Genomic DNA, 72,089 nt, shown 5'->3' on the forward strand with positions numbered 1-72,089 from the left:
GTTTTCTTCTTAATTCTTCCAATAACCAGAGAATATAGGCCACTTCTAGTCACACTCTACTCATCAGAGAGAACAATTGTCCGTGGAATTAATCTAGTAAACCTTCACCTCTGAAGACGATTTTTCATTTTCTTCAGTAAGCAGACTAAAACAGTACACAGTACACGTTCCCCATCATTTACTCGGCACCGATGCCATGGGTCGTAAAGGGGGAGATGGGCCCGAAGACGCATTGAGCCAGTGTGACCCCCAGCTGCAGGCGAATATAAATACAGTTTAATCTCCAGCAGCGGGTCCAGGATCAGGGAGATATTTTCAGATCCTGTTGCTGAAACTAACTTATAGCAAACATACCTTGGACTGTACCGAAAGATTCAGAGCTGGGGACCACCTGTGAAATCTGGCAAAAATTGGAAAGCTCAAACCGACCAATGGAGGCTTGAACCATTGACGCTGAAATGAAGAGATTCAAGCTCTATCCATTGAGCGAGCCAGACGTAAACAACATCGGAAAGTTAACAAGTCAGCAGCAAATCACCCTACATAAGTAAACAGACCCATCACCTGGAAAATGACCAATTGAGCATCATCTAAACCAACATATGTATGATTACTCATTACACATAAACTGAGCGAGTGACCATCATCGAACCCGGCACAAATAAACTGACCCAACACACAAACATTGAAAAATGATTACCTGCACAAACACATGCAAACTTACCCAACACCCAGAAACTGCTCCTGTATCAATGAACTGAGGCAGAAACATTAAATAACCCATTGCCCGAAAATAATGGCAGACCTTGACCTGAGTCAGAAACCGTTAAAAGTTGAACTAAAACATTAAATTCCGATGTTGTAGATTCGAAAGTTATTCCATCCAGAACAACGCGATCACATGGAATAAGTCATAAAAGGTAAATCACTATATTCTCGGCACTGGCCTCACTAACCATATCGGAACGAAGGGGCTGACACCTCAGATCGCCCGGATAGAAACAGATAGATATTTACACAGTACAAACTGTGCAGGAAAACTTACTCACCTCAATGGTTGAAGCAGAAACGCACACTTTAGCACAAAAACCACCGAATCGTCTCGCATTTGCTGTGAGAATTGGTGATTTCTGTGCTTCTTGGAGAGGCTGCTGAACGCTTGACAGGATGTCTGATTTACACACAAAGGAAACCTGCACTGAGACTCTCAGGTTACATTCCCCTATTAGTCACAGTCGGTTACGCACAGCAGCGTTATTGCCACTCATGTTTACAACAGAACAATATATTTAAACGGAAATATTGAGGATGGACACTCAGAGCAATTGAACAGCACAGTCCATGTCACTTCAATCTTCAAAGTCCCGAGTGGAAACCCTAAAACATGTGGATCACACAGAGACAGGAAAACCCAGCTGTTTAACTGCGGGAACAGACACAGCAATGGATCTTAGATTCTCCGCAGTGGAGGACAAATTTCACTTTCAAAAACAATTACTTTTAAAAGTTATGTCTCAAGAAATGGAAAGTTCTCCCGACATCAGTCTCCATGGAGATGAAGGATGGGGATTGATTTATCAATAGGATTAAGTGAGCTGGTGGGAAAGTCCTCTCTGGTAGAACAGCGCCACTTTGTGTCACGTACACAGACAATAGGAACAGAGATTCTCCTCTGTGTATCTGTGGCTGACAGAGGGAACAACAATCGCAGTAATGGAAATCATATTGTACCAAATATGAATACAATGTAATGTGTGTTTGTAACTGTTCTCAACATGCGACATTACTATTGCACTTCAGAGAGGAGAGATTTTGATGGTTGCTGCCAATCTTTTCGATATCACGAAACTGCAGCAAATTGAACATCAGGAGCGCAGCACAATAAACATTGCACCGATTTAACAGACAGAGCAGGTCAGCGATTGGAGAATGTAAACTGTTGGGCGCTGCCTTTGTTTCCACCCAGAGGTTCACACCTTGCTCGAAGCGGATCTGCCCAGTGTTTGCCTCTATTCCTGTAATAGAAACATAGAAAATAGGTGCAGGAGCAGGCCATTCAGCCCTTCTAGCCTGCACCGCCATTCAATGAGTTCATGGCTGAACATGAAACTTCAGTACCCCTTCTTGCTTTCTCGCCATACCCCTTGATCCTCCGAGTAGTAAGGACTTCATCTAACTCCCTTTTGAATATATTTAGTGAATTGGCCTCAACTACTTTCTGTGGTAGAGAATTCCACAGGTTCACCACTCTCTGGGTGAAGACGTTTCTCCTCATCTCGGTCCTAAATGGCTTACCCCTTATCCTCAGACTGTGACCCCTGGTTCTGGACTTCCCCAACATTGGGAACATTCATCCTGCATCTAACCTGTCTAAACCCGTCAGAATTTTAAACGTTTCTCTGAGGTCCCCTCTCATTCTTCTGAACTCCAATGAATACAAGCCCAGTTGATCCAGTATTTCTTGATAGGTCAGTCCCGCCATCCCGGGAATCAGTCTGGTGAATCTTCGCTGCACTCCCTCAATAGCAAGAATGTCCTTCCTCAAGTTAGGAGACCCAAACTGTACACAATACTCCAGGTGTAGCCTCACCAATGCCCTGTACAACTGTAGCAGCACCTCCCTGCCCGTGTACTCAAATCCCCTCGCTATGAAGGCCAACATGCCATTTGCTTTCTTAACTGCCTGCTGTACCTGCATGCTAACCTTCAATGACTGATGTACCATGACACCCAGGTCTCGTTGCACCTTCCCTGTTCCTAATCTGGCACCATTCAGATAATAGTCTGTCTCTCTGTTTTTACCACCAAAGTGTATAACCTCACATTTATCCACATTATAATTCATCTGCCATGCATTTGCCCACTCACCTAACCTATCCAAGTCACTCTGCAGCCTCATAGCATCCACCTCGCAGCTTACACTGCCACCGCAAATTTGGAGATACTGTATTTAATCCCCTGGTCTAAATCATTAATGTACAATGTAAACAGCTGGGGCTACAGCACAGAACCTTGCGGCACCCCACTAGTCACTGGCTGCCATTCTGAAAAGTACCCGTTTACTCCTTCTCTTTCCTTCCTGTCTGACAACCAGTTCTTAATCTACGTCAGCACACTACCCCCAATCCCATGTGCTTTAACTTTGCACATTAATCTCTTGTGTGGGACCTTGTCGAAAGCCTTCCGAAAGTCCAAATATACCACATCAACTGGTTCTCCCTTGTCCACTTTACTGGAAACATCCTCAAAAAATTCCAGAAGTTTTGTCAAGCATGATTTCCCTTTCACAAATCCATGCTGACTTGGACCTATCATGTCACCAATTTCCAGATGCATGCTATGACATGTTAATAATTGATTCCATCATTTTACCCACTACTGAGGTTAGGCTGACCGGTGGTTTATATTCTTTAAGCACTTTCTCTAGAAAGGTGTTGGACATTCCAATAACGCTGTTAAGGATAATTTAGGATTGTTGTATTACTGACGTTCTAAAGGAGCTGAGATTAGTTAATTGTAATAACACAAAAAAGGAACGAATAAACTGACCATACACCAAGACATTCTGGGAAGCCTGCCCAAAGTCCAAAAGTGTCATTCAATCTGTCTGGAAAGCGAGAGATCAGGAGGATAAATGACATTGTGGGAAACTGTTTTTAACACCAAGTGCGGGCAGGTAGCCTCAGTCTGTGTAAACATGGCGACAAATAAAAAGACACTGGAATGCTTGTTTTTGTGAGTAGGAATGGTATCAAAGCGGAAAATCTGAAGGGACAAAGACAACACATTCCATGGGACAGTCCAGGTGATAGACAATCAGGGAGAAAAATTGGAAGACAGATAATAACACCACCAAGGAGGACATCAACAAGTAACGAACTTCTCGGGCTCCCAAATCAGAAGAATTGGCCGTTTTGAGTTCCGATTTACACCACTGAGATAAAAGTTGCCTGAACCACCATCACTCTGCCGTGGTTCAGCTGGGAGCGCACTCCGCTGAGTTAGAATGTTCATTCCAGCGATAATTTTTACACGTTTCAATGAGATTGCCTCTCATTAAGCAAAACACATAATGTGGCACTCTGCCCCGAGTTGGCCGTGGTGCGGATGAGACAGTAATCCATCTATTTTGGGATTGCCCCTTTGCAAGGCAGGTTTGGATGGAGATGCAGTGGTTGGTGTCGTGGTTCATCCCAAGCAGCTCCATAACACAGGACTCTGTGCTCTACGGGCAGTTCCCAGGGACACACACCGAGACAGACATCATCTGCTGCTGGAGGTCCATCAACTCAGTGAAAGACGCACTTTGGACTTGCTGAAACTTGCTGGTCTTCCAGAGCAAGGAGATGTCCACGTCTGCGTGTTGCAGACTGGCACAATCCAAGGTCCAGGAGTACGTGCTGAGGGAAGTTCTAAAAATTAGTGCAGTCGCCGCAAAGGCACGGTGGGAAAGAGCCACAGTTTAAAGCCCTTCCGTCATGATAAACCCAGGGGCTGGAATCAGTATAAAACTCCCCTCGGGATGTACTTGTAAACTTTTTGTATACATAGAGCACCAGGATCTGAAAAAACCTATGCAGTGCCATGTATAATGCAAGTTCTGTTTAGTAATGTATGTTGCAAAGAGATGTAACTGTACCCTCACCCGTTCTGTGTACCGTGTAGTGCCAGTAGAAAAGCAATATGATGACTGTATTACAATGTATCCTGGATTATACTGAAATGTACCTCGAAATGTAAAGCAAGCAAATCTATTGAACGGAACTGCCGTTAGCATCGAAATGTATTGTAAGGAATTGCTGACTGCATCCAAATGTACTGAAATGTCTACCAATGTATTGTGCAAATTTTTATATGAATAAATATATGTTTAAATTTTTTAAATTAAGCAAAACACCAGATAATGTCGGCCCATTCTACTCAATCTCTCCTCGTAAGACAAACCTTTTGGCCCAGAAATAGATCTAGGAATATTTTGTTGCATCCCCACTAAAACAGCGTTTTCGTTCCTCAGGTAAGGAGATCAAAAACGTGCACAGCACAACTTCCCTGCTGATTTCCCGGCAGCGAAGGGTCATGAATGTGGGTTGGTCCACTGACCCCAAGTTCTCCGTGATATTAAATAAACCTCAACCTTGGGCAGCGAGATGCTGGAGAGTGTCACTAATCCGATATATATTTCCTGATACTGTTCTCATTTATATCAAACACTCCTTGATATCTTTGCCCTGGAATTCTTAGGGAACCCCTGTGAAATCAACCTAAAACCACAGAGCTCCAACCATCCAATGAGGTGCTTAAACGCTACGAGACTGTAAATAAGAGTTCGCTGCTCTACTGACTGAGGCACCCCGGCCTTATACAATGGTGGATATAGACCAAGTGACCATCAATAAACCAACGCATGTAAAATGAGCCAGGGAACAGAAACTGAACAAGTAACCATTACTGAACCCATCGCACTGTATACCTACCCAGCACCCAGAAACAGTTCCAGACCCAATTAACTGAATCGGAAACTTAAAGTTACCGACCATCCATACATGTTCCCAGAGTTCAGCCTGATTCAGAGTTTGTTGAAAGTTTGGATGTAAACCTTAACCTCGTTACCTTACTGATGTCGGAGATTCCAAGAGTATTCTAATCATAATAATCGGCCACAGGAATAATTAATGAAATATAAAAGCACGACACTCTCGGCACTGACATCACTAAACAGCACACCCAACCCACCCAGCCTGTGTAAGAAACAACTCTGAACAAAGGGGCTGAATAGTCAAAAGGGCAGTAAAGAAGCGATCACACCGTGGCATACATATTTGTAGAATTAGGAACTGCCAAGAAACACTCACTAACCATGCCGCATGTTGGCGTAAGGTAGAAAGATTCTTCGGGCCTATTTATGATTGAATCTTTGCGCATTTTCTCTGAGAAGCGTTGATTTCATTCGTTTTTGCAGAGCCTGCTGATCAATTGACTGGACACCTGATTCACACATAAAGGAAACCTGCGTTGGACTATCAGGTATTGTCATCTTATTAGTGACAGTCAGGTGGGCCCAGCAGCGTGAGATTATATTCCCACCGATGGTTACAACATAGCATAATATATTAAACCAGAGATATTGGGCACGGACATTCAGAGGCATTCAACAGTACAGTCCATGTCACTTCAATCATCAAACTCCCTGAGTGGACATCCTTAAGACATGTAGATCACACGGAGACAGGTAAACTCACCTGTTTAACCGCAGCAGTCAGGCTCAGTAATGCAGATTAAATTCCAAGCAATGGGGTGAGAGTTTCTGCTTCTCAAACAACTCCTTTTTACCAATAATGTTTCAGGGTAATATAAATGAATGCAACCTCAGTTGGGCTGAAAAATTTAAAAACATTTAATCCACGACTCAGTGTACTGCAGGGAGTGCCCGAGCTGCTGGAACAGTGCCAGCTCAGTGTCAGTTAATGCAGATCAGGGAATTAGATACTCATTTTTGTACCTGTGGCTTAAAGAGGTGCCACAAATCGCAGTCCTGGAAATCACATCGCAATAAACATGAATAAAATGAAACGTGGGTTTCAGCTGTTTTCACACATTGTATAGCTGTTATATATGTGAGGGGTTCAGATTATGTTAACTGTCAGTGCAATTCTTTCGCTTTTTATTATTATGCAGAAAAGCAGTATAATAGTTATTTCTTAGAAACATCGATACATATATTTTACAGCACGGAAGGAGGCCATTTCGGTCCATCGTCTCCCTGCCGGCCGACCAAGAGCTATCCAGCCTAATCCCACTTTCTAGCTCTTTCTCCGTAGCACTGTAGGTTACGGCACTTTACATAGAAATAAAAATAATATGTTTACGTGTTTATCCAAGTAGTTCCTGAATGTGGTGAGGGGACATGCCTCTACGCACCTTTCAGGCAGTGGGTTCCAGACCTCCGGATCCATCTGGATGAAGACATTTCCCCTCATATCTCCTCTAATCCTCCCCCCAATTAATGTACATCTCTGTCCCCTGGTTACTGACTCCTCTGCCAAGGGAAAGATTTCATTCCCACCCACTATCCAGCCTGCTCATGATTTTATACACCTCGATAATGTCTCCCGCCTGTCTCCTCTGTTCCAATGAAACAGACCCAGCATCTCCAATATTTCCTCAAAGATAAAAGTCTCCATCCAGAAAACATCTTGTAAATGTCCTCATCACCCTTTCCAGTGCAATCACAGCTTTTCTGTAATGTGGTGACCAGAACTGCATGCAGTACTCCAGCTACCGCCTAAACATTTATTTATACGGTTGATGCATAACGTCCTTATTCTTTTAATCCATCCCTCGACTATTAAAGGCAAGTTTTCAATTTGCATTCTTAACAACATTTTCTCCCTGGCCTGCTTCATTCAGGCATCAGTTGAGCCGCTCTCCAAGGTCCCACTGTTCCTCTGCACTTTTCATTGTCTTAATATTTCAGAGAATTAGCACACAGTGCAGGCTCGATGATTTGAGATTGTAAAGTACTGGGTGCTGCCTTGCTTTCTCGCCTGGGTTCAAACCTTGCTCGCAGCGGATCTGCTCACTTTTGGACTCAACGCTTGTGATAGTTGATATTATATAATCCCCTTCCTCGTTTACATTTAAAATACTAAATGATTGTATGTCAACCTGCATTACTGCCCTGCTAATGCAGCTGAGTTTGGTTAAAGATATTCATTCAAAAAATGATGTATAAATCAACTGTTCAGGATTGCATTCTGGGAAGCTTGGCCAAAGCCCAATGTATGATTCAGACCATGTGGAAAGCTACAGAGAGGGAGGAATAAAAAACTGTGGGGAATTGATTTAAGCACCAGGTGCTGTCTGCTAACGTCAGTCTGTTAACCCATCGGGGGAGCGAATTGAAAGTTACAGGACAGCTTGTTTATTTCACCAGTAATGGTATCAAAGTAGCTGTTCAAATGTGACCAGGGGAACACTGCCCATGAGACATTATAGTTTACAGAGAAGCAGGGTGCAGTACTCGGAAAGAGGCAAGAAAAAGACCAAGGAGAAAAGCAACAAGCAATGAACCTCTCCATCTCCCGAAGCAGATGAATTGGCCATTCTGAGGTTCGTGTTGCATCACTGACTTAATATTGTCTGAACCGCCATCTGTCTGCCATGGCTCCACTGGGAGTGCAACCGCCTCTGAGATAGAAGGTTCACGCTTTATATATATTTTTTATACGTTTTAATTAGATCACCTCACATTCATCTCATTTCCTGAGACTATAGGTCTATTATACTTAATCTCTATGCAAATATTTCCTTTCGTAGGTAATAACACCAAAGCTGTTCCCTAAATGTGACCTTTGTCTTCTCGGCACTGGTTTGTTGTCAATGGAGACGTGTCTGAAACAACAGTGAGCCGTACTTACCCCGAGCATGGAGGTGAGATTCTATAATGTTCAATCTTTAACAGCGAGATGCTGGAGAGAGTCCCGAAGCATGGCACCAATTCCTGAAACTGACGTTGAATCTCATTGATATCAAACACTCCTTGAGCTCTATGCTGTGAAATTCAGAGCTGGGAATCTGAGCACAATTCCTTCTGACACATAGCGGGAGAAAACCCTGCAACCCGCCATTATAAACACCCACCACGAAACAACCAGACTGACAAGCCTCTCACTCACTTCTCTCCACATTGGCTGCTCCTAACTTGCTCCTTGTTTCCAGCCTGTTCTACTCCTCTGTACTTCACTAGTTCGGTTCCAGAGACCGCGGCCGACTCTCTCACACCCACAGCCCCTCTGCCCTTTTGCCCCTTCAACCCCTACAAACCTCTTCATTGAACAGCAACTCGCAACTCCTCCTCCGCTCCATTAATATAAACGAAATGATTGCCAACCAGACATTTCCAGTTGGTGAGGTTTGCATGAAGACAAGTTCCAGAGAAGATTCATTGACTGTAAACACGTGGTTAGGGTCAGATGTGGTTTTTCTCCCATCATTCAGAGAGAAGCGGGGTTAGGAGCAGAAAATACCCGTTTTGCTTCTCCCCTTTTAGAAGGAGGCACAAAACGAAACCTCTCCGTCGAGGGATAGAAGCAGAGACCTTTACATCCAACGCTCTCCCAATGAACTCTTTCTGCCTCAGAGAACTCGAATTATGTTACATGCTCTTGGAGGACAATGTTACCCAGGGTAGAATTGTCCCTCCCGCTGCTTCCTCACGGAAGGAGAATTGGCCCCGACCAGATCTCGGAGCTGAGGTTATGCTAGTCTACTGGTGATATCGTTCTATTGCTTCGTGTTTGGGCCACTTTTAATCAGGTCCATGCACACATTCTTCGATCAACCCATCTCTCACTGTGCTTCACTCTCTCATTAATTATTTTTCCTTTTAATCTGGAAAGAGGCAGGGATCAGAACACAATCCCATATCCTCTGCACACACTCACCCGTCTGTTCCCTGTTCTAGCCACGAGATCATTCAATAAATGGTCTTTAGCATGTGACCTGCCTCACAGTGTTCGGCACTGAGCGAAATACAGATTTCATCTCACGAGGTCTGCTTCTGGTCCCAACAGAGCATTAAGAACCAAGTTTCTATCCTTGGCAGGCAGCGACAGAAAGATTAGTGGCTGCAGTGCATCAGCAAATAAGTTAAAATAGGAAATAATAGTAAACCACGTTTTTAACAAAATCGTCGAATCCGTTCCACGGATAGAGATACATATCTTTGATTTAATAGCCATTACATAGAAATGTTTGCAAGATGAACATGTTTGGGAACCAATTAATCGAGGGTTCTTGATATTTCCAAAAGACAGGCAGAATATAAAAGGACTGTGGTTGCCCTGTTAATTACGGATGACATATGCTCATTCGTGATAAATTATCATGGCTCAGAAGACCAGGAGGTAGAATCAGTAAGGACAAAGATAATACATTAAAAGGGGCAGAAAACACTAATGGGATGTGTGTCGGAAGTAAACCATTGGACAGACTATTAATCTACATAAAATTGGAGCTTGTAACAAAGGTAATACATTAATCTTGGGGAACATGAATCTACAGATAGACTAGGCAAATAAAATTGGCAAGGGTAGTCTGGGGATTGGGTTCATGGAATGCGTTCGAGGCAGTTTCCTGGAATAATACTTCATGGAACCAGCCAGCGAGCAGGCTGTTTTACAGGGTGTTTTGTTAGAAAAGACGGGGTTAATTATTCATCTCATAGTAAAGGATCCGCTGTGGAGGAATAATCACAGTATGATAGAATTTCACGCTGATTTTGAGAGTGAATTATTAGTTCTGAAACGAGATTCTTAAAAATAAAGAAAGCCAATGATATAGTTTGTTTTTATTTCAGATTCAGGTACCCGCGATATTTTGTTTTTATATAGTTTGAGGGGTGAGCTGCTATTGTAGGTTGACAAACGTGATTACAATTTAAGACTGCAGATAAATAGTTGTATTCTTTTAAAGAAATGTTTGAAAATTCACAAGGAACATAGATCCCATTGATAAATAAAATCTCAATGGAATATGTGATCTATCCGTAGATAAGTGAAGACGTTAAAGAGAGTATTAGATTAAAAGGGGAGGCTTACAATGTTGTGAAGAATAGCAAGAATAGCAGAAAGCCTGAGGATTCGGAGAGTTTCAGAAAACAAGAAATGATGACAAATAATTGAAAAAATGTGACAACATCGAATATGAGAGTAAACTAGCAAGACGTTTCCAAACAGTTTGCAAGAGCATTTGAACGTATGTGAAAAGGAAGAGAGGAGCAGAAGGAGGAATTGGTCACTCAGCAGCTAGGCCAGGAAATATTGTAATGGGGAATGAGGAAATGAAGTGAAATCTGTTGCATCTGCTTCGCAGTCGGAGATACATTAACATACAAACAAGAGTGGGGACAAGGGGTTAATTTAATGAGGAACATAACATAATTAAGAAGAGTAGAAAAAGTACTTGAGCAACTAAAGAGACTAAAAAGTGACAAATCCCATGGACCTGATGGTCTACATCCGAGGGTTCTAAAAAGAAGTGGCTGCAGATATAGTGGATGCATTGGTAGTGATTTTCCAAATGTACCTAGATTCCAAAATGATCCCAGCGGAGTGGAAGGTAGCAATTGTAAAATTCAAGAAAGGAGTGGAAGAGAAAACAGGGAACTATAGGCCAGTTAGTCTGATATCAGTCGTCGGGAAAATGCTGGAGTCCATTATTAATGAGCGGGTAACTGTGCACTTACAAATTACATTTTGATTCGGCTTCCACAAGGAACATTTTTAGGCGATTTCTTTCAGTTGAGGTGTGAACTAAAAGCAAGAAAAATCCCATTTTGACCACTTGGCTGTGTTCATAAAATGTTGGAAATTTGCCTGGACCATGAGAACGAAGATGTTGTATTTTTGTTGATTTTTTGGATTTCTGCCGATCTCAGCACTCTTTTTGCAACTCAGTTGTTTTGCCAACTAAAATTGTTTTGTGAACCAAAAGCCTGTTGTAAGCTGCTCGAAGTTTCTGCACATTTTTGCCTGTCAGTTTATCTTTAAATTTCCAAATATAATGTCCAAGGGAGAAAAGTTAATCCTTTCATTCATTCGTCACTTATTAGTCAATTTCTGGGTATTCAGTGAGCTTGTGATGAATTGCTCAGTTTCTCAATGTTTGGTCAGGATACGGACAATTGCTCAATTTGTGAGTGTTCAGTGTATTTGTGGACAGAGGGTCAGTATCTGTTTGCTCCAGCCGACAGTGATCACATGCAGGGTGTATAGTATGGGTGTGGTGAATAGGCCAATTGCTGCTGCTCAGTTCCGCTCTGTACAAGTGTTGAGTTTCTGTATACAGCTCCCGGTATTGGGCAGTAGTTGTGTTTCTGGGTGCAGGCCCCAGACCGGAGGAGGAAGCAGACCTGGGCGAGACCAGAGCGGGAGCAGAGCGAGAATGGGAGCAACTCAACAGAGGCAGAATAGAAACATGGAAACATAGAAAATCGGAAAAAATAGGTGCAGGAGTAGGCCATTCGGCCCTTCGAGCCTGCACCGCCATTCAATAAGATCATGGCTGATCATTCACCTCAGTACCCTTTCCTGCTATAGAGGGAATGGGACAGAGTGATGTCAGAGTTGGAAAACTGACGTCGACACAAGTGAAGGAACTGATTGGTGAGTAGCTGGTGAGTGTTTCTTTATTCAGGTTTAAGTTTATATCTGCTGGGTTAGATCCTAGTCTATTAAATATATGCATGGCAGCGCAGCTCAGTCCCGTGGAGTTCACATCCTGTGCAACATGGGAAGTCCTGGATGCTCCACATAGCTTGGCCGACCACTTGTGCAGAAAGTGTTACCAGCTCCAGCAACTCGAGCTCCGCGTTTCGTAGATTGAGTGGCGGCTGGAGTCACTGCGGTGCATCCGCCAGTTTGAGAATATCGGGGACAGCACAATTCTAGAGGTGGTCACCCCGCAGCTTAACCATTTGCAGGTAGAGAGGCAGTGGGTGAGGACCAGACAGCAGAGCAGATCCAGGCAGGTAGTGACGGAGTCCCCTGAGTCCATCTCACTCACTAACATACAAACATAGGACATAAAAACATAGAAATTTAAAGCGGAGAAAGATGCCACTTCAGCCCATTGTGTCCCCACCAGCTGACAAAGACACACGACCCTCGGGCAGCAGCCCTGAAGGTGACATATAAATCTTTGAACAATGAACAACGCTGGACAGCTAAAGAGCACCATGCTCAAACAGTCATGCGATAACACATGAATTGCAACAATTTACACTCCACCCCACCTGGAAACATGTGATCTCATGGGAGGGCCAAAAAAACAGGTCAAAATCCTGGCGAATTGGGGAAAAAAATATGGGAAAATTCCTTTCCGACCCATCTAGGCGATCGAAACGAGGCAAGGAGATAACTCTGGCCTTAATCGTTAACATGATGTACTTACCATCGTGTCTGCACCAGCCAACAAGAGGTTATCCAGTTTAGTCCCACTTACCGGCTCTAGTTCCGTCATCCTGCAGGTTAAGTAACTTCAAGTGCCCATGCAAGCACATTTTAAATGTGGTGAGTGTTTCTGCATTCAGCAACCTTCTCGGCAGCGAGTTACAAACCCCACACAATCCGCTGCGTGAAGAATTTTCCCTCAAATCGCCTCTAATTCTTCAACTAACGACCTTAAACCTATGCTCCCTCGTAAATGATCTGTCCGGAAAGGGAAAGAGGCTCTTGCTATCCACTACATCCAGGCCATTCAAAATGTTATATGCCTCAATGAGATCTCCCCTCAGCGTCCTATGTTCCAAGAAGAACAAACCCAGCGAATCCACTCTGCCCTCAAAGTTAAAATTCTCCATTCCAGGCAGCATCCTCGTAAATCTCGTCTGCACCCTTTCCAGTGAAATCACGTACTTCCTACTGTCACACGAACAGAATTGCACGCACTATTCCAGCTGTGGCCTAACCAGAGTATTTTATAAATTAAGCATAACCTCCCTGCTCTTGTATTCTATTCCTCGACAAATACAGACAAACAAACCGTATGTCTTCTGAACCATCTTATCCACATCGTATGCGACTTTCAAGGACTTGTGGAGAAGCACTCCAAGTTCCCTTTGTTCATCTACACTTCTATGTGGCCTACCTTTTAATGTGTATACCCTTTCTAATGGCATTACGTCACACTTTTCGGAATTAAATTTAATTTGATACTGTTCTGCCCACCTGACCAGTGGATTGCAATCCTCCTGCTGCTGTCCATGACTTGCCTCTTCATTTTTAACCAAACAGCCAATTTTACTTTCATTTGCAAACTATTTAATCACACCCATCAGATTCAAATCTAGATCATTGATGTGTACCACAAAAAGCAAGGGACGCAGAACTGAGCCCCGCGGAAACGCACTGGAATCATGCTTCCAATCACAAAAACATCCAATAAACATTGCCCTCTGCTTCCTAACTCTAAGCCACTTTTGGCTCCAACTTGCCACTTTGCCATGGATCCCATGGGCTTTTATCATCTGGACCAATCTACCACGTGGGACCTTATCAAAAGCTTGGCTAAAGTCTATATACACTAAGTCATATGCACTGCCCTGATCGATACGCCTGGTTGCCTCCTTGAAAATTGCAATCAGGTGAGTCACACAGGAGCTTCCCTTTACAAATCCGTGCTGACTGTCCCTGAATAATCCTTGCCTTTCTAAATCTGTATCTATCTTGTCCTTCAAGATTTTTTCCAAAAATGTTCCCACCACTGTGGATAGGCTGACAGGCCTGTAATTATTCGGGCTATCTCTTTCTCCCTTCTCAAACAAGGGTAGCACATCAACAATCGTCCAGTGCATTGTCACTTAGCCCGAATCCAAAGAGGATTAGAAAATTAAGGTCAACCCCTCTGCTATTTCCTCTCTTGATTCGCTCAACAGCCTTGGATGCATTTCATCTGGTCCTGGGCTCTATTCCACTTTCAAAGCAGCAAAAACCCAAATCCCCTCTCTCACTACGTCTATTTCACTCAGAATTTCACCCGTATTATTTTCTGAGTACTGGTGAGGGCGATGGTGACTCTGGGACCAAAAAGCGAGACAAGTCCACGCCACCATGGATGGCACAACTTTTCAGGTGGAGGAAGGAGAATGGAGGAGCATTAGTGGTCGGGGATTCGATAATCAGGCGAGCAGACAGCACTTTCTGCGGCCGTAGAGGTCACTCCAGGTTGGGAAGTTGCCTACCTGGTGCCAGGATTAAGGATGTCACTGAGATGCTGCAAACCATTCTGGGGGATAGTGTAAACAGTCAGATCTCCTGGTACGTATCAGTGCAATGACACTGGTAGAAAGAGGGAGGAAGTCCTGCAGGCAGAATTTAGCAGCTCGGACAGAGATTAAACTCAACATCGAGGAGTATTCAACATTTAGGAATGATAGACAGGAAGGAACAGGAGGCGGGGTAGCATTGCTAGTTAAAGAGGAAATTAACGCAATGGTAAGAATGGACATTAGCGTGGATGATGAGAATCGGTATGGGTGGAGCTGCGGAATACCAAGGGTCAGAAAACGCCAGTGGGAATTGTGTACAGACCACCAAACAGCAGTAGTAAGTTTGGCGACAGAATCAAACAAGGAATAATGGATGCACGCAATAAAGGTACAGCAGTTATCATGGGTGACTTTGATCTACATATTGATTGGGCTAACCAAACTGGTAGTAATGCGGTGGATGAAGATTTCCTGGAGTGTATTAGGGAAGGTTTTCTAGACCAATGTGACGAGGAATCAACCAGGGAGCTGGCCATAGTGGACTGGGTGATGTGTAATGAGAAGAGGACTAATTCGCAATCTTGTTGTGCGAGGCCCCTTGGGGAACAGAGACTATAACATGTTATAGTTCTTTATTGGGATGGAGAGTGACACAGTTAATTCAGAAACCAGGGTCCTGTACTTAAGGAAAGGTAACTTCGATGGTTTGAGGCGTGAATTGGCTAGAATAGACGGGCAAATGATATTTAAAGGGTTGACGGTGGATAAGCAATGGCAAACATTTAAAGATCACATGGATGAACTTCAGCAATTGTACATCCCTGTCTGGAGTAAAAATAAAACACGGAAGGTGGCTCAACCGTGGCTAAAAAGGAAAATTAAAGATCGTGTTAAATTTAAGGAAGAGGCATATAAATTGACGGGAAAAAGCAGCAAACCTGACGACTGGGAAAAATTTAGAATTCAGCAGAGGAGGACAAAGGGTTTAATTAAGAAGGGTGAAGCAGAGTGCGAGAAGAAGCTTGCTGGGAATATAAAAACTGACTGCAAATGATTCTATAGATATGTGTGAAGACAAAAAGATTAGGGAAGACAAACGTGGGTCCCTTGCAGTCGGATTCAGGTGAATTAATAATGGGGAAAAAAGATATGGCAGACCAATTGAATAAATATTTTTGTTCTGTCTTCACGAAGGAAGGCACTAATAACCTTCATATTAGGGGACCGAGGGACTAGTAAGAAGAAGGAACTGAAGGATATCCTTATTAGGCAGGAAATTGTGTTAGGGAAATTGATGTGATTGAAGGCCGATAAATCCCCGGGGCCTGGTAGACTGCATCTCAGAGTACTTAAGGAAGTGGCCCTAGAAATAGTGGATGCATTGAGGATAATTATCAAACAGTCTATCGACTCGGGTTCAGTTCCTAAGAACTGGAGGGTAGCTAATGTAAAACCACTTTTTAAAAAGCGAGGGCGAGAGAAAGCGAGTAATTTTCGACCGGTTAGCCTGACATCAGTGTGGGGAAAATGTTGGAATCAATTATTAAGGATTACGTAGTAGCGCATTTGAAAAGCAGTGACAGGATCGGTCCAAGTCAGCATGAATTTATGAAGGGGAAATCAAGCTTGACAAATCTGGAATTCTTTGAGGATGTAACTAGTATAGTGGACAAGGGAGAACCAGTGGATGTGGTGTATTTGGACTTTCAAAAGGCTTTTGACATGGTCCCATACAAGAATTTGGTGTGCAAAGTCAAAGCACATGGTATTGGGGGTAATATACTGACGTGGATACACAACTGGTTGGCAGAGAGAAAGCAGAGAGTCGGTTAATGGGTCCTTTTCAGAATGGCAGGCAGTGATTGGTGGAGTGCCGCAGGGCTCATTGCTGGGTGCACAGCTCTTTACAATATATATCAATGATTTGGCTGAAGGAATTGAGTGTAATATCTCCAAGTTTGCAGATGACACAAAACTGACTGGCGGTGTGAGTTGTGAGGAGGACGCTAAGAGGCTGCAGGGTGATCCGACAAGTTAGGTGAATGGGCAAAAGCATGGCAAATGCAGTAAAATGTGGATAAATGTGTAGTTATCCATTTTGGGGGGAAGATCGTGAAGTCAAAATATTATCTGAATGGTGGCAGATTGGGAAAAGGGGTGGTGCAAAGCGACCTGGGTGTCATGGTTCATCAGTCATTGAAAGTTGGCCAACATGTGCAGCAGGCGGTAAAGAAGGCAAGTGTTATGTTGGCCTTCATAGCTAGGGGATTTGAGTATAGGAGCAGGGAGGTCTTACTGCAGTTGCTCAGGGCCTTGGTGAGACCTCACCTGGAATATTGTGTTCAATTTTTCTCTCCTAATCTGAGGAAGGACATTCTTGCTATTGAGGGAGTGAAGCGAGGGTTCACCAGACTGATTCCCTGGATGGCCGGACTGACATATGAGGAGAGATTGGATCAACTGGGCCTTTATACATTGCAGTTCAGAAGGATGAGTGGGATCTCGTAGAAACATACAAGATTCTGACGGGACGGGACAGGTTAAATGCGGGTAGATTGTTCACGATGTTGGAGAAGTTCAGAACCAGGGGACACAGTCTTAGGATAAGGGGTAGCCCATTTAGGGCTGAGATGTGGAGAAACTTCTTCACTCAGAGAGTTGTTAACCTGTGGAATTGCCTGCAGCAGAGAGTTGTTGATGCCAGTTCATTGGATATATTCAAGAGGGAGTTAGATATGGTCTTTACGGCAAAAGGGATCAAGGGGAATGGAGAGAAAGCAGGAAAGGGGTACTGAGGAATCTTCAGTTATGATCTAATCGAATGGTGGGGCAGGCTCGAAGGGCACTTATTTTACATGTTTCTATGTTTCTATCTCCAAGGTTGTAATCTCGCGGTTGCTACCGGTACCATGTGATGGTGGGTGCAGAAATAGCAGGATAGAGAAATGTATGCTTAGTGTAGGGAAAGGTTTTTGGTCAGATTTCTCTGACTCCTTGGCGTTTTCGAGGTGCCCCACACCCTGGATTCTAGACTGTGGACTGATTTGGAGCCTCTGAAAAACTGAGACAGAGTCAGTTGGGAATGCAAAACTGGTTTTATTGTGTTCAGACAGAGTAAAAAGACAAGTTTGTAATAATCACAGTAATCAGGTACAAATAGGGAGAAATTGCAACTCAAATGATCTATATTTGGGTCGAACACATAACACATATAACAGATTAAAAGAACACAGTCCTCCCACCTCCCAAAATACTTATGCACTAAACCTGGAAGGGGAAAACACACCAGAACATCAACGGGTAGGGACAGTAAGAAAAATCCCAACCTCCCAAACCCACCATCGAGCTACGTTAGAACTCTGGGGTTTCAGGGACCATGCTCACCAATTCCCGATTGACAGTTCCAACTCCGGGGTTCGCCTTTGTTGTCCTGGTCCTGTTCTAAACTCTGGGGTTCGCCTTAGTTGTCAGCGTTCTGTAGTCTGTACCTCGGACCTCGTTGGGGAACTCAACCTGCATTGCTTCTTCAATTGGGCTGAGTCCGCTAGTGCGGTAAGGTGCGTATTGGACTTGCTGGGTGAGTATTCACTTTTCCTTGGTCAGGGTAGTCTTAAAAGGCCCATTAGGTAATGCTTTATTCCTTGATAGCTTAGGAACTGCTTGTAGATTGCAAAAACCTTCGTATTTTCTTCCGTTTTGTCGGGTTGGTTCCGGTTGACTGTTTCATTGGTTGCGATGATCCGACACATTCCGGTAGTCATAATGAAAGCCTGTTTTCGGTCGTGGTGCTGTAATTATGTGTTTTAGAGATTCCTTTCATGGATGTTTTCAAGGCTGGTGTTAACCTTATGCAATGAGAATGCTGCCTTTATAGTGTCTCTGGAAGCACCCTTAACTGCCAGAACACGCCTTCAATTATTCTTAAACAGGCTTCCTTATCTTCGCGCCAAATCAATTCTTGGGATCTGTTTAAACTGTTCTATCCATTGATTTTCAAATGTCACCTTTGTCAGTGTTTTTGGTGGACTAGTCAGCAGAAACTCGATTAGGGTGTGATACTGTGCTCTCACTGGTATTGCATTGTTTTAGGATTGTCCAGTTTCCTGGCCACATAGTTGGGCCAATGATTTACATAGTGGTTGACTGGGTAATTGGCTTCTTGCATATTTTGGATGAGTTCTATAGTTTAGATAATGGCTGGTAATTTGATTATCTCTTAGGGGGTGAATTGGTGCTGCATAGTTCCCCAGGCATTCTGTGATCCTTAATACACGAAGTTGCTTCGCAGAGGTTAGCCCCACCTCCTGTATTCGGTAAATCTGTTTCGCAGGAGAAAAAATGTTCTGGAATCTTAAAATCTATATGTTCCTTCCCATAGATGTTTAGGAGATCTCAGGCTTCTGTAATTTAGGTCCATTTTGTATTTTCTTTTCAAAAAGGCCAAACACTGGGGGGGTTTCCATGAGCTTTGCCTTTTTTTGCCTTTTTCCTTTTAAAACTTAGATCTCCACTTGAAAAATCCAAAGCTCATATTTAACATTCCAAGAGGAGCTTTTCTTTAATTTTCAGGGAGAGGGATTCATGGGAATTTTTGGGCCCCGTTCAGTCCCCGCTATGACACTATGCAACCATAGTGTCACTTTACACGTGAGCAAAGATTCCTGCCTCTCAAGAGCTAACCTTCCCGCAGCCATAGCTCACATTCCGCTTTACACGATACAGCATTAAGTTTCATTCCCTTCCCTTTACAGTCATATAGGCAAGTTACGCTGCACTTCACAAACATAATACACATTTCAAATAAATCACACAACATTATAAATTTAAGTTGCTAATCGGGTTCCTAAGGTTTGTCCACCATCCTGTAATATTGGGATTGGTGCCTTCGGTTCTCCCCTTTGCACTTGTTCCACCACAGATACAGAACTATCCCGAGCTGACATACTATAAAAAGTGGGGAGGCTATCCTGATCCAAGAAGGGTCTTCTATATTTCCGAAAATGTCCCACCAGGGTGGAACTATGATAGCCAAGATCTCACTCCCTATCTTAAATGTCTTTTGTTCCAGAGTGTAGAAATGTTTCTGCGATATTTCCACATATTGCAGCAAGGAGGTAAGATGTTCGGGTAGAGGAGGAATTGCAGAACCAAAATGTGTTCCATAGTCTTGTAGATTTGTGAAATTGTCGGTGACTGTGAGGTGAACAGTGTAGGGCTCAGGAATGGGTACAATCCATTCTTGGGCCACTTTAACTGGTGCATCGCATTTAATGCACAAACTGCTCACTCACTGGACAGCCGTAAATGAGGGATCCTTCCACGTCACCTCAGTCGCTGCTGCTCATCCTTATCAGGGGTAGCAGGAACAGGATCCTTCTCATGCTGTCATCTTTCCTGTCGGGGCACATAAAACAGATTGTCTTGCCCTGAGAAAGCTCTCTGGCTTGACAAAGGTGACTGAGTTCCAAGTTGAGCTCATAGTCTTTAATTGACTGGCTGTCTTATTCAGTTCCAGGTGCACTGATTGCTTTTAACTTTGTCTCACAATGTTCTGCTTGTTATCTTACCGGTGCTTCCTTAATAGCCACACCAGTAGATTCCTCTTACTCCCGGGTATTACCCGTCCTGTGCTTCTTTTACCAGCTGCGCAGGTAGATTATTTTCCTTACCCCAGTTAACTAATACATATATACTTATCATTACACAGATAAATCTTACACTATTCTAAATTATTCACTAAACATACATAAATTCATATTTTAAACATCCTTAAATTCACATCGCTATAGATGTACATCTGCCACCCGTCTCCGGGTGGCGAGGCTAATTCCTGTTTACCTCCACTTGGGACAGCTCCTGGGCATCTTGTAAGGCTGCAAGTAAGGCGGCATGAGCCACAACATTCAGAGGGCTCTCACTAATGTTACTGGGGTTTGCCCTGTGTCCCAGGTGATCGGGGAACTGTTCCCTTCGATGATGCAGCACACTGCCCCTTTTGATGTGGCCGCAGTGTCCTGCTCTGTAGGTTTTGCGCAGCCTGAAGCTGCAGGCTGGGGGCCCTTATCTTTACAACGCTTCCTGACCTTGGGTGTCCCCTTTCTGGTGGCGGCCTTAACTGGACCGAGACACTGGAACTGGGGCGCTGGTGACCACGGGGCTTTTGGCTGTGTTGTGTGGTTAGTCCTTATTGGGGCTACTGTTCCTGTGGGTGCATCCAAGTTCCAAGCAATTGGTGGGATCGTCCCTCCAGTAACGCAGTTCCCCGCTCCCACCTGCCCTGTTTGTCTGGCTGCCCCGCCCCCTTTGCGACTACTGACTGCTTCTTACGTTTTTCCGGCTCCCCTGGTTTAAACAGCTTACACTGGTTGATATGGAACTACTTCGTGCAGCGGGGTATCTTTATGGCATAGACCATGGATCTTGCCTTGTCCACAATGTGGTATGGTACATATATAGGGCTTCAAATGTTCCAACCCGGGCAAAATTCCTAAGCATCACCTGATCCCCTAACTCCCATTCATGGTGCTAGCGGGGTTCGAGCAGCAATCGCTTGCTCCGATGCTGCTTCCCCATGTTATCAGCAGCTTGCCAGTGAGTCTGCTTGAGGTGTTCAAACAGATTCTTGACAAAATGGTCTCGGTTCACCTCTCTGAGCTGACATTCCGTGAGCACCGGGGGTAGGACATGGGTGGGGGTTCGCATGGCCCTCCCAGTCATGAGTTCGTGTGGGGAATACCACGAGCTCTGTGACTGGCTCCCCCGGATCCCCATTAGGACCAGCGGTAAGACCTCTGCCCATTTCTGGGGTGAGTCTCTCGTCTCCTTCCGCAGCCTTCCTTTAATGGTGCGGTTTAACGCTCCACAATACCTGATGACTGTGGGTTGTGGGCAACATGCCATTTCCCTTGAATGCCGAGCGTATTAAAGATTGCCTGCATTAGCTGACCTGTGAAGTGGCTCCCCTGGTCAGTCTCCACATACTGTGGTAGTCCCCACCGGGGAATACCTGTTTCACAAGGATCCTAGCTGTTCCTAAAGCTATGGCTGTTCGCATGGAAAGGCTTCAACCCATTTGGAAAACTAATCCACAGGACTAGGCAGTATTTATCACCTCCCTGTGCGGTGGGTAGGAACCCGATGTAGTTGATCTGAATCGACTGCCATGGTCCCTCTACCCTCCTGATGTGTCCCATAGAAACTTTCCTTTTCTGGGGGAAAGAGTTGTTTGCAGCACACACTAGGCAGTCGGCGCAGAACTCGCGGACATCCTCCCTGAGTCTCGGACACCAACCTGCCTATTCCACCCGTTGCCAGGTGGTCTCAGGTGCGGGTGCCCCACTCCTGGATCCTCATGGGCCAGTTGGAGGAATTCCCTCCTGTGTTGCTGTGGCACTACACATTGCTCTCCCCTGAACAGCATGCCTTCTTTAATAGAAATATACAAACATAGAAAGTAGGTGCAGGAGCAGGCCATTCAGCCCTCTAGCCTGCACCGCCATTCAATGAGTTCATGGCTGGACATGAAACTTCAGTACCCCCTTCCTGCTTTCACGCCATACTCCTTGATCCGCCGAGTAGTAAGGACTTCATCTAACTCCCTTTTGAATATATTTAGTGAATTGGCCTCAACTACTTTCTGTGGTAGAGAATTCCACAAGTTCACCACTCTCTGGGTGAAGAAGTTTCTCCTCATCTCGGTCCTAAGTGGCTTACCCCTTATCCTTAGACTGTGACCCCTGGTTCTGGACGTCCCCAACATTGGTAACATTCTTCCTGCATCCAACCTGTCCAAACCCGTCAGAATTTTAAACGTTTCTATGAGGTCCCCTCTCACTCTTCTGAACTCTAGTGAATACAAACCCAGTTCATCCAGTCTTTCCTGATAGGTCAGTCCCACCATCCCGGGAATCAGTCTGGTGAATCGTCGCTGCACTCCCTCAATAGCAAGAATGTTCCTCAAGTTAGGAGACCAAAACTGTACACAATATTCCAGGTGTGGCCTCACAAAGGCCCTGTACAACTGTAGCAACACCTCCCTGCCCATGCACTCAAATTCCCTCGCTTTGAAGGCAAACATGCCATTTGCTTTCTTAACCGCCTGCTGTACCTGCATGCCAACCTTCAATGACTGATGTACCATAACACCCAGGTCTCCTTGCACCTTCCCTTTTCCTAATCTGTCACCATTCAGATAATAGTTTGTCTCTCTGTTTTTACCACCAAAGTGGATAACCTCACATTTATCCACATTATACTTCATCTGCCATGCATTTGGCCAATCACCTAACCTACCCAATCATTCTGCAGCCTCATAGCATCCTCCTCGCAGCTCACATTGCCACCCAAATTAGTGTCATCCGCAAATTTGGAGAGACTATATTTAATCCCCTCGTCTAAATCATTAAAGTACAATGTAAACAGCTGGGGCCCCAGGACAGAACTTTGCGGTACCCCACTAGTCACTGCCTGCCATTCTGAAAAGTACCCATTTACTCCTACTCTTTGCTTCCTGTCTGACAACCAGTTCTCAATCCATGTCAGCACACTACCCCGAATCCCATGTGCTTTAACTTTGCACATTAATCTCTTGTGTGGGACCTTGTCGAAAGCCTTCTGAAAGTCCAAATATACCACATCAACTGGTTCTCCTTTGTCCACTTTACTGGAAACATCCTCAAAAAATTCCAGAAGATTTGTCAAGAATGATCTCCCTTTCACAAATCCATGCTGACGTGGACCTATCATGTCACCATTTTCCAAATGCGGTGCTATGACATCCTTAATAATTGATTCCATCATTTTACCCACTACTAAGGTGAGGCTGACCGGTCTATAATTCCCTGCTTTCTCTCTCCCTCCTTTTTTTAAAAAGTGGGGTTACATTGGCTACCCTCCACTCCATAGGAACTGATCCAGAGTCAATGCAATGTTGGAAAATGACTGTCAATGCATCCGCTATTTCCAAGGCCACCTCCTTAGTTACTCTGGGATGCAGTCCAGCAGGCCCTGGGGATTTATCTGCCTTCAATCCCATCAATTTCCCCAACACAATTTCCCGACTAATAAAGATTTCCCTCAGTTCCTCCTCCTTACTAGACCGTCTGACCCCTTTTATATCCGGAAGGTTGTTTGTGTTCTCCTGAGTGAATACTGAACCAAAGTACTTGTTCAATTGCTCTGCCATTTCTTTGTTCCCAGTTATGACTTCCCCTGATTCTGACTGCAGGGGACCTACGTTTGTCTTTACTAACCTTTTTCTCTTTACATACCTATAGAAACTTTTGCAATCCGCCTTAATGTTCCCTGCAAGCTTATTCTCATACTCCATTTTCCCTGCCCTAATCAAACCCTTTGTGCTCCTCTGCTGAGTTCTAAATTTCTCCCAGTCCCCGGGTTCGCTGCTATTTCTGGCCAATTTGTATGCCACTTCCTTGGCTTTAATACTATCCCTGATTTCCCTTGATAGCCACGGTTGAGCCACCTTCCCTTTTTTATTTTTACGCCAGACAGGAATGTACAATTGTTGTAATTCATCCATGCGGTCTCTAAATGTCTGCCATTGCCCATCCACAGTCACTTTCCACAGCGCGCGCCGTCAGTCCCAGGAACTTTACTTCCTTTTGGCCGATCTGCGCCTTCTTGGGGTTAACTTGAAAACCTTCCTCCCTAAATAGCTCCAGCAGCCCGGCCAGCAGTGGGCCATGCTGCTCACCCTCATCGGTGAATAGGAGCAGATAGTTCACACACTGGACCAGCTGCCGGTTTCTGCTAAAACCCTTCAAGCAGTTAGCCATGCATTGATAACAAATGTTGGAGCACTCCATGCCACTTGCGCTGGACTGAGCACGGTTTAAAGTTTTAATTTGCTGCTGGTAGGGGCTGTGATCTCCCGACTCAAACCCCTTAGTGATGATTACTCTGTAGGCTGCCAGGATGTCTTTGACTCTCTCCTCCTGCTCTTTAATTGTCTATTAAGGCGAGCATTCTCTTCTTGCAGTACCCATTGATTTTTCTTAGCCACTGTGACCTGACACTGGATATAATCCAACCCATTCCTGAACGTCTTCCCTGTGTAAATCCTTTCCTCGTTGTGCTCATGTAACTCTCTCATTAACCTTTCCCCTATGATTGTTTGTGCACTAGACTGTTCCTCTGCCGCTCTCAGTTCAGCCCCTTGGTTCTCGACTGTTGAATTTAAGAGTTGGATCTGTTTATGCAGACATACTCACCAAATTGCCTTTTCCACTGCCTTTTTGTTAGTTTTTCCCTCTGTCCACTGGGCTGCAGCGTCCCCTGGACGCTCAGCACGCAACAGATCACGTCACCACTTCTTTGCTACATTCACTCTTCTGACCACATAGGAAGCAATCCTCGCTTCCATTTTACTTCTTTTCTCACAACTGAAGTCTGTCTCCTCACATCCCTTTTGCCACAGTTCCTTTGTGGTTGCTCTTATGTAGGGGGTGATTTTTGGTCAGGTTTCGCTGACTTCTTGCAGATTGCGCGGCGCCCCACACGCTGAATCCTCGACTGTGGACTGATTTGGGGGTTGTGAGTCAGTTGGGTAGGATGCAAACTGGTTTTATTGCGCTCAAATAGAGTAAAAAGGTATATTTTTAATAATCATAGTAATCAGATACAAATAGGAAGAAATGGCAACACAAATGCTGTATAATTGGGAAGAACACGTAACACATATAACAGATTAAAAGAACACAGTCCTCCCACCTACCAAAATACGTATGCACTAAACATGGAAGGGGAAAACACACCAGAACATCAACAGGTAGGAACAGTTAGAAAAACCCCAACCTTCCAGACCCACGATCGAGCTAGGTTAGAATTCTGGGGTTTCAGGGACCATGCTCAACAATTTCCATTTGACAGATCTAACTCTGGGTTTCGCCTTAGTTGCACTGGTCGTATTGGACTTGTGAAATGAGTATTCACTTTTCCTTGGTCAGGACAGTCTGAAAAGTTAAGATAGGTAATGATTTACCACTTGGTAGCGTTGGACCAGCTTTTAGAGTGGAAAAAATGTTCGGTTTTTCTTCGGTTTAGTCGGGTTGATACCCATTGACTATTTGATTTGTCGCGATGGTCCGAAACTTTCTGATAGTCATTGTGAAAGCATGTGAGATCAGACAGTGTGTATCCCGGTGGCCCAATGAGATCAGACAGTGTGTAATTCGGGGGCCCAGTGAGATCAGACAGTGTGTAAACCGGGGGCCCAGTGAGATATGATAGTGTGTACCCGGGGGCACAGTGAGCTCAGACAGTGTGTAACCGGGGTGCACAGTGAGATCAGAGAGTGTATAACCCAGGGGCCCATTGAGATCAGACAGTGTGCAACCATGAGGCCCAGTGAGATCAGAGAGTGTGTATCTTTGGGACCCAGTGAGATCAGACAGTGTGTAACCAGGGGGTGGGCACAGTGAGTTGAGACAGTGTGCAACCCGTGTCCCAGTTAGATTAGACAATGTGTAACCCGGGGGCCCAGTGAGATCAGACAGTGTGCAACACGGTGGCACAGTGAGATCAGACAGTGTGTAAATCGGGGGTCCAGTGAGATCAGACAGTGTGTAACCCAGGGGCCCAGTGAGATCTGACAATGTGTAACCCGGGGGCCCAATGAGATCAGACAATATGAAAACGTGGCCCAGTGAGATCAGACTGTGCATAACCCGGGGGCTCAGTGAGATCAGACAGTGTATAACCCGGGGCCCAGTGATATCAGACGGTGTGCAACCAGGGGGCGCAGTGAGATCAGACCATGTGTTACCCCGTTGCCCAGTGAGGTCAGACAGTGTGTAACCCGGGGATGGGCCCAGTGAGATCGGACTGTGTGTAACCCAGGGCCCCATTGAGATCAGACAGTGTGTAATTGGGGGCCCAGTGAGATCAGACAGTGTGTAACCCGGGGGACCAGTGAGATCAGACAGTGTGTAACCCGGGGGCCCAGTGAGATCAGACAGTGTGTAACCCGGGGGTGGGTCCAGTGAGATCAGACTGTGTGTAACCCGGGGGCCCCATTGAGATCAGACAGTGTGTACCCGGGGGCCCAGTGAGATCAGACAGAGTGTAACCCGGTGGCCCAGTGAGATCAGACAGTGTGTAACCCGGGCGCCAGTGAATCAGGCAGTGTGTAACCCGGGGGCCCAGTGAGATCAGACAGTGCGTAACCCGGGGGTGGGCTCAGTGAGATCAGACAGTGTGTACCCGGGGGTTCAGTGAGATCAGACAGTGTGTAACATGTGGGCCCAGTGTGATCAGACAGTGTGTAACCGGGGGGCCGAGTGAGATCAGACAGTGTGTAACCCGGGGGCCCTGTGAGATCAAAGAGTGTGCAACCCGGGGGTGGACCCAGTGAGATCAGACAGTCTGTAACCCGGGGGTGGGCCCAGTGAGATCAGACAGTGTGTAACCCGGGGGCCCAGCGCGATCAGACAGTGTGTACCCGGGGACCCAGTGAGAACAGACAGCGTGTAACCGGAGGGCACAGTGAGATCAGACAGTGTGTAATCCAGGGGGCCCAGTGAGATCTGACAGTGTGTATACTTGGGGCCCTGTGAGATCAAACAGTGTGTAACCCTGGGGTGGGCCCTGTGAGATCAGACAGTGTGTAATCCGGGGGTGGGCCCAGTGAAATCAGTCAGTGTGTAACTCGGGGGCACAGTCAGATCAGACAGTGTGAAACCCTGGGGCCCAGTGAGGTCAGACAGTGTGTTAACCGGGGGTGGGCCCAGTTAGATTAGATAATGTGTAACCCGGGGGCCCAGTGAGATCAGACAGTGTGTAACCAGGGGACCCAGTGAGAACAGGCAGTGCGTAACCCGGGGGCCCAATGAGATAAGACAGTGTGTAACCCGGGGGCCCAGTGAGATCAGACAGTATGTAACTTAGGGGCCCAGTGAGATCAGAGAGTGCGTAAACCGAGGGCCCAGTGAGATCAGACAGTGTGAAACCTGGGGGCCCAGTGAGATCAGAGAGTGTGTAACCCGGGGGCCCAGTGAGATAAGACAATGTGCAGACGTGGCCCAGTGAGACCAGAGAGTTTGTAACCCGGGGGCTCAGTGAGATCAGTCAGTGTTTAACCCGGGGACCAGTGATATCAGACGCTGTGCAACCAGGGGGCCAAGTGAGATCAGAAGTGTGTAACCCGGGGGCCTAGCGAGATCAGACACTGTGTAACCCGGGGGTGGGCCCAGTGAGATCAGACAGTGTGTAACCCAAGGGCCCAGTCAGATCAGACTGTGTGTAATTGGGGGCCCAGTGAGATCAGAGAGTGTGTAACCCGGGGGCCCAGTGAGATAAGACAGTGTGTAAACCGGGGGCCCAGTGAGATCAGAAACTGTGTAACCCGGGGGTGGGTCCAGTGAGATCAGGCAGTGTGTAGCCAGGGGTGGGCTCAGTGACATCAGACAGTGTGCACCCGGGGGCTCAGTGAGATCAGACAGTGTGTAACCCGGGGGCCCAGTGTGATCAGACAGTGTTTAACCCGGGGGTCCAGTGAGATCAGACAGTTTGAATCCTTGGGGCCCTGTGAGATCAAACAGTGTGTAACCCGGGTTTGGGCCCAGTGAGTTCAGACAGTGTGTAACCCGGGGTTGGGCCCAGTGAGATCAGACAGTGTGTAACCCGGGGGCCCAGCGAGATGAGACAGTGTGTAATCCAGGGGGCCCAGTGAGATCAGACAGTGTGTAACCCGGGTGTGGGCCCAGTGAAATCAGACAGTGTGTAACCCGGGGGTGGGCCCAGTGAGATCAGACAGTGTGTAACCCGGGTGCCCAGTGAGATCAGACAGTGTGTAACCCGGGGGCCCAGTGAGATCAGACAGTGTGTAACCCGAGAGCCCAGTGAGATCAGACAGTGTGTAACCCGGGGGTGGGCCCACTTAGATTAGACAATGTGTAACCCGGGGGCCTAGCGAGATCAGACAGTGTGTAACCCGGGGGTGGGCCCAGTGAGATCAGACAGTGTGTATCCAGGGGCCCAGTCAGATCAGACAGTGTGTAATTGGGGCCCAGTGAGATCAGACAGTGTGTAACACGGGTGCCCAGTGAGATCGGACAGTGTGTAACCCGGGGGCCCAGTGAGATCAGAAAGTGTGTAACCCCGGGGTGGGTCCAGTGAGATCAGGCAGTGTGTACCCGGGGGTGGGCTCAGTGAGATCAGACAGTGTGTACCCGGGGGCTCAGTGAGATCAGACCGTGTGTAACGTGGGGGCCCAGTGAGCTCAGACAGTGTGTAACCCGGGGACCCATTGAGATCAGACAGTGTGTAACCGGGGGGCGAGTGAGATCAGACAGTGTGTAACCCGGGGGCCCAGTGAGATCAGACAGTGTTTAACCAGAGGGTACAGTGAGATAAGACAGTGTGTAACCTGGGGACCCAGTGAGATCAGAGAGTGTGTAAACCGGGAGCCCTGTGAGATCAGACAATGTGTAACACGAGGGCCCAGTGAGACAAGACAGTGTGTAACCCGGGGGTGGGCCCAGTGAGATTAGACAGTGTGTAACCCGGGGGCCCAGTGAGATCAGACAGTGTGTAACCCGGGGGTGGGCCCAGTTAGATTAGACAATGTGTAACCCGGGGGCCCAGTGAGATCAGACAGTGTGTAACCCGGGGGCCCAGTGAGATCAGACAGTGTGTCACCCGGGGGACCAGTGAGATAAGACAGTTTGTAACGCGGGGGCCCAGTGATATCAGACAGTGTGTAACCCAGAGGACCAATGAGATCAGAGAGTGAGTAAACTGGGGGCCCAATGAGATCAGACAGTGTGTAACCTGGGGACCCAGTGAGATCAGAGAGTGTGTAAACCGGGGGCCAGAAAGATCAGAGAGTGTGTAACACAGGAGCCCTGTGAGATCAGACAGTGTGTAACACGAGGGCCCAGTGAGACAAGACAGTGTGTAACCCGGGGGTGGGCCTAGTGATAACAGTTAGCGTGTAAACCGAGAGTGGGCCCAGTGAGATCAGACAGTGTGTAACCCAGGGGCCCAGTGAGCTCAGAAAGAGTGCAACCCGGGGCCCAGTGAGCTCAGACAGTGTGTTACCCTAGGTCCCAGTGAGATCAGACAGTGTGTAACCCTGGGTCCCAGTGAGATCAGACAGTGTGTAACCCTGGTTTCCAGTGTGATCAGACAGTGTGTAACCCGGTGCGAAGTGCTATCAGACGGTGTGCAACTAGGGGGCCCAGTGAGATCAGACAGAGTGTAACCTGAGGGCCCAATGAGATCAGACAGTGTGTAACCCGGGGGTGGGCCCAGTGAGATCAGACAGTGTGTAACCCAGCGGCCCAGTGAGATCAGACAGTGTGTAATTGGGGGCCCAGTGAGATTAGACAGTGTGTAACCCGGAAGCCCAGTTAGATCAGACAGTGTGTAACCCGGGGGCCCAGTGACATCAGAAATTGTGTAACCCTGGGGTGGGTCCAGTGAGATCAGGCAGTGTGTACCCGGGGGTGGGCTCAGTGAGATCAGACAGTGTGTACCCGGGGGCTCAGTGAGATCAGACAGTGTTTAACCAGGGGGTACAGTGAGATCAGACAGTGTGCTACCGGGGGGCCAAGTGAGATCAGACAGTGTTTAACCAGGGGGTACAGTGAGATCAAACAGTGTGTATCCTTGGGGCCCTGTGAGATCAAACAGTGTGTAACCCGGGTTTGGGCCCAGTGAGATCAGACAGTGTGTAACCCGGGGTTGGGCCCAATGAGATCAGACAGTGTGTAACCCGGGGGCCCTTTGAGATCAGACAGTGTGTAACCGGGGGGCCAAGTGAGATCAGACAGTTTGTAACCCGGGGATCCAGTGAGATCAGACAGCGTGTAACCGGTGGGCACAGTGAAATCAGACAGTGTGTAATCCAGGGGGCCCAGTGAGATCAGACAGTGTGTATCCTTGGGGCCCAGTGAGATCAGACAGTGTGTAACCCGGGGATGGGCCCAGTGAGATCAGACAGTGTGTAACCCGGGGGCCCAGTGTGATCAGACAGTGTGTAAACCGGGGGCCCAGTGAGATCATAAACTGTGTAACCCGGGGGTGGGTCCAGTGAGATCAGGCAGTGTGTAGCCAGGGGTGGGCTCAGTGACATCGGACCGTGTGTACCCGGGCGCTCAGTGTGATCAGACAGTGTGTAACCCGGGGTCCCAGTGACATCAGAAATTGTGTAACCCTGGGGTGGGTCCAGTGAGATCAGGCAGTGTGTACCCGGGGGTGGGCTCAGTGAGATCAGACAGTGTGTACCCGGGGGCTCAGTGAGATCAGACAGTGTTTAACCAGGGGGTACAGTGAGATCAGACAGTGTGCTACCGGGGGGCCAAGTGAGATCAGACAGTGTTTAACCAGGGGGTACAGTGAGATCAAACAGTGTGTATCCTTGGGGCCCTGTGAGATCAAACAGTGTGTAACCCGGGTTTGGGCCCAGTGAGATCAGACAGTGTGTAACCCGGGGTTGGGCCCAATGAGATCAGACAGTGTGTAACCCGGGGGCCCTTTGAGATCAGACAGTGTGTAACCGGGGGGCCAAGTGAGATCAGACAGTTTGTAACCCGGGGATCCAGTGAGATCAGACAGCGTGTAACCGGTGGGCACAGTGAAATCAGACAGTGTGTAATCCAGGGGGCCCAGTGAGATCAGACAGTGTGTATCCTTGGGGCCCAGTGAGATCAGACAGTGTGTAACCCGGGGATGGGCCCAGTGAGATCAGACAGTGTGTAACCCGGGGGCCCAGTGTGATCAGACAGTGTGTAAACCGGGGGCCCAGTGAGATCATAAACTGTGTAACCCGGGGGTGGGTCCAGTGAGATCAGGCAGTGTGTAGCCAGGGGTGGGCTCAGTGACATCGGACCGTGTGTACCCGGGCGCTCAGTGTGATCAGACAGTGTGTAACCCGGGGGCCCAGTGAGATCAGACAGTGTTTAACCCGGGGGTCCAGTGAGATCAGACAGTTTGTATCCTTGGGGCCCTGTGAGATCAAACAGTGTGTAACCCGGGCTTGGGCCCAGTGAGATCAGACAGTGTGTAACCCGGGGTTGGGCCCAGTGAGATCAGACAGTGTGTAACCCGGGGGCCCAGCGAGATGAGACAGTGTGTAATCCAGGCGGCCCAGTGAGATCAGACAGTGTGTATCCTTGGGGCCCAGTGAGATCAGACAGTGTGTAACCCGGGGGTGGGCCCAGTGAAATCAGACAGTGTGTAACCCGGGGTTGGGCCCAGTGAGATCAGACAGTGTGTAACCCGGGGGCCCAGTGAGACCAGACAGTGTGTAACCCGGGTTTGGGCCCAGTGAGATCAGACAGTGTGTAACCCGGGGTTGGGCCCAATGAGATCAGACAGTGTGTAACCCGGGGGCCCATTGAGATCAGACAGTGTGTAACCGGGGGGCCAAGTGAGATCAGACAGTTTGTAACCCGGGGATCCAGTGAGATCAGACAGCGTGTAACCGGTGGGCACAGTGAAATCAGACAGTGTGTAATCCAGGGGGCCCAGTGAGATCAGACAGTGTGTATCCTTGGGGCCCAGTGAGATCAGACAGTGTGTAACCCGGGGATGGGCCCAGTGAGATCAGACAGTGTGTAACCCGGGGGCCCAGTGTGATCAGACAGTGTGTAAACCGGGGGCCCAGTGAGATCATAAACTGTGTAACCCGGGGGTGGGTCCAGTGAGATCAGGCAGTGTGTAGCCAGGGGTGGGCTCAGTGACATCAGACAGTGTGTACCCGGGCGCTCAGTGTGATCAGACAGTGTGTAACCCGGGGGCCCAGTGAGATCAGACAGTGTTTAACCCGGGGGTCCAGTGAGATCAGACAATTTTTATCCTTGGGGCCCTGTGAGATCAAACAGTGTGTAACCCGGGCTTGGGCCCAGTGAGTTCAGACAGTGTGTAACCCGGGGTTGGGCCCAGTGAGATCAGACAGAGTGTAACCCGGGGGCCCAGCGAGATGAGACAGTGTGTAATCCACGGGGCCAAGTGAGATCAGACAGTGTGTATCGTTGGGGCCCAGTGAGATCAGACAGTGTGTAACCCGGGGGTGGGCCCAGTGAAATCAGACAGTGTGTAACCCGGGGGTGGGCCCAGTGAGATCAGACAGTGTGTAACCCGGTTGCCCAGTGAGATCAGACAGTGTGTAACCCGGGGGCCCAGTGAGATCAGACAGTGTGTAACCCGAGAGCCCAGTGAGAGAGACAGTGTGTAACCCGGGGTTGGGCACACTTAGATTAGACAATGTGTAACCCGGGGGCCTAGCGAGATCAGACAGTGTCTAACCCGGGGGTGAGCCCAGTGAGATCAGACAGTGTGTATCCAGGGGCCCAGTCAGATCAGACAGTGTGTAATTGGGGGCCCAGTGAGATTAGACAGTGTGTAACACGGGTGCCCAGTGAGATCGGACAGTGTGTAACCCGCGGGCCCAGTGAGATCAGAAAGTATGTAACCCGGCGGTGGGTCCAGTGAGATCAGACAGTGTGTACCCGGGGGTGGGCTCAGTGAGATCAGACAGTGTGTACCCTGGGGCTCAGTGAGAGCAGACCGTATGTAACGTGGGGGCCCTGTGAGCTCAGACAGTGTGTAACCCGGGGACCCATTGAGATCAGACAGTGTGTAACCGGGGGGCGAGTGAGATCAGACAGTGTGTAACCCGGGGGCCCAGTGAGATCAGACAGTGTTTAACCAGAGGGTACAGTGAGATAAGACAGTGTGTATCCTTGGGGCCCTCTGAGATCAAACAGTGTGTAACCCGGGGTTGGGCCCAGTGAGATTAGACAGTGTGTAACCCGGGGGCCCAGTGAGATCAGACAGTGTGTAACCCGGGGGTGGGCCCAGTTAGATTAGACAATGTGTAACCCGGGGGCCCAGTGAGATCAGACAGTGTGTAACCCGGGGGCCCAGTGAGATCAGACAGTGTGTCACCCGGGGGACCAGTGAGATAAGACAGTTTGTAACGCGGGGGCCCAGTGATATCAGACAGTGTGTAACCCAGAGGACCAATGAGATCAGAGAGTGAGTAAACTGGGGGCCCAATGAGATCAGACAGTGTGTAACCTGGGGACCCAGTGAGATCAGAGAGTGTGTAAACCGGGGGCCAGAAAGATCAGAGAGTGTGTAACACAGGAGCCCTGTGAGATCAGACAGTGTGTAACACGAGGGCCCAGTGAGACAAGACAGTGTGTAACCCGGGGGTGGGCCTAGTGATAACAGTTAGCGTGTAAACCGAGAGTGGGCCCAGTGAGATCAGACAGTGTGTAACCCAGGGGCCCAGTGAGCTCAGAAAGAGTGCAACCCGGGGCCCAGTGAGCTCAGACAGTGTGTTACCCTAGGTCCCAGTGAGATCAGACAGTGTGTAACCCTGGGTCCCAGTGAGATCAGACAGTGTGTAACCCTGGTTTCTAGTGTGATCAGACAGTGTGTAACCCGGTGCGAAGTGCTATCAGACGGTGTGCAACTAGGGGGCCCAGTGAGATCAGACAGAGTGTAACCTGAGGGCCCAATGAGATCAGACAGTGTGTAACCCGGGGGTGGGCCCAGTGAGATCAGACAGTGTGTAACCCAGCGGCCCAGTGAGATCAGACAGTGTGTAATTGGGGGCCCAGTGAGATTAGACAGTGTGTAACCCGGAAGCCCAGTTAGATCAGACAGTGTGTAACCCGGGGGCCCAGTGACATCAGAAATTGTGTAACCCTGGGGTGGGTCCAGTGAGATCAGGCAGTGTGTACCCGGGGGTGGGCTCAGTGAGATCAGACAGTGTGTACCCGGGGGCTCAGTGAGATCAGACAGTGTTTAACCAGGGGGTACAGTGAGATCAGACAGTGTGCTACCGGGGGGCCAAGTGAGATCAGACAGTGTTTAACCAGGGGGTACAGTGAGATCAAACAGTGTGTATCCTTGGGGCCCTGTGAGATCAAACAGTGTGTAACCCGGGTTTGGGCCCAGTGAGATCAGACAGTGTGTAACCCGGGGTTGGGCCCAATGAGATCAGACAGTGTGTAACCCGGGGGCCCTTTGAGATCAGACAGTGTGTAACCGGGGGGCCAAGTGAGATCAGACAGTTTGTAACCCGGGGATCCAGTGAGATCAGACAGCGTGTAACCGGTGGGCACAGTGAAATCAGACAGTGTGTAATCCAGGGGGCCCAGTGAGATCAGACAGTGTGTAACCCGGGGATGGGCCCAGTGAGATCAGACAGTGTGTAACCCGGGGGCCCAGTGTGATCAGACAGTGTGTAAACCGGGGGCCCAGTGAGATCATAAACTGTGTAACCCGGGGGTGGGTCCAGTGAGATCAGGCAGTGTGTAGCCAAGGGTGGGCTCAGTGACATCGGACCGTGTGTACCCGGGCGCTCAGTGTGATCAGACAGTGTGTAACCCGGGGGCCCAGTGAGATCAGACAGTGTTTAACCCGGGGGTCCAGTGAGATCAGACAGTTTGTATCCTTGGGGCCCTGTGAGATCAAACAGTGTGTAACCCGGGCTTGGGCCCAGTGAGATCAGACAGTGTGTAACCCGGGGTTGGGCCCAGTGAGATCAGACAGTGTGTAACCCGGGGGCCCAGCGAGATGAGACAGTGTGTAATCCAGGCGGCCCAGTGAGATCAGACAGTGTGTATCCTTGGGGCCCAGTGAGATCAGACAGTGTGTAACCCGGGGGTGGGCCCAGTGAAATCAGACAGTGTGTAACCCGGGGTTGGGCCCAGTGAGATCAGACAGTGTGTAACCCGGGGGCCCAGTGAGACCAGACAGTGTGTAACCCGAGAGCCCAGTGAGATCAGACAGTGTGTAACCCGGGGGTGGGCCCACTTAGATTAGACAATGTGTAACCCGGGGGCCTAGCGAGATCAGACAGTGTGTAACCCGGGGGTGGGCCCAGTGAGATCAGACAGTGTGCATCCAGGGGCCCAGTCAGATCAGACAGTGTGTAATTGGGACCCAGTGAGATCAGACAGTGTGTAACACGGGTGCCCAGTGAGATCGGACAGTGTGTAACCCGGGGGCCCAGTGAGATCAGAAAGTGTGTAACCCGGCGGTGGGTCCAGTGAGATCAGGCAGTGTGTACCCGGGGGTGGGCTCAGTGAGATCAGACAGTGTGTACCCGGGGGCTCAGTGAGATCAGACCGTGTGTAACGTGGGGGCCCAGTGAGCTCAGACAGTGTGTAACCCGGGGACCCATTGAGATCAGACAGTGTGTAACCGGGGGGCGAGTGAGATCAGACAGTGTGTAACCCGGGGGCCCAGTGAGATCAGACAGTGTTTAACCAGAGGGTACAGTGAGATAAGATAGTGTGTATCCTTGGGGCCCTCTGAGATCAAACAGTGTGTAACCCGGGGTTGGGCCCAGTGAGATCAGACAGTGTGTAACCCGGGGGCCCAGTGAGATCAGACAGTGTGTAACACGAGGGTGGGCCCAGTTAGATTAGACAATGTGTAACCCGGGGGCCCAGTGAGATCAGACAGTGTGTAACCCGAGAGCCCAGTGAGATCAGACAGTGTGTAACCCGGGGGTGGGCCCACTTAGATTAGACAATGTGTAACCCGGGGGCCTAGCGAGATCAGACAGTGTGTAACCCGGGGGTGGGCCCAGTGAGATCAGACAGTGTGTATCCAGGGGCCCAGTCAGATCAGACAGTTTGTAATTGGGACCCAGTGAGATCAGACAGTGTGTAACACGGGTGCCCAGTGAGATCGGACAGTGTGTAACCCGGGGGCCCAGTGAGATCAGAAAGTGTGTAACCCGGGGGTGGGTCCAGTGAGATCAGGCAGTGTGTACCCGTAGTGGGCTCAGTGAGATCAGACAGTGTGTACCCGGGGGCTCAGTGAGATCAGACCGTGTGTAACGTGGGGGCCCAGTGAGCTCAGACAGTGTGTAACCCGGGGACCCATTGAGATCAGACAGTGTGTAACCGGGGGGCGAGTGAGATCAGACAGTGTGTAACCCGGGGGCCCAGTGAGATCAGACAGTGTTTAACCAGAGGGTACAGTGAGATAAGACAGTGTGTATCCTTGTGGCCCTCTGAGATCAAACAGTGTGTAACCCGGGGTTGGGCCCAGTGAGATCAGACAGTGTGTAACCCGGGGGCCCAGTGAGATCAGACAGTGTGTAACCCGAGGGTGGGCCCAGTTAGATTAGACAATGTGTAACCCGGGGGCCCAGTGAGATCAGACAGTGTGTAACCCGGGGGCCCAGTGAGATCAGACAGTGTGTCACCCGGGGGACCAGTGAGATAAGACAGTTTGTAACGCGGGGGCCCAGTGATATTAGACAGTGTGTAACCCAGAGGACCAATGAGATCAGAGAGTGTGTAAACTGGGGGCCCAATGAGATCAGACAGTGTGTAACCTGGGGACCCAGTGAGATCAGAGAGTGTGTAAACCGGGAGCCCTGTGAGATCAGACAGTGTGTAACACGAGGGCCCAGTGAGACAAGACAGTGTGTAACCCGGGGGTGGGCCTAGTGATAACAGTTAGCGTGTAAACCGAGAGTGGGCCCAGTGAGATCAGACAGTGTGTAACCCAGGGGCCCAGTGAGCTCAGAAAGAGTGCAACCCGGGGCCCAGTGAACTCAGACTGTGTGTAACCCTGGGTCCCAGTGAGATCAGACAGTGTGTAACCCTGGGTCCCAGTGAGATCAGACAATGTGTAACCCTGGTTCCCAGTGTGATCAGACAGTGTGTAACCCGGTGCGAAGTGATATCAGACGGTGTGCAACTAGGGGGCCCAGTGAGATCAGACAGAGTGTAACCTGAGGGCCCAATGAGATCAGACAGTGTGTAAACCGGGGGTGGGCCCAGTGAGATCAGACAGAGTGTAACCTGAGGGCCCAATGAGATCAGACAGTGTGTAACCCGGGGGTGGGCCCAGTGAGATCAGACAGTGTGTAACCCAGGGGCCCAGTGAGATCAGACAGTGTGTAATTGGGGTCCCAGTGAGATTAGACAATGTGTAACCCGGGAGCCCAGTGAGATCAGACAGTGTGTAACCCGGGGGCCCAGTGACATCAGAAATTGTGTAACCCTGGGGTGGGTCCAGTGAGATCAGGCAGTGTGTACCCGGGGGTGGGCTCAGTGAGATCAGACAGTGTGTACCCGGGAGCTCAGTGAGATCAGACAGTGTGTAATTTGGGGGACCAGTGAGATCAGACAGTGTTTAACCAGGGGGTACAGTGAGATCAGACAGTGTGTAACCGGGGGGCCCAGTGAGATCAGACAGTGTTTAACCAGGGGGTACAGTGAGATCAAACAGTGTGTATCCTTGGGGCCCTGTGAGATCAAACAGTGTGTAACCCGGGTTTGGGCCCAGTGAGATCAGACAGTGTGTAACCCGGGGTTGGGCCCAATGAGATCAGACAGTGTGTAACCCGGGGGCCCATTGAGATCAGACAGTGTGTAACCGGGGGGCCAAGTGTGATCAGACAGTTTGTAACCCGGGGATCCAGTGAGATCAGACAGCGTGTAACCGGTGGTCACAGTGAAATCAGACCGTGTGTAATCCAGGGGGCCCAGTGAGATCAGACAGTGTGTATCCTTGGGGCCCAGTGAGATCAGACAGTGTGTAACCCGGGGATGGGCCCAGTGAGATCAGACAGTGTGTAACCCGGGGGCCCAGTGTGATCAGACAGTGTGTAAACCGGGGGCCCAGTGAGATCATAAACTGTGTAACCCGGGGGTGGGTCCAGTGAGATCAGGCAGTGTGTAGCCAGGGGTGGGCTCAGTGACATCAGACAGTGTGTACCCGGGCGCTCAGTGTGATCAGACAGTGTGTAACCCGGGGGCCCAGTGAGATCAGACAGTGTTTAACCCGGGGGTGCAGTGAGATCAGACAGTTTGTATCCTTGGGGCCCTGTGAGATCAAACAGTGTGTAACCCGGGCTTGGGCCCAGTGAGTTCAGACAGTGTGTAACCCGGGGTTGGGCCCAGTGCGATCAGACAGTGTGTAACCCGGGGGCCCAGCGAGGTGAGACAGTGTGTAATCCAGGGGGCCCAGTGAGATCAGACAGTGTGTATCCTTGGGGCCCAGTGAGATCAGACAGTGTGTAACCCGGGGGTGGGCCCAGTGAAATCAGACAGTGTGTAACCCGGGGGTGGGCCCAGTGAGATCAGACAGTGTGTAACCCGGGTGCCCAGTGAGATCAGACAGTGTGTAACCCGGGGGCCCAGTGAGATCAGACAGTGTGTAACCCGAGAGCCCAGTGAGATCAGACAGTGTGTAACCCGGGGGTGGGCCCACTTAGATTAGACAATGTGTAACCCGGGGGCCTAGCGAGATCAGACAGTGTCTAACCCGGGGCTGAGCCCAGTGAGATCAGTCAGTGTGTATCCAGGGGCCCAGTCAGATCAGACAGTGTGTAATTGGGGGCCCAGTGAGATCAGACAGTGTGTAACACGGGTGCCCAGTGAGATCGGACAGTGTGTAACCCGCGGGCCCAGTGAGATCAGAAAGTGTGTAACCCGGCGGAGGGTCCAGTGAGATCAGGCAGTGTGTACCCGGGGGTGGGCTCAGTGAGATCAGACAGTGTGTACCCGGGGGCTCAGTGAGAGCAGACCGTATGTAACGTGGGGGCACAGTGAGCTCAGACAGTGTGTAACCCGGGGACCCATTGAGATCAGACAGTGTGTAACCGGGGGGCGAGTGAGATCAGACAGTGTGTAACCCGGGGGCCCAGTGAGATCAGACAGTGTTTAACCAGAGGGTACAGTGAGATAAGACAGTGTGTATCCTTGGGGCCCTCTGAGATCAAACAGTGTGTAACCCGGGGTTGGGCCCAGTGAGATTAGACTGTGTGTAACCCGGGGACCCAGTGAGATCAGACAGTGTGTAACCCGGGGGTGGGCCCAGTTAGATTAGACAATGTGTAACCCGGGGGCCCAGTGAGATCAGACAGTGTGTAACCCGGGGGCCCAGTGAGATCAGACAGTGTGTCACCCGGGGGACCAGTGAGATAAGACAGTTTGTAACGCGGGGGCCCAGTGATATCAGACAGTGTGTAACCCAGAGGACCAATGAGATCAGAGAGTGAGTAAACTGGGGGCCCAATGAGATCAGACAGTGTGTAACCTGGGGACCCAGTGAGATCAGAGAGTGTGTAAACCGGGGGCCAGAAAGATCAGAGAGTGTGTAACACAGGAGCCCTGTGAGATCAGACAGTGTGTAACACGAGGGCCCAGTGAGACAAGACAGTGTGTAACCCGGTGCGAAGTGATATCAGACGGTGTGCAACTAGGGGGCCCAGTGAGATCAGACAGAGTGCAACCTGAGGGCCCAATGAGATCAGACAGTGCGTAACCCGGGGGTGGGCCCAGTGAGATCAGACAGTGTGTAACCCAGCGGCCCAGTGAGATCAGACAGTGTGTAATTGGGGGCCCAGTGAGATTAGACAGTGTGTAACCCGGAAGACCAGTTAGATCAGACAGTGTGTAACCCAGGGGCCCAGTGAGATCAGACAGTGTGTAATTGGGGGCCCAGTGTGATCAGACAGTGTGCAACCCGGTGCGAAGTGATATCAGACGGTGTGCAACTAGGGGGCCCAGTGAGATCAGACAGAGTGTAACCTGAGGGCCCAATGAGATCAGACAGTGTGTAACCCGGGGGTGGGCCCAGTGAGATCAGACAGTGTGTAACCCAGCGGCCCAGTGAGATCAGGCAGTGTGTACCCGGGTGCTCAGTGAGATCAGACAGTGTTTAACCAGGGGGTACAGTGAGATCAGACAGTGTGCTACCGGGGGGCCAAGTGAGATCAGACAGTGTTTAACCAGGGGGTACAGTGAGATCAAACAGTGTGTATCCTTGGGGCCCTGTGAGATCAAACAGTGTGTAACCCGGGTTTGGGCCCAGTGTGATCAGACAGTGTGTAACCCGGGGTTGGGCCCAATGAGATCAGACAGTGTGTAACCCGGGGGCCCATTGAGATCAGACAGTGTGTAACCGGGGGGCCAAGTGAGATCAGACAGTTTGTAACCCGGGGATCCAGTGAGATCAGACAGCGTGTAACCGGTGGGCACAGTGAAATCAAACAATGTGTAATCCAGGGGGCCCAGTGAGATCAGACAGTGTGTATCCTTGGGGCACAGTGAGATCAGACAGTGTGTAACCCGGGGATGGGCCCAGTGAGATCAGACAGTGTGTAACCCGGGTGCCCAGTGAGGTCAGACAGTGTGTAACCCGGGGGTGGGCCCAGTTAGATTAGACAATGTGTAACCCGGGGGCCCAGTGAGATCAGACAGTGTGTAACCCGGGGGCCCAGTGAGATCAGACAGTGTGTAACCCGGGGGCCCAGTGAGATCAGACAGTGTGTAACCCGGGGGCCCAGTGAGATCAGACAGTGTGTAACCCGGGGGCCCAGTGAGATAAGACAGTGTGTAACCCGGGGGCCTAGTGATGTCAGACAGTGTGTAACCCAGGGGCCCAGTGAGATCAGAGAGTGTGTCAACCGGGGGCCCAGTGATATAAGACAGTGTGTAACCTGGGGACCCAGTGAGATCAGAGAGTGTGTAAACCGGGTGCCCAGAGAGATCAGAGAGGGTGTAACCCAGGGACCCTGTGAGATCAGACAGTGTGTAACACGAGGGCCTAGTGAGACCAGACAGTGTGAAACCCGGGGGTGGGCGTAGTGAGATGAGTTAGCGTGTAACCCGAGAGTGGGCTCAGTGAGATCAGACAGTGTTTAACCCAGGGGCCCAGTGAGCACAGAAAGTGTGCAACCCGGGGCCCAGTGAGCTCAGACAGTGTGTTACCCTAGGTCCCAGTGAAATCAGACAGTGTGTAATCGTGGGTCCCAGTGAGATCAGACAGTGTGTAACCCTGGGTCCCAGTGAGATCAGACAGTGTGTAACCAGGTGCGAAGTGATATCAGACGGTCTGCAACCAGGGGGCCCAGTGAGATCAGACAGTGTGTAACCCGGGAGTGGGCCCAGTGAGATCAGACAGTGTGTAACCCGGGGGTAGGCCCAGTGAGATCAGACAGTGTGTATCCCGAGGGCCCAGTGAGATCAGACAGTGTGTAACCCGGGTGCCCAGTGAGATCAGACAGTGTGTAACCCGTGGGTGGGCCCAGTTAAATTAGACAATGTGTAACCCGGTGGCCCAGTGAGATCAGACAGTGTGTAACCCGGGGGCCCAGTGAGATCAGACAGTGTGTAAACCGGGGGCACAGTGAGATCAGAAGGGGTGTAACCCAGGGGTCCTGTGAGATTAGACAGTGTGTAACACGAGGGCCCAGTGAGACCAGACAGTGTGTAACCCGGGGGTGGGCCTAGTGAGAGCAGTTAGCGTGTAACCCGAGAGTGAACCCAGTGACATCAGACAGTGTGTAACTCAGTGGCCCAGTGAGCTCAGAAAGTGTGCAACCCGGGGCCCAATGAGATCAGACAGTGTGTTACCCTGGGTCCCAGTGAGATCAGACAGTGTGTAACCCTGGGTACAAGTGAGATCAGACAGTGAGTAACCCTGGGTCCCAGTGAGATCAGACAGTGTGTAACCCGGGGGCCCAGTGAGATCATACAGTGTTTAAACCGGGGGTGGGCCCAGTTAGATTAGACAATGTGTAACCCGGGGGCCCATTGAGATAAGACAGTCTGTAAACCGGGGACCCAGTGAGATCAGGCAGTGTGTAACCTGGGGGCCCAGTGAGATCAGAGAGTGTGTAAACCGGGGGCCCAGAGAGATCAGAGAGGGTGTAACCCTGGGTCCCAGTGAGATCAGACAGTGTGTAACCCGGCAGCCCAGTGAGATGAGACAGTGTTTAACCCGGGGCCCAGTGATATCAGACGGTGTACAACCAGGGGGCCAAGTTAGATCAGACCGTGTGTAACCTGAAGGCCCAGTGAGATCAGAAGTGTGTAACCCGGGGGCCTAGCGAGATCAGACACTGTGTAACCCGGGGGTGGGACCAGTGAGATCAGACAGTGTGTAACCCAAGGGTCCAGTCAGATCAGACAGTATGTAATTGGGAGCCCAGTGAGATCAGACAGTGTGTAACCCGGGGGCCCAGTAAGATCAGACAGTGTGTAACCGGGGGGCCCAGTGAGATCAGAAACTGTGTAACCCGGGGGAGGGTCCAGTGAGATCAGGCAGTGTGTACCCAGGGGTGGGCTCAGTTAGATAAGACAATGTGTAACCCGGGGGCCCAGTGAGATCAGACAGTGTGTAACCCGGGGGCCCAGTGAGATCAGACTGTGTGTAACCCGGGGGGCCAGTGAGATCAGAAAGTGGGCAACCCAGGGGCCCAGTGAGATCAGACAGTGTGTAACCCGGGTTTGGGCCCAGTGAGATCAGACAGTGTGTAACCCGGGGTTGGGCCCAATGAGATCAGACAGTGTGTAACCCGGGGGCCCTTTGAGATCAGACAGTGTGTAACCGGGGGGCCAAGTGAGATCAGACAGTTTGTAACCCGGGGATCCAGTGAGATCAGACAGCGTGTAACCGGTGGGCACAGTGAAATCAGACAGTGTGTAATCCAGGGGGCCCAGTGAGATCAGACAGTGTGTAACCCGGGGATGGGCCCAGTGAGATCAGACAGTGTGTAACCCGGGGGCCCAGTGTGATCAGACAGTGTGTAAACCGGGGGCCCAGTGAGATCATAAACTGTGTAACCCGGGGGTGGGTCCAGGGAGATCAGGCAGTGTGTAGCCAAGGGTGGGCTCAGTGACATCGGACCGTGTGTACCCGGGCGCTCAGTGTGATCAGACAGTGTGTAACCCGGGGGCCCAGTGAGATCAGACAGTGTTTAACCCGGGGGTCCAGTGAGATCAGACAGTTTGTATCCTTGGGGCCCTGTGAGATCAAACAGTGTGTAACCCGGGCTTGGGCCCAGTGAGATCAGACAGTGTGTAACCCGGGGTTGGGCCCAGTGAGATCAGACAGTGTGTAACCCGGGGGCCCAGCGAGATGAGACAGTGTGTAATCCAGGCGGCCCAGTGAGATCAGACAGTGTGTATCCTTGGGGCCCAGTGAGATCAGACAGTGTGTAACCCGGGGGTGGGCCCAGTGAAATCAGACAGTGTGTAACCCGGGGTTGGGCCCAGTGAGATCAGACAGTGTGTAACCCGGGGGCCCAGTGAGACCAGACAGTGTGTAACCCGAGAGCCCAGTGAGATCAGACAGTGTGTAACCCGGGGGTGGGCCCACTTAGATTAGACAATGTGTAACCCGGGGGCCTAGCGAGATCAGACAGTGTGTAACCCGGGGGTGGGCCCAGTGAGATCAGACAGTGTGCATCCAGGGGCCCAGTCAGATCAGACAGTGTGTAATTGGGACCCAGTGAGATCAGACAGTGTGTAACACGGGTGCCCAGTGAGATCGGACAGTGTGTAACCCGGGGGCCCAGTGAGATCAGAAAGTGTGTAACCCGGCGGTGGGTCCAGTGAGATCAGGCAGTGTGTACCCGGGGGTGGGCTCAGTGAGATCAGACAGTGTGTACCCGGGGGCTCAGTGAGATCAGACCGTGTGTAACGTGGGGGCCCAGTGAGCTCAGACAGTGTGTAACCCGGGGACCCATTGAGATCAGACAGTGTGTAACCGGGGGGCGAGTGAGATCAGACAGTGTGTAACCCGGGGGCCCAGTGAGATCAGACAGTGTTTAACCAGAGGGTACAGTGAGATAAGATAGTGTGTATCCTTGGGGCCCTCTGAGATCAAACAGTGTGTAACCCGGGGTTGGGCCCAGTGAGATCAGACAGTGTGTAACCCGGGGGCCCAGTGAGATCAGACAGTGTGTAACACGAGGGTGGGCCCAGTTAGATTAGACAATGTGTAACCCGGGGGCCCAGTGAGATCAGACAGTGTGTAACCCGAGAGCCCAGTGAGATCAGACAGTGTGTAACCCGGGGGTGGGCCCACTTAGATTAGACAATGTGTAACCCGGGGGCCTAGCGAGATCAGACAGTGTGTAACCCGGGGGTGGGCCCAGTGAGATCAGACAGTGTGTATCCAGGGGCCCAGTCAGATCAGACAGTTTGTAATTGGGACCCAGTGAGATCAGACAGTGTGTAACACGGGTGCCCAGTGAGATCGGACAGTGTGTAACCCGGGGGCCCAGTGAGATCAGAAAGTGTGTAACCCGGGGGTGGGTCCAGTGAGATCAGGCAGTGTGTACCCGTAGTGGGCTCAGTGAGATCAGACAGTGTGTACCCGGGGGCTCAGTGAGATCAGACCGTGTGTAACGTGGGGGCCCAGTGAGCTCAGACAGTGTGTAACCCGGGGACCCATTGAGATCAGACAGTGTGTAACCGGGGGGCGAGTGAGATCAGACAGTGTGTAACCCGGGGGCCCAGTGAGATCAGACAGTGTTTAACCAGAGGGTACAGTGAGATAAGACAGTGTGTATCCTTGTGGCCCTCTGAGATCAAACAGTGTGTAACCCGGGGTTGGGCCCAGTGAGATCAGACAGTGTGTAACCCGGGGGCCCAGTGAGATCAGACAGTGTGTAACCCGAGGGTGGGCCCAGTTAGATTAGACAATGTGTAACCCGGGGGCCCAGTGAGATCAGACAGTGTGTAACCCGGGGGCCCAGTGAGATCAGACAGTGTGTCACCCGGGGGACCAGTGAGATAAGACAGTTTGTAACGCGGGGGCCCAGTGATATTAGACAGTGTGTAACCCAGAGGACCAATGAGATCAGAGAGTGTGTAAACTGGGGGCCCAATGAGATCAGACAGTGTGTAACCTGGGGACCCAGTGAGATCAGAGAGTGTGTAAACCGGGAGCCCTGTGAGATCAGACAGTGTGTAACACGAGGGCCCAGTGAGACAAGACAGTGTGTAACCCGGGGGTGGGCCTAGTGATAACAGTTAGCGTGTAAACCGAGAGTGGGCCCAGTGAGATCAGACAGTGTGTAACCCAGGGGCCCAGTGAGCTCAGAAAGAGTGCAACCCGGGGCCCAGTGAACTCAGACTGTGTGTAACCCTGGGTCCCAGTGAGATCAGACAGTGTGTAACCCTGGGTCCCAGTGAGATCAGACAATGTGTAACCCTGGTTCCCAGTGTGATCAGACAGTGTGTAACCCGGTGCGAAGTGATATCAGACGGTGTGCAACTAGGGGGCCCAGTGAGATCAGACAGAGTGTAACCTGAGGGCCCAATGAGATCAGACAGTGTGTAAACCGGGGGTGGGCCCAGTGAGATCAGACAGAGTGTAACCTGAGGGCCCAATGAGATCAGACAGTGTGTAACCCGGGGGTGGGCCCAGTGAGATCAGACAGTGTGTAACCCAGGGGCCCAGTGAGATCAGACAGTGTGTAATTGGGGTCCCAGTGAGATTAGACAATGTGTAACCCGGGAGCCCAGTGAGATCAGACAGTGTGTAACCCGGGGGCCCAGTGACATCAGAAATTGTGTAACCCTGGGGTGGGTCCAGTGAGATCAGGCAGTGTGTACCCGGGGGTGGGCTCAGTGAGATCAGACAGTGTGTACCCGGGAGCTCAGTGAGATCAGACAGTGTGTAATTTGGGGGACCAGTGAGATCAGACAGTGTTTAACCAGGGGGTACAGTGAGATCAGACAGTGTGTAACCGGGGGGCCCAGTGAGATCAGACAGTGTTTAACCAGGGGGTACAGTGAGATCAAACAGTGTGTATCCTTGGGGCCCTGTGAGATCAAACAGTGTGTAACCCGGGTTTGGGCCCAGTGAGATCAGACAGTGTGTAACCCGGGGTTGGGCCCAATGAGATCAGACAGTGTGTAACCCGGGGGCCCATTGAGATCAGACAGTGTGTAACCGGGGGGCCAAGTGTGATCAGACAGTTTGTAACCCGGGGATCCAGTGAGATCAGACAGCGTGTAACCGGTGGTCACAGTGAAATCAGACCGTGTGTAATCCAGGGGGCCCAGTGAGATCAGACAGTGTGTATCCTTGGGGCCCAGTGAGATCAGACAGTGTGTAACCCGGGGATGGGCCCAGTGAGATCAGACAGTGTGTAACCCGGGGGCCCAGTGTGATCAGACAGTGTGTAAACCGGGGGCCCAGTGAGATCATAAACTGTGTAACCCGGGGGTGGGTCCAGTGAGATCAGGCAGTGTGTAGCCAGGGGTGGGCTCAGTGACATCAGACAGTGTGTACCCGGGCGCTCAGTGTGATCAGACAGTGTGTAACCCGGGGGCCCAGTGAGATCAGACAGTGTTTAACCCGGGGGTGCAGTGAGATCAGACAGTTTGTATCCTTGGGGCCCTGTGAGATCAAACAGTGTGTAACCCGGGCTTGGGCCCAGTGAGTTCAGACAGTGTGTAACCCGGGGTTGGGCCCAGTGCGATCAGACAGTGTGTAACCCGGGGGCCCAGCGAGGTGAGACAGTGTGTAATCCAGGGGGCCCAGTGAGATCAGACAGTGTGTATCCTTGGGGCCCAGTGAGATCAGACAGTGTGTAACCCGGGGGTGGGCCCAGTGAAATCAGACAGTGTGTAACCCGGGGGTGGGCCCAGTGAGATCAGACAGTGTGTAACCCGGGTGCCCAGTGAGATCAGACAGTGTGTAACCCGGGGGCCCAGTGAGATCAGACAGTGTGTAACCCGAGAGCCCAGTGAGATCAGACAGTGTGTAACCCGGGGGTGGGCCCACTTAGATTAGACAATGTGTAACCCGGGGGCCTAGCGAGATCAGACAGTGTCTAACCCGGGGCTGAGCCCAGTGAGATCAGTCAGTGTGTATCCAGGGGCCCAGTCAGATCAGACAGTGTGTAATTGGGGGCCCAGTGAGATCAGACAGTGTGTAACACGGGTGCCCAGTGAGATCGGACAGTGTGTAACCCGCGGGCCCAGTGAGATCAGAAAGTGTGTAACCCGGCGGAGGGTCCAGTGAGATCAGGCAGTGTGTACCCGGGGGTGGGCTCAGTGAGATCAGACAGTGTGTACCCGGGGGCTCAGTGAGAGCAGACCGTATGTAACGTGGGGGCACAGTGAGCTCAGACAGTGTGTAACCCGGGGACCCATTGAGATCAGACAGTGTGTAACCGGGGGGCGAGTGAGATCAGACAGTGTGTAACCCGGGGGCCCAGTGAGATCAGACAGTGTTTAACCAGAGGGTACAGTGAGATAAGACAGTGTGTATCCTTGGGGCCCTCTGAGATCAAACAGTGTGTAACCCGGGGTTGGGCCCAGTGAGATTAGACTGTGTGTAACCCGGGGACCCAGTGAGATCAGACAGTGTGTAACCCGGGGGTGGGCCCAGTTAGATTAGACAATGTGTAACCCGGGGGCCCAGTGAGATCAGACAGTGTGTAACCCGGGGGCCCAGTGAGATCAGACAGTGTGTCACCCGGGGGACCAGTGAGATAAGACAGTTTGTAACGCGGGGGCCCAGTGATATCAGACAGTGTGTAACCCAGAGGACCAATGAGATCAGAGAGTGAGTAAACTGGGGGCCCAATGAGATCAGACAGTGTGTAACCTGGGGACCCAGTGAGATCAGAGAGTGTGTAAACCGGGGGCCAGAAAGATCAGAGAGTGTGTAACACAGGAGCCCTGTGAGATCAGACAGTGTGTAACACGAGGGCCCAGTGAGACAAGACAGTGTGTAACCCGGTGCGAAGTGATATCAGACGGTGTGCAACTAGGGGGCCCAGTGAGATCAGACAGAGTGCAACCTGAGGGCCCAATGAGATCAGACAGTGCGTAACCCGGGGGTGGGCCCAGTGAGATCAGACAGTGTGTAACCCAGCGGCCCAGTGAGATCAGACAGTGTGTAATTGGGGGCCCAGTGAGATTAGACAGTGTGTAACCCGGAAGACCAGTTAGATCAGACAGTGTGTAACCCAGGGGCCCAGTGAGATCAGACAGTGTGTAATTGGGGGCCCAGTGTGATCAGACAGTGTGCAACCCGGTGCGAAGTGATATCAGACGGTGTGCAACTAGGGGGCCCAGTGAGATCAGACAGAGTGTAACCTGAGGGCCCAATGAGATCAGACAGTGTGTAACCCGGGGGTGGGCCCAGTGAGATCAGACAGTGTGTAACCCAGCGGCCCAGTGAGATCAGGCAGTGTGTACCCGGGTGCTCAGTGAGATCAGACAGTGTTTAACCAGGGGGTACAGTGAGATCAGACAGTGTGCTACCGGGGGGCCAAGTGAGATCAGACAGTGTTTAACCAGGGGGTACAGTGAGATCAAACAGTGTGTATCCTTGGGGCCCTGTGAGATCAAACAGTGTGTAACCCGGGTTTGGGCCCAGTGTGATCAGACAGTGTGTAACCCGGGGTTGGGCCCAATGAGATCAGACAGTGTGTAACCCGGGGGCCCATTGAGATCAGACAGTGTGTAACCGGGGGGCCAAGTGAGATCAGACAGTTTGTAACCCGGGGATCCAGTGAGATCAGACAGCGTGTAACCGGTGGGCACAGTGAAATCAAACAATGTGTAATCCAGGGGGCCCAGTGAGATCAGACAGTGTGTATCCTTGGGGCACAGTGAGATCAGACAGTGTGTAACCCGGGGATGGGCCCAGTGAGATCAGACAGTGTGTAACCCGGGTGCCCAGTGAGGTCAGACAGTGTGTAACCCGGGGGTGGGCCCAGTTAGATTAGACAATGTGTAACCCGGGGGCCCAGTGAGATCAGACAGTGTGTAACCCGGGGGCCCAGTGAGATCAGACAGTGTGTAACCCGGGGGCCCAGTGAGATCAGACAGTGTGTAACCCGGGGGCCCAGTGAGATCAGACAGTGTGTAACCCGGGGGCCCAGTGAGATAAGACAGTGTGTAACCCGGGGGCCTAGTGATGTCAGACAGTGTGTAACCCAGGGGCCCAGTGAGATCAGAGAGTGTGTCAACCGGGGGCCCAGTGATATAAGACAGTGTGTAACCTGGGGACCCAGTGAGATCAGAGAGTGTGTAAACCGGGTGCCCAGAGAGATCAGAGAGGGTGTAACCCAGGGACCCTGTGAGATCAGACAGTGTGTAACACGAGGGCCTAGTGAGACCAGACAGTGTGAAACCCGGGGGTGGGCGTAGTGAGATGAGTTAGCGTGTAACCCGAGAGTGGGCTCAGTGAGATCAGACAGTGTTTAACCCAGGGGCCCAGTGAGCACAGAAAGTGTGCAACCCGGGGCCCAGTGAGCTCAGACAGTGTGTTACCCTAGGTCCCAGTGAAATCAGACAGTGTGTAATCGTGGGTCCCAGTGAGATCAGACAGTGTGTAACCCTGGGTCCCAGTGAGATCAGACAGTGTGTAACCAGGTGCGAAGTGATATCAGACGGTCTGCAACCAGGGGGCCCAGTGAGATCAGACAGTGTGTAACCCGGGAGTGGGCCCAGTGAGATCAGACAGTGTGTAACCCGGGGGTAGGCCCAGTGAGATCAGACAGTGTGTATCCCGAGGGCCCAGTGAGATCAGACAGTGTGTAACCCGGGTGCCCAGTGAGATCAGACAGTGTGTAACCCGTGGGTGGGCCCAGTTAAATTAGACAATGTGTAACCCGGTGGCCCAGTGAGATCAGACAGTGTGTAACCCGGGGGCCCAGTGAGATCAGACAGTGTGTAAACCGGGGGCACAGTGAGATCAGAAGGGGTGTAACCCAGGGGTCCTGTGAGATTAGACAGTGTGTAACACGAGGGCCCAGTGAGACCAGACAGTGTGTAACCCGGGGGTGGGCCTAGTGAGAGCAGTTAGCGTGTAACCCGAGAGTGAACCCAGTGACATCAGACAGTGTGTAACTCAGTGGCCCAGTGAGCTCAGAAAGTGTGCAACCCGGGGCCCAATGAGATCAGACAGTGTGTTACCCTGGGTCCCAGTGAGATCAGACAGTGTGTAACCCTGGGTACAAGTGAGATCAGACAGTGAGTAACCCTGGGTCCCAGTGAGATCAGACAGTGTGTAACCCGGGGGCCCAGTGAGATCATACAGTGTTTAAACCGGGGGTGGGCCCAGTTAGATTAGACAATGTGTAACCCGGGGGCCCATTGAGATAAGACAGTCTGTAAACCGGGGACCCAGTGAGATCAGGCAGTGTGTAACCTGGGGGCCCAGTGAGATCAGAGAGTGTGTAAACCGGGGGCCCAGAGAGATCAGAGAGGGTGTAACCCTGGGTCCCAGTGAGATCAGACAGTGTGTAACCCGGCAGCCCAGTGAGATGAGACAGTGTTTAACCCGGGGCCCAGTGATATCAGACGGTGTACAACCAGGGGGCCAAGTTAGATCAGACCGTGTGTAACCTGAAGGCCCAGTGAGATCAGAAGTGTGTAACCCGGGGGCCTAGCGAGATCAGACACTGTGTAACCCGGGGGTGGGACCAGTGAGATCAGACAGTGTGTAACCCAAGGGTCCAGTCAGATCAGACAGTATGTAATTGGGAGCCCAGTGAGATCAGACAGTGTGTAACCCGGGGGCCCAGTAAGATCAGACAGTGTGTAACCGGGGGGCCCAGTGAGATCAGAAACTGTGTAACCCGGGGGAGGGTCCAGTGAGATCAGGCAGTGTGTACCCAGGGGTGGGCTCAGTTAGATAAGACAATGTGTAACCCGGGGGCCCAGTGAGATCAGACAGTGTGTAACCCGGGGGCCCAGTGAGATCAGACTGTGTGTAACCCGGGGGGCCAGTGAGATCAGAAAGTGGGCAACCCAGGGGCCCAGTGAGATCAGACAGTGTGTAACCTGGGGACCCAGTTAGATCAGAGAGTGTGTAAACCGGGGGCCCAGCGAGATCAGAGAGGGTGTAACCCAGGGGCCCTGTGAGATCAAACAGTGTGTAACCTTAGGGCCCAGTGAGATCAGACAGTGTGTAACCCAGTGGCCCAGTGAGCACAGAAAGTGTGCAACCCGGGGCCCAGTGAGCTCAGACAGAGTTTTACCCTGGGTCCCAGTGAGATCAGACAGTGTGTAACCCTGGGTTCCATTGAGATCAGACAGTGTGTAAACCGCGGGTGGGCCCTGTTAGATCAGACAATGTGTAACCCGGGGTGGGCCCATTGAGATCAGACAGTGTGTAACCCAGAGGCCCAGTGAGATAAGACAGTGTGTAACCTGGGGGCCCGGTGAGATTAGTCATTGTGTAACCCTGTTTCCCAGTGAGATCAGACAATGTGTAACCCGGGGTGGGCCCATTGAGATCAGACAGTGTGTAAACCGGGGACCCAGTGAGATCAGGCAGTGTGTAACCCTGGGCCCAGTGAGATCAGAGAGTGCGTCAACCGGTGGCCCAGTGAGATCAGATAGTGTGTAACCCGGGGGCCCAGTGAGATCAGACAGTGTGTAACCCCGGGGCCCAGTGAGATCAGAAAATGTGCAACCGTGGCGCAGTGAGATCAGAGAGTGTGTAACCCGGGGGCCCAGTGAGATCAGACAGTGTGTAAACCGCGGGTGGGCCCAGTTAGATCAGACAATGTGTAACCCGGGGGTGGGCCCAGTTAGATTAGACAATGTGCAACCTGGGGGCCCAGAGAGATCAGACAGTGTGTAACCCGGGGGCCCAGTGAGATCAGAAATTGTGTAACCCGGGGGTGGGTCCAGTGAGATCAGGCAGTGTGTACCCAGGGGTGGATTCAGTGAGATCAGACAGTGTGTACCCGGGGGATCAGTGAGATCAGACAGTGTGTAACCCGGAGGCCCAGTGAGATCAGACAGTGTTTAACCAGGTGGTCCAGTGAGATCAGACAGTTTGTACCCTTGGGGCCCTCTGAGATCAAACAGCGTGTAACCCGGGCTTGGACCCAGTGAGATCAGACAGTGTGTAACCCGGGGTTGGGCCCAGTGAGATCAGACAGTGTGTAACCCGGGGGCCCAGCGAGATCAGACAGTGTGTAACCCGGGGACCCAGTGAGATCAGACAGCGTGTAACCGGGGGGCACAGTGAGATCAGACAGTGTGTAATCCAGGGGGCCCAGTGAGATCAGACAGTGTGTATCCTTGGGGCCCAGTGAGATCAGACAGTGTGTAACCCTGGGGGGGGGGGCCCAGTGAAATCAGACAGAGTGTAACCCGGGGGTGGGCCCAGTTAGATAAGACAATGTGTAACCCGGGGGCCCACTGAGATAAGACAGTGTTTAGCCCGGGGGCCCAGTGAGGTCAGACAGTGTGTAATCCGGGGGCCCATGAGATAAGAGAGTTAGTAAACCGGAGGCCCAGTGAGATCAGCCAGTGTGTAACCTGGGGGCCCAGTGACATCAGAGAGTGTGTAAACCGGGGACCAGAGAGACCAGAGAGGGTATAACCCAGGGGCCCTGTGAGATCTGACAGTGTGTAACCCGAGGGCCCAGTGAGACCAGACAGTGTGTAACCCGGAGGTGGTCCTAGTGACATCAGTTAGCGTGTAACCCGAGAGTGGGCCCAGTGAGATCAGACAGTGTGTAAACCAGGGGCCCAGTGAGCTCAGAAAGTGTGCAACCCGGGGCCCAGTGAGCTCAGACAGTGTGTTATCCTGGGTCCCAGTGAGATCAGACAGTGTGTAACACTGGGTCCCAGTGAGATCAGACAGTGTGTAACCCTGGGTTCCAGTGAGATCAGACAGTGTGTAACGCGGTCCCCAGTGATATCAGACGGTGTGCAACCAGGGGCCCAGTGAGATCAGACAGTGTGTAACCCGGGGGTGGGCCCAGTTGAATTAGACAATGTGTAACCCGGGGGCCCATTGAGATCAGACAGTGTGTAACCCGGGGGCCCAGTGAGATCAGACAGTGTGTAAACCGGGGGCCCAGAGAGATCAGAGGGGGTGTAACCCAGGGGTCCTGTGAGATTAGATAGTGTGTAACCCGAGGGCCCAGTGAGACCAGACAGTGTGTACCCCGGGGGTGGGCGTAGTGAGATCAGTTAGCGTGTAACCCGAGAGTGGGCCCAGTGAGATCAGACAGTGTGTAACTCAGCGGCCCAGTGAGCTCAGAAAGTGTGCAACCCGGGGCTCAATGAGATCAGACAGTGTGTTACCCTGGGTCCCAGTGAGATCAGACAGTGTGTAACCCTGGGTCCCAGTGAGATCAGACAGTGTGTAACCCTCGGTACCAGTGAGATCAGGCAGTGTGTAACCCGGGGGCCCAGTGAGATCACACAGTGTGTAAACCGGGGGTGGGCCCAGTTAGATGAGACAATGTATAACCCGGGGGCCCATTGAGATAAGACAGTGTGTAAACCGGGGACCCAGTGAGATCAGGCAGTGTGTAACCTGGGGGCCCAGTGAGATCAGAGAGTGTGTAAAGCGGGGGCCCAGAGAGATCAGAAAGGGTGTAACCCTGGGTCCCAGTGAGATCAGAAAGTGTGTAACCCGGCGGCCCAGTGAGATGAGACAGTGTTTAACCCTGGGCCCAGTGATATCAGACGGTGTACAACCAGGGGGCCAAGTGAGATCAGACCGTGTGTAACCTGAAGGCCCAGGGAGATCAGACAGTGTGTAACCCGGTTGCCCAGTGAGATCAGAAGTGTGTAACCCGGGGGCCTAGCGAGATCAGACACTGTGTAACCCGTGGGTGGGCCCAGTGAGATCAGACAGTGTGTAACCCAAGGGTCCAGTCAGATCAGACTGAGTGTAATTGGGGGCCCAGTGAGATCAGACAGTGTGTAACACGGGGGCCCAGTGAGATCAGACAGTGTGTAACCCGGGGGACCAGTGAGATCAGACAGTGTGTAACCCGGGGGCCCAGTGAGATCAGAAACTGTGTAACCCGGCGGTGGGTCCAGTGAGATCAGGCAGTGTGTACCCAGGGGTGGGCTCAGTGAGATCAGACAGTGTGTACCCGGGGGCTCAGTGAGATCAGACAGTGTGTAACACGGGGGCCCAGTGAGATCAGACAGTATTTAACCAGGTGGTCCAGTGAGATCAGACAGTTTGTATCCTTCGGGGCCCTGTGAGATCAATCAGTGTGTAACCCGGGCTTGGGCCCTATGAGAACATCAGTGTGTTACTTGGGGTTGGGCCCAGTGATACAGACAGTGTGTATCCCGGGGTTGGGTCCTATGAGATCAGACAGTGTGTAACCCGGGGGCCCAGCGAAATCGAACAGTTTGTAACCCGGGGACCCAGTGAGATCAGACAGCGTGTCACCGGGGGGCATAGTGAAATCAGACAGTGTGTAATCCAGGTGGCCCAGTGAGATCAAACAGTGTGTATCCTTGGGGCCCAGTGAGATCATACAGTGTGTAACCCGGGGGTGGGCCCAGTGAGATCAGACAGTGTGTAACCCGGGGGTGGGCCCAGTGAGATCAGACAGTGTGTAACCCAGGGACCCAGTGAGAGCAGACAGTGCGTAACTCGGGGGCCCAGTGAGATCAGACAGTGTGCAACCCGGAGGCCCAGTGAGATCAGACAGTGTGTAACCCGGGGGTGGGCCCAGTTAGATTAGACAATGTGTAACCCGGGGGCCCAGTGAGATCAGACAGTGTGTAACCCGGGGGCCCAGTGAGATCAGCCAGTGTGTAACCCGGGGGCCCAGTGAGATCAGACAGTGTGCAACCCAGGGGCCCAGTGAGATCAGAGAGTGTGTCAACCGGGGGCCCAGTGAGATCAGAGAGTGTGTAACCTGGGGACCCAGTGAGATCAGAGAGTGTGTAAACCTGGGGCCCAGCGAGATCAGAGAGGGTGTAACCCAGGGGCCCTGTGAGATCAGACAGTGTGTATCCCGAGGGCCCAGTGAGACCAGACAGTGTGTAACCCGGGCGTGTGCCTAGTGAGATCAGTTAGCGTGTAACCCGAGAGTGGGCCCAGTGAGATCAGACAGTGTGTAACCCAGTGGCCCAGTGAGCTCAGAAAGTGTGCAACCCGGGGTCCAGTGTGCTCAGACAGTGTTTTACCATGGGTCCCAGTGAGATCAAACAGTGTGTAACCCTGGGTCCCAATGAGATCAGACAATGTGTAACCCTGGGTTCCATTGAGATCAGACAGTGTGTAACGCGGGGGCCCAGTGAGATCAGACAGTGTGTAATCCGCGGGTGGGCCCAGTTAAATTAGACAATGTGTAACCCGGGGGTGGGCCCAGTTATATTAGACAATGTGCAACCCGGGGGCCCAGAGAGATCAGACAGTGTGTAACCCCGGGGCCCAGTGAGATCAGACAATGTGCAACCGTGGCGCAGTGAGATCAGAGAGTGCGTAACCCGGGGGCCCAGTGAGGTCAAGACAGTGTGTAACCAGGGGGCCCAGTGAGATCAGACAGTGTGTAACCCGGGGGTGGGTCCAGTGAAATCAGGCAGTGTGTACCCAGGGGTGGGCTCAGTGAGATCAGACAGTGTGTACCCGGGGGCTCAGTGAGATCAGACAGTGTGTAACCCGGAGGCCCAGTGAGATCAGACAGTGTGTAACCCGGGGACCCAGTGAGATCAGACAGCGTGTAACCGGGGGGCACAGTGAAAAAAAACAGTGTGTAATCCAGGGGGCCCAGTGAGATCAGACAGTGTGTAACCCGGGGGTGGGCCCAGTGAAATCAGACAGAGTGTAACCCGGGCGGTGGGCCCAGTTAGATTAGACAATGTGTAACCCGGGGGCCCAGTGAGATAAGACAGTGTTTAGCCCGGGGGCCCAGTGAGGTCAGACAGTGTGTAATCCGGGGGCCCAGTGAGATAAGACAGTGTGTAACCCAGGGGCCCAGTGAGATCAGAGAGTTAGTAAACTGGAGGCCCAGTGAGATCAGACAGTGTGTAACCCAGGGGCCCAGTGAGCTCAGAAAGTGTGCAACCCGGGGCCCAGTGAGCTCAGACAGTGTGTTACCCTGGGTCCCAGTGAGATCAGACAGTGTGTAACCCTGGGTCCCAGAGAGATCAGACAGTGTGTAACCCTGGGTCCCAGTGAGATCAGACAGTGTGTAACCCTGGGTCCCAGTGAGATCAGTCAGTTTGTAACCCGGTCCCCATTGATATCAGACAGTGTGTAATGTGAGGGCCCAGTGTGATCAAACAGTGTGTAACCCGGGGATGGGACAAGTGAGATCAGACCGTGTGTAACCCGGGGGTGGGCCCAGTGAGATCAGACAGTGTGTAACCCGAGGGCCCAGTGAGATCAGTCAGTGTCTAACCCGGGGCCCAGTGATATCAGACGGTGTGCAACCAGGGGGAACAGTGTGTACCCGGGGACCCAGTGAGAACAACAGCGTGTAACCGGAGGGCCCAGTGAGATCAGACAGTGTGTAATCCAGGGGGCCCAGTGAGATCTGACAGTGTGTATCCTTGGGGCCCTGTGAGATCAAACAGTGTGTAACCCGGGGGTGGGCCCTGTGAGATCAGACAGTGTGTAATCCGGAGGTGGGCCCCGTGAGCCCAGTCAGTGTGTAACCCGGGTCACAGTCAGATCAGACAGTGTGTAACCCTGGGGCCCAGTGAGATCAGACAGTGTGTTAACCGGGGGTGGGCCCAGTTCGATTAGACAATGTGTAACCCGGGGGCCCAGTGAGATTAGACAGTGTGTAACCAGGGGACCCAGTGAGAACAGGTAGTGCGTAACCCGGGGGCCCAGTGAGATAAGACAGTGTGTAACCCGGGGGCCCAGTGAGATCAGACAGTGTGTAACTTAGGGGCCCAGTGAGATCAGAGATTGCGTAAATCGAGGGCCCAGTGATATCAGACAGTGTGAAACCTGGGGGCCCAAGTGAGATCAGAGAGTGTGTAACCCGGGGGCCCAGTGAGATAAGACAATATGCAGCCGTGGCCCAGTGAGACCGGAGAGTTTCTAACCCGGGGGCTCAGTGAGATCAGTCAGTGTTTAACCCGGGGCCCAGTGATATCAGACGCTGTGCAACCAGGGGGCCCAGTGAAATCAGACAGTGTGTAACCCGGGGGCCCAGTGAGATCAGACAGTGTGTAAACCGGGGGCCCAGTGAGATCATAAACTGTGTAACCCGGGGGTGGGTCCAGTGAGATCAGGCAGTGTGTAGCCAGGGGTGGGCTCAGTGACATCAGACAGTGTGTACCCGGGCGCTCAGTGTGATCAGACAGTGTGTAACCCGGGTGCCCAGTGAGTTCAGACAGTATTTAACACGGGGTTCCAGTGAGATCAGACAGTTTGTATCCTTGGGACCTGTGAGATCAAACAGTGTGTAACCCGGGCTTGGGCCCAGTGAGTTCAGACAGTGTGTAACCCGGGGTTGGGCCCAGTGAGATCAGACAGTGTGTAACCCGGGGGCCCAGCGAGATGAGACAGTGTTTAATCCAGGGGGCCCAGTGAGATCAGACAGTGTGTATCCTTGGGGCCCAGTGAGATCAGACAGTGTGTAACCCGGGGGTGGGCCCAGTGAAATCAGACAGTGTGTAACCCGGGGGTGGGCCCAGTGAGATCAGACAGTGTGTAACCCGGGTGCCCAGTGAGATCAGACAGTGTGTAACCCGGGGGCCCAGTGAGATCAGACATTGTGTAACCCGAGAGCCCAGTGAGATCAGACAGTGTGTAACCCGGGGGTGGGCCCACTTAGATTAGATAATGTGTAACCCGGGGGCCTAGCGAGATCAGACAGTGTGTAACCCGGGGGTGGGCCCAGTGAGATCAGACAGTGTGTATCCAGGGGCCCAGACAAACCAGACAGTGTGTAATTGGGGGCCCAGTGAGATCAGACAGTGTGTAACACGGGTGCCCAGTGAGATCGGACAGTGTGTAACCCGGGGGCCCAGTGAGATCAGAAAGTATCTAACCCGGGGGTGGGTCCAGTGAGATCAGGCAGTGTGTACCCGGGGGTGGGCTCAGTGAGATCAGACATTGTGTACCCGGGCTCAGTGAGATCAGACCGTGTGTAACGTGGGGGCCCAGTGAGCTCAGACAGTGTGTAACCCGGGGCCCCATTGAGATCAGACAGTGTGTAATCGGGGGGCGAGTGAGATCAGACAGTGTGTAACCCGGGGGCGCTGTGAGATAAGACAGTGTGTAACCCGGGGGCCCAGTGAGATCAGACAGTGTGTAACCCGGGGGGTGGGCCCAGTTAGATTAGACAATGTGTAACCCGGGGGCCCAGTGAGATCAGACAGTGTGTAACCCGGGGGCCCAGTGAGATCAGACAGTGTGTCACCCGGGGGACCAGTGAGATAAGACAGTTTGTAACGCGGGGGCCCAGTGATATCAGACAGTGTGTAACCCAGAGGACCAGTGAGATCAGAGAGTGTGTAAACCGGGGGCCCAATGAGATCAGACAGTGTGTAACCTGGGGGCCCAGTGAGATCAGAGAGTGTGTAAACCAGTGGCCAGAAAGATCAGAGAGTGTGTAACACAGGAGCCCTGTGAGATCAGACAGTGTGTAACACGAGGGCCCAGTGAGACAAGACAGTGTGTAACCCGGGGGTGGGCCTAGTGATAACAGTTAGCGTGTAAACCGAGAGTGGGCCCAGTGAGATCAGACAGTGTGTAACCCAGGGGCCCAGTGAGCTCAGAAAGAGTGCAAACCGGGGCCCAGTGAGCTCAGACAGTCTGTTACCCTCGGTCCCAGTGAGATCAGACAGTGTGTAACCCTGGGTCCCAGTGAGATCAGACAGTGTGTAACCCTGGTTCCCAGTGTGATCAGACAGTGTGTAACCCGGTGCGAAGTGATATCAGACGGTGTGCAACTAGGGGGCCCAGTGAGATCAGACAGAGTGTAACCTGAGGGCCCAATGAGATCAGACAGTGTGTAACCCGGGGGTGGGCCCAGTGAGATCAGACAGTGTGTAACCCAGCGGCCCAGTGAGATCAGACAGTGTGTAATTGGGGGCCCAGTGAGATTAGACAGTGTGTAACCCGGAAGCCCAGTTAGATCAGACAGTGTGTAACCCGGGGGCCCAGTGACATCAGAAATTGTGTAACCCTGGGGTGGGTCCAGTGAGATCAGGCAGTGTGTACCCGGGGGTGGGCTCAGTGAGATCAGACAGTGTGTACCCGGGGGCTCAGTGAGATCAGACAGTGTTTAACCAGGGGGTACAGTGAGATCAGACAGTGTGCTACCGGGGGGCCAAGTGAGATCAGACAGTGTTTAACCAGGGGGTACAGTGAGATCAAACAGTGTGTATCCTTGGGGCCCTGTGAGATCAAACAGTGTGTAACCCGGGTTTGGGCCCAGTGAGATCAGACAGTGTGTAACCCGGGGTTGGGCCCAATGAGATCAGACAGTGTGTAACCCGGGGGCCCATTGAGATCAGACAGTGTGTAACCGGGGGGCCAAGTGAGATCAGACAGTTTGTAACCCGGGGATCCAGTGAGATCAGACAGCGTGTAACCGGTGGGCACAGTGAAATCAGACAATGTGTAATCCAGGGGGCCCAGTGAGATCAGACAGTGTGTATCCTTGGGGCCCAGTGAGATCAGACAGTGTGTAACCCGGGGATGGGCCCAGTGAGATCAGACAGTGTGTAACCCGGGTGCCCAGTGAGGTCAGACAGTGTGTAACCCGGGGGTGGGCCCAGTTAGATTAGACAATGTGTAACCCGGGGGCCCAGTAAGATCAGACAGTGTGTAACCCGGGGGCCCAGTGAGATCAGACAGTGTGTAACCCGGGGGCCCAGTGAGATAAGACAGTGTGTAACCCGGGGGCCCAGTGAGATCAGACAGTGTGTAACCCAGGGGCCCAGTGAGATCAGAGAGTGTGTCAACCGGGGGCCCAGTGATATTAGACAGTGTGTAACCTGGGGACCCAGTGAGATCAGAGAGTGTGTAAACCGGGTGCCCAGAGAGATCAGAGAGGGTGTAACCCAGGGACCCTGTGAGATCAGACAGTGTGTAACACGAGGGCCGAGTGAGAACTGACAGTGTGAAACCCGGGGGTGGGCGTAGTGAGATGAGTTAGCGTGTAACCCGAGAGTGGGCTCAGTGAGATCAGACAGTGTTTAACCCAGGGGCCCAGTGAGCACAGAAAGTGTGCAACCCGGGGCCCAGTGAGCTCAGACAGTGTGTTACCCTAGTTCCCAGTGAAATCAGACAGTGTGTAATCGTGGGTCCCAGTGAGATCAGACAGTGTGTAACCCTGGGTCCCAGTGAGATCAGACAGTGTGTAACCCGGTGCGAAGTGATATCAGACGGTCTGCAACCAGGGGGCCCAGTGAGATCAGACAGTGTGTAACCCGTGGGTGGGCCCAGTTAAATTAGACAATGTGTAACCCGGTGGCCCAGTGAGATCAGACAGTGTGTAACCCGGGGGCCCAGTGAGATCAGACAGTGTGTAAACCGGGGGCACAGTGAGATGGGACAGTGTGTAATCTGGGGGCCATCTGAGATCAGAGAGTGTGTAAACCGATGGCCCAGAGAGATCAGAGGGGGTGTAACCCATGGGTCCTGTGAGATTAGACAGTGTGTAACACGAGGGCCCAGTGAGACTAGACAGTGTGTAACCCGGGGGTGGGCCTAGTGAGAGCAGTTAGCGTGTAACCCGAGAGTGGGCCCAGTGACATCAGACAGTGTGTAACTCAGTGGCCCAGTGAGCTCAGAAAGTGTGCAACCCGGGGCCCAATGAGATCAGACAGTGTGTTACCCTGGGTCCCAGTGAGATCAGACAGTGTGTAACCCTGGGTACAAGTGAGATCAGACAGTGAGTAACCCTGGGTCCCAGTGAGATCAGACAGTGTGTAACCCGGGGGCCCAGTGAGATCATACAGTGTTTAAACCGGGGGTGGGCCCAGTTAGATTAGACAATGTGTAACCCGGGGGCCCATTGAGATCACACAGTGTGTAAACCGGGGGTGGGCCCAGTTAGATTAGACAATGTATAACCCGGGGGCCCATTGAGATAAGACAGTGTGTAAACCGGGGACCCAGTGAGATCAGGCAGTGTGTAACTTGGGGGCCCAGTGAGATCAGAGAGTGTGTAAACCGGGGGCCCAGAGAGATCAGAGAGGGTGTAACCGTGGGTCCCAGTGAGATCAGACAGTGTGTAACCCGGCGGCCCAGTGAGATGAGACAGTGTTTAACCCGGGGCCCAGTGATATCAGACGGTGTACAACCAGGGGGCCAAGTGAGATCAGACCGTGTGTAACCTGAAGGCCCAGTGAGATCAGAAGTGTGTAACGCGGGGGCCTAGCGAGATCAGACACTGTGTAACCCGGGGGTGGGACCAGTGAGATCAGACAGTGTGTAACCCAAGGGTCCAGTCAGATCAGACAGTGTGTAATTGGGAGCCCAGTGAGATCAGACAGTGTGTAACCCGGGGGCCCAGTAAGATCAGACAGTGTGTAACCGGGGGGCCCAGTGAGATCAGAAACTGTGTAACCCGGGGGAGGGTCCAGTGAGATCAGGCAGTGTGTACCCAGGGGTGGGCTCAGTGAGATCAGACAGTGTGTACCCGGGGGCTCAGTGAGATCAGACAGTGTGTAACCCGGGGGCCCAGTGAGATCAGACAGTGTTTAACCAGGTGGTCCAGATAGATCAGACAGTTTGTATTCTTGGGGCCCTGTGAGATCAAACAGTGTGTAACCCGGGCTTGGGCCCTCTGAGATCAGACAGTGTGTTAACCGGGTTTGGGCCCAGTGATATCAGACAGTGTGTATCCCGGGGTTGGGTCCAATGAGATCAGACAGTGTGTAACCCGGGGGCCCAGCGAAATCGAAAAGTTTGAAACCCGGGAACCCAGTGAGATCAGACAGCGTGTCACCGGGGGCATAGTGAAATCAGACAGTGTGTAATCCAGGTGGCCCAGTGAGATCAGACAGTTTGTATCCTTGTGGCCCAGTGAGATCAGACAGCGTGTAACCCGGTGGTGGGCCCAGTGAGATCAGACAGTGTGTAACCCGGGGGTGGGCCCAGTTAGATAAGACAATGTGTAACCCGGGGGCCCAGTGAGATCAGACAGTGTGTAACCCGGGGGCCCAGTGAGATCAGACTGTGTGTAACCCGGGGGGCCAGTGAGATCAGAAAGTGTGCAACCCAGGGGCCCAGTGAGATCAGACAGTGTGTAACCTGGGGACCCAGTTAGATCAGAGAGTGTGTAAACCGGGGGCCCAGCGAGATCAGAGAGGGTGTAACCCAGGGGCCCTGTGAGATCAAACAGTGTGTAACCTTAGGGCCCAGTGAGATCAGACAGTGTGTAACCCAGTGGCCCAGTGAGCTCAGAAAGTGTGCAACCCGGGGCCCAGTGAGCTCAGACAGTGTTTTACCCTGGGTCCCAGTGAGATCAGACAGTGTGTAACCCTGGGTCCCAATGAGATCAGACAGTGTGTAACCCTGGGTACCATTGAGATCAGACAGTGTGTAAACCGCGGGTGGGCCCAGTTAGATCAGACAATGTGTAACCCGGGGTGGGCCCATTGAGATCAGACAGTGCGTAAACCGGGGACCCAGTGAGATCAGGCAGTGTGTAACCCTGGGCCCAGTGAGATCAGAGAGTGCGTCAACCGGGGGCCCAGTGAGATCAGATAGTGTGTAACCCGGGGGCCCAGTGAGATCAGACAGTGTGTAACCCCGGGGCCCAGTGAGATCAGACAATGTGCAACCGTGGCGCAGTGAGATCAGAGAGTGTGTAACCCGGGGGCCCAGTGAGATCAGACAGTGTGTAACCCGGGGGCCCAGTGAGATCAGAAACTGTGTAACCCGGGGGTGGGTACAGTGAGATCAGACAGCGTGTACCCGGGGGATCAGTGAGATCAGAAAGTGTGCAACCCGGGGCCCAGTGAGCTCAGAGAGTGTTTTACCCTGGGTCCCAGTGAGATCAGACAGTGTGTAACCCTGGGTCCCAATGAGATCAGACAGTGTATAACCCTGGGTTCCATTGAGATCAGACAGTGTGTAACCCGGGAGCCCAGTGAGATCAGACATTGTGTAAACCGCGGGTGGGCCCAGTTAGATCAGACAGTGCGTAAACTGGGGACCCAGTGAGATCAGGCAGTGTGTAACCCGGGGGCCCAGTGAGATCAGAGAGTGCGGAAACCGGGGGCCCAGTGAGGTCAGATAGTGTGTAACCCGGGGGCCCAGTGAGATCAGACAGTGTGTAACCCGGGTGCCCAGTGAGATCAGACAGTGTGTAACCCGGGGGTGGGCCCAGTTAGATTAGACAATGTGCAACCTGGGGGCCCAGAGAGATCAGAGAGTGTGTAACCCCGGGGCCCAGTGAGATCAGACAATGTGCAACCGTGGCGCAGTGAGATCAGAGAGTGTGTAACCCGGTGGCCCAGTGAGATCAGACAGTGTGTAACCCGGGGCCCAGTGAGATCAGAAACTGTGTAACCCGGGGGTGGGTCCAGTGAGATCAGGCAGTGTGTACCCAGGGGTGGACTCAGTGAGATCAGACAGTGTGTACCCGGGGGATCAGTGAGATCAGACAGTGTGTAACCCGGAGGCCCAGTGAGATCAGACAGTGTTTAACCAGGTGGTCCAGTGAGATCAGACAGTTTGTACCCTTGGGGCCCTCTGAGATCAAACAGCGTGTAACCCGGGCTTGGACCCAGTGAGATCAGACAGTGTGTAACCCGGGGTTGGGCCCAGTGAGATCAGACAGTGTGTAACCCGGGGGCCCAGCGAGATCAGACAGTGTGTAACCCGGGGACCCAGTGAGATCAGACAGCGTGTAACCGGGGGGCACAGTGAGATCGGACAGTGTGTAATCCAGGGGGCCCAGTGAGATCAGACAGTGTGTATCCTTGGGGCGGGGGGCCCAGTGAAATCAGACAGAGTGTAACCCGGGGGTGGGCCCAGTTAGATTAGACAATGTGTAACCCGGGGGCCCACTGAGATAAGACAGTGTTTAGCCCGGGGGCCCAGTGAGGTCAGACAGTGTGTAATCCGGGGGCCCAGTGAGATAAGAGAGTTAGTAAACCGGAGGCCCAGTGAGATCAGCCAGTGTATAACCTGGGGGCCCAGTGACATCAGAGAGTGTGTAAACCGGGGACCAGAGAGACCAGAGAGGGTATAACCCAGGGGCCCTGTGAGATCTGACAGTGTGTAACCCGAGGGCCCAGTGAGACCAGACAGTGTGTAATCCGGAGGTGGTCCTAGTGACATCAGTTAGCGTGTAACCCGAGAGTGGGCCCAGTGAGATCAGACAGTGTGTAACCCAGGGGCCCAGTGAGCTCAGAAAGTGTGCAACCCGGGGCCCAGTGAGCTCAGACAGTGTGTTATCCTGGGTCCCAGTGAGATCAGACAGTGTGTAACCCTGGGTCCCAGTGAGATCAGACAGTGTGTAACCCTGGGTTCCAGTGAGATCAGACAGTGTGTAACCCGGTCCCCAGTGATATCAGACGGTGTGCAACCAGGGGCCCAGTGAGATCAGACAGTGTGTAACCCGGGGGTGGGCCCAGTTGAATTAGACAATGTGTAACCCGGGGGCCCATTGAGATCAGACAGTGTGTAACCCGGGGGCCCAGTGAGATCAGACAGTGTGTAAACCGGGGGCACAGTGAGATCAGACAGTGTGTAAAATGGGGGCCATGTGAGATCAGAGAGTGTGTAAACCGGTGGCCCAGAGAGATCAGAGGGGGTGTAACCCAGGGGTCCTGTGAGATTAGATAGTGTGTAACCCGAGGGCCCAATGAGACCAGACAGTGTGTAACCCGGGGGTGGGCGTAGTGAGATCAGTTAGCGTGTAACCCGAGAGTGGGCCCAGTGAGATCAGACAGTGTGTAACTCAGCGGCCCAGTGAGCTCAGAAAGTGTGCAACCCGGGGCTCAATGAGATCAGACAGTGTGTTACCCTGGGTCCCAGTGAGATCAGACAGTGTGTAACCATGGGTCCCAGTGAGATCAGACAGTGTGTAACCCTCGGTCCCAGTGAGATCAGGCAGTGTGTAACCCGGGGGCCCAGTGAGATCACACAGTGTGTAAACCGGGGGTGGGCCCAGTTAGATTAGACAATCTATAACCCGGGGGCCCATTGAGATAAGACAGTGTGTAAACCGGGGACCCAGTGAGATCAGGCAGTGTGTAACCTGGCGGCCCAGTGAGATCAGAGAGTGTGTAAAGCGGGGGCCCAGAGAGATCAGAGAGGGTGTAACCCTGGGTCCCAGTGAGATCAGACAGTGTGTAACCCGGCGGCCCAGTGAGATGAGACAGTGTTTAACCCGGGGCCCAGTGATATCAGACGGTGTACAACCAGGGGGCCAAATGAGATCAGACCGTGTGTAACCTGAAGGCCCAGGGAGATCAGACAGTGTGTAAGCCGGTTGCCCAGTGAGATCAGAAGTGTGTAACCCGGGGGCCTAGCGAGATCAGACACTGTGTAACCCGTGGGTGGGCCCAGTGAGATCAGACAGTGTGTAACCCAAGGGTCCAGTCAGATCAGACTGTGTGTAATTGGGGGCCCAGTGAGATCAGACAGTGTGTAACACGGGGGCCCAGTGAGATCAGACAGTGTGTAACCCGGGGGCCCAGTGAGATCAGAAACTGTGTAACCCGGCGGTGGATCCAGTGAGATCAGGCAGTGTGTACCCAGGGGTGGGCTCAGTGAGATCAGACAGTGTGTACCCGGGGGCTCAGTGAGATCAGACAGTGTGTAACCCGGGGGCCCAGTGAGATCAGACAGTATTTAACCAGGTGGTCCAGTGAGATCAGACAGTTTGTATCCTTCGGGGCCCTGTGAGATCAATCAGTGTGTAACCCGGGCTTGGGCCCTATGAGATCAGACAGTGTGTTACCCGGGGTTGGGCCCAGTGATACAGACAGTGTGTATCCCGGGGTTGGGTCCTATGAGATCAGACAGTGTGTAACCCGGGGGCCCAGCGAAATCGAACAGTTTGTAACCCGGGGACCCAGTGAGATCAGACAGCGTGTCACCGGGGGGCATAGTGAAATCAGACAGTGTGTAATCCAGGTGGCCCAGTGAAATCAGACAGTGTGTATCCTTGGGGCCCAGTGAGATCATACAGTGTGTAACCCGGGGGTGCGCCCAGTGAGATCAGACAGTGTGTAACCCGGGGGTGGGCCCAGTGAGATCAGACAGTGTGTAACCCAGGGACCCAGTGAGAGCAGACAGTGCGTAATTCGGGGGCCCAGTGAGATCAGACAGTGTGCAACCTGGAGGCCCAGTGAGATCAGACAGTGTGTAACCCGGGGGTGGGCCCAGTTAGATTAGACAATGTGTAACCCGGGGGCCCAGTAAGATCAGACAGTGTGTAACCCGGGGGCCCAGTGAGATCAGCCAGTGTGTAACCCGGGGGCCCAGTGAGATCAGACAGTGTGCAAACCAGGGGCCCAGTGAGATCAGAGAGTGTGTCAACCGGGGGCCCAGTGAGATCAGACAGTGTGTAACCTGGGGACCCAGTGAGATCAGAGAGTGTGTAAACCTGGGTACCCAGCGAGATCAGAGAGGGTGTAACCCAGGGGCCCTGTGAGATCAAACAGTGTGTATTCCGAGGGCCCAGTGAGACCAGACAGTGTGTAACCCGGGCGTGTGCCTAGTGAGATCAGTTAGCGTGTAACCCGAGAGTGGGCCCAGTGAGATCAGACAGTGTGTAACCCAGTGGCCCAGTGAGCTCAGAAAGTGTGCAACCCGGGGTCCAGTGTGCTCAGACAGTGTTTTACCATGGGTCCCAGTGAGATCAAACAGTGTGTAACCCTGGGTCCCAATGAGATCAGACAATGTGTAACCCTGGGTTCCATTGAGATCAGACAGTGTGTAACGCGGGGGCCCAGTGAGATCAGACAGTGTGTAATCCGCGGGTGGGCCCAGTTAAATTAGACAATGTGTAACCCGGGGGTGGGCCCAGTTATATTAGACAATGTGCAGCCCGGGGGCCCAGAGAGATCAGACAGTGTGTAACCCCGGGGCCCAGTGAGATCAGACAATGTGCAACCGTGGCGCAGTGAGTTCAGAGAGTGCGTAACCCGGGGGCCCAGTGAGGTCAAGACAGTGTGTAACCCGGGCGCCCAGTGAGATCAGAAACTGTGTAACCCGGGGGTGGGTCCAGTGAAATCAGGCAGTGTGTACCCAGGGGTGGGCTCAGTGAGATCAGACAGTGTGTACCCGGGGGCTCAGTGAGATCAGACAGTGTGTAACCCGGAGGCCCAGTGAGATCAGACAGTGTGTAACCCGGGGACCCAGTGAGATCAGACAGCGTGTAACCGGGGGGCACAGTGAGAAAAAACAGTGTGTAATCCAGGGGGCCCAGTGAGATCAGACAGTGTGTATCCTTGGGGCCCAGTGAGATCAGACAGTGTGTAACCCGGGGGTGGGCCCAGTGAAATCAGACAGAGTGTAACCCGGGGGTGGGCCCAGTTAGATTAGACAATGTGTAACCCGGGGGCCCTGTGAGATAAGACAGTGTTTAGCCCGGAGGCCCAGTGAGGTCAGACAGTGTGTAATCCGGGGGCCCAGTGAGATAAGACAGTGTGTAACCCAGGGGCCCAGTGAGATCAGAGAGTTAGTAAACCGGAGGCCCAGTGAGATCAGACAGTGTGTAACCCAGGGGCCCAGTGAGCTCAGAAAGTGTGCAACCCGGGGCCCAGTGAGCTCAGACAGTGTGTTACCCTGGGTCCCAGTGAGATCAGACAGTGTGTAACCCTGGGTCCCAGAGAGATCAGACAGTGTGTAACCCTGGGTCCCAGTGAGATCAGACAGTGTGTAACCCTGGGTCCCAGTGAGATCAGTCAGTGTGTAACCCGGTCCCCATTGATATCAGACAGTGTGTAACGTGAGGGCCCAGTGAGATCAGACAGTGTGTAAACCGGGGGCCCAGTGAGATCATAAACTGTGTAACCCGGGGGTGGGTCCAGTGAGATCAGGCAGTGTGTAGCCAGGGGTGGGCTCAGTGACATCAGACAGTGTGTAATGTGAGGGCCCAGTGTGATCAAACAGTGTGTAACCCGGGGATGGGACAAGTGAGATCAGACCGTGTGTAACCCGGGGGTGGGCCCAGTGAGATCAGACAGTGTGTAACCCGAGGGCCCAGTGAGATCAGTCAGTGTCTAACCTGGGGCCCAGTGATATCAGACGGTGTGCAACCAGGGGGAACAGTGTGTACCCGGGGACCCAGTGAGAACAGACAGCGTGTAACCGGAGGGCACAGTGAGATCAGACAGTGTGTACCCGGGGACCCAGTGAGATCAGACAGTGTGTAATCCAGGGGGCCCAGTGAGATCTGACAGTGTGTATCCTTGGGGCCCTGTGAGATCAAACAGTGTTTAACCCGGGGGTGGGCCCTGTGAGATCAGACAGTGTGTAATCCGGGTGTGGGCCCAGTGAGCCCAGTCAGTGTGTAACCCGGGTCACAGTCAGATCAGACAGTGTGTAACCCGGGGGCCCAGTGAGATTAGACAGTGTGTAACCAGGGGACCCAGTGAGAACAGGTAGTGCGTAACCCGGGGGCCCAGTGAGATAAGACAGTGTGTAACCCGGAGGCCCAGTGAGATCAGAAAGTGTGTAACTTAGGGGCCCAGTGAGATCAGAGATTGCGTAAATCGAGGGCCCAGTGATATCAGACAGTGTGAAACCTGGGGGCCCAGTGAGATCAGAGAGTGTGTAACCCGGGGACCCAGTGAGATAAGACAATATGCAGCCGTGGCCCAGTGAGACCAGAGAGTTTCTAACCCGGGGGCTCAGTGAGATCAGTCAGTGTTTAACCCGGGGCCCAGTGATATCAGACGCTGTGCAACCAGGGGGCCAAGTGAGATCAGAAGTGTGTAACCCGGGGGCCTAGCGAGATCAGACACTGTGTAACCCGGGGGTGGGCCCAGTGAGATCAGACAGTGTGTAAACCAAGGGCCCAGTCAGATCAGACAGTGTGTAATTGGGGGCCCAGTGAAATCAGACAGTGTGTAACCCGGGGGCCCAGTGAGATCAGACAGTGTGTAAACCGGGGGCCCAGTGAGATCATAAACTGTGTAACCCGGGGGTGGGTCCAGTGAGATCAGGCAGTGTGTAGCCAGGGGTGGGCTCAGTGACATCAGACAGTGTGTACCCGGGCGCTCAGTGTGATCAGACAGTGTGTAACCCGGGGGCCCAGTGAGTTCAGACAGTGTTTAACCCGGGGGTCCAGTGAGATCAGACAGTTTGTATCCTTGGGACCTGTGAGATCAAACAGTGTGTAACCCGGGCTTGGGCCCAGTGAGTTCAGACAGTGTGTAACCCGGGGTTGGGCCCAGTGAGATCAGACAGTGTGTAACCCGGGGGCCCAGCGAGATGAGACAGTGTTTAATCCAGGGGGCCCAGTGAGATCAGACAGTGTGTATCCTTGGGGCCCAGTGAGATCAGACAGTGTGTAACCCGGGGGTGGGCCCAGTGAAATCAGACAGTGTGTAACCCGGGGGTGGGCCCAGTGAGATCAGGCAGTGTGTAACCCGGGTGCCCAGTGAGATCAGACAGTGTGTAACCCGGGGGCCCAGTGAGATCAGACATTGTGTAACCCGAGAGCCCAGTGAGATCAGACAGTGTGTAACCCGGGGGTGGGCCCACTTAGATTAGATAATGTGTAACCCGGGGGCCTAGCGAGATCAGACAGTGTGTAACCCGGGGGTGGGCCCAGTGAGATCAGACAGTGTGTATCCAGGGGCCCAGACAAATCAGACAGTGTGTAATTGGGGGCCCAGTGAGATCAGACAGTGTGTAACACGGGTGCCCAGTGAGATCGGACAGTGTGTAACCCGGGGGCCCAGTGAGATCAGAAAGTATCCAACCCGGGGGTGGGTCCAGTGAGATCAGGCAGTGTGTACCCGGGGGTGGGCTCAGTGAGATCAGACAGTGTGTACCCGGGCTCAGTGAGATCAGACCGTGTGTAACGTGGGGGCCCAGTGAGCTCAGACAGTGTGTAACCCGGGGCCCCATTGAGATCAGACAGTGTGTAATCGGGGGGCGAGTGAGATCAGACAGTGTGTAACCCGGGGGCGCTGTGAGATAAGACAGTGTGTAACCCTGGGGCCCAGTGAGATCAGACAGTGTGTAACCCGGGGGGTGGGCCCAGTTAGATTAGACAATGTGTAACCCGGGGGCCCAGTGAGATCAGTCAGTGTGTAACCCGGGGGCCCAGTGAGATCAGACAGTGTGTCACCCGGGGGACCAGTAAGATAAGACAGTTTGTAACGCGGGGGCCCAGTGATATCAGACAGTGTGTAACCCAGAGGACCAGTGAGATCAGAGAGTGTGTAAACCGGGGGCCCAATGAGATCAGACAGTGTGTAACCTGGGGGCCCAGTGAGATCAGAGAGTGTGTAAACCGGGGGCCAGAAAGATCAGAGAGTGTGTAACCCAGGAGCCCTGTGAGATCAGACAGTGTGTAACACGAGGGCCCAGTGAGACAAGACAGTGTGTAACCCGGGGGTGGGCCTGGTGAGAACAGTTAGCGTGTAAACAGAGAGTGGGCCCAGTGAGATCAGACAGTGTGTAACCCAGGGGCCCAGTGAGCTCAGAAAGAGTGCAACCCGGGGCCCAGTGAGCTCAGACAGTGTGTTACCCTAGGTCCCAGTGAGATCAGACAGTGTGTAACCCTGGGTCCCAGTGAGATCAGACAGTGTGTAACTCTGGTTCCCAGTGTGATCAGACAGTGTGTAACCAGGTGCGAAGTGATATCAGACGGTGTGCAACCAGGGGGCCCAGTGAGATCAGACAGAGTGTAACCTGAGGGCCCAATGAGATCAGACAGTGTGTTACCCAGGGGCCCAGTGAGATCAGACAGTGTGTAATTGGGGGCCCAGTGAGATTAGACAGTGTGTAACCCGGAAGCCCAGTGAGATCAGACAGTGTGTAACCCGGTGGCCCAGTGACATCAGAAATTGTGTAACCCTGGGGTGGGTCCAGTGAGATCAGGCAGTGTGTACCCGGGGGTGGGCTCAGTGAGATCAGACAGTGTGTACCCGGGGGCTCAGTGAGATCAGACAGTGTGTAATTTGGGGGACCAGCGAGATCAGAGAGGGTGTAACCCGGGGAACCATTGAGATCAGACATTGTGTAACCGGGGGGCCCAGTGAGATCAGACAGTGTTTAACCAGGGGGTACAGTGAGATCAGACAGTGTGTATCCTTGGGGCCCTGTGAGATCAAACAGTGTGTAACCCGGGTTTGGGCCCAGTGAGATCAGACATTGTGTAACCCGGGGTTGGGCCCAATGAGATCAGACTGTGTGTAACCCGGGGGCCCATTGAGATCAGACAGTGTGTAACCGGGGTGCCAAGTGAGATCAGACAGTTTGTAACCCGGGGATCCAGTGAGATCAGACAGCGTGTAACCGGTGTGCACAGTGAAATCAGACAGTGTGTAATCCAGGGGGCCCAGTGAGATCAGACAGTGTGTATCCTTGGGGCCCAGTGAGATCAGACAGTGTGTAACCCGGGGATGGGCCCAGTGAGATCAGACAGTGTGTAACCCGGGGGTGGGCCCAGTGAGATCAGACAGTGTGTAACCCGGGGGCCCAGTGAGGTCAGACAGTGTGTAACCCGGTGGTGGGCTCAGTTAGATTAGACAATGTGTAACCCGGGGGCCTAGTGAGATCAGACAGTGTGTAACCCGGGGGCCCAGTGAGATCAGACAGTGTGTAACCCGGGGGCCCAGTGAGATAAGACAGTGTGTAACCCGGGGGCCCAGTGAGATCAGACAGTGTGTAACCCAGGGGCCCAGTGAGATCAGAGAGTGTGTCAACCGGGGGCCCAGTGATA

This window comes from Pristiophorus japonicus, unplaced genomic scaffold (genome assembly GCF_044704955.1).
Source record: "Pristiophorus japonicus isolate sPriJap1 unplaced genomic scaffold, sPriJap1.hap1 HAP1_SCAFFOLD_30, whole genome shotgun sequence".
NCBI lineage: Eukaryota > Metazoa > Chordata > Chondrichthyes > Pristiophoridae > Pristiophorus > Pristiophorus japonicus.